The sequence below is a fragment of the Dermacentor silvarum genome, chromosome 1 (assembly GCF_013339745.2).
Source record: "Dermacentor silvarum isolate Dsil-2018 chromosome 1, BIME_Dsil_1.4, whole genome shotgun sequence".
In the NCBI taxonomy this organism is placed as follows: Eukaryota; Metazoa; Arthropoda; class Arachnida; order Ixodida; family Ixodidae; genus Dermacentor; species Dermacentor silvarum.
Genome location: NC_051154.1, coordinates 370,337,098 through 370,409,186, shown reverse-complemented (window position 1 = coordinate 370,409,186; position 72,089 = coordinate 370,337,098). Strand labels below are relative to the sequence as shown.

The 72,089-nt window shown below is 46.0% G+C and overlaps 1 protein-coding gene across 2 annotated transcripts; it reads right to left on the bottom strand.

Moving 5' to 3' along the window:
* Positions 1–40,126: 40,126 nt before the first annotated feature.
* On the bottom strand, positions 40,127–62,758 carry LOC119445509 (pleckstrin homology domain-containing family D member 1). Of its 2 annotated transcripts, XM_049661034.1 has the most exons (6): positions 62,636–62,758; positions 57,224–57,588; positions 54,558–54,733; positions 48,897–49,035; positions 45,269–45,310; positions 40,127–40,326 (listed from the first exon to the last, which is right to left on the bottom strand). In XM_049661034.1, the coding sequence occupies exons 1-6, from the start codon at positions 62,712–62,714 to the stop codon at positions 40,294–40,296; spliced, it is 834 nt and encodes a 277-aa protein (XP_049516991.1). In that variant the 5' UTR covers positions 62,715–62,758; the 3' UTR covers positions 40,127–40,293. The 2 variants fall into 2 exon arrangements, with proteins under 2 accessions (XP_049516991.1, XP_037565709.2); XM_037709781.2 differs by lacking the exon at positions 45,269–45,310.
* Positions 62,759–72,089: the final 9,331 nt, after the last annotated feature.

Here is a 72,089-nt window from a genome sequence, read left to right as displayed (position 1 = left end):
TCCGATCTACAGATCCCAACCTCAGTATCTTACCACTACGCCACGCCGATTCCTGATTACGAGTTCATATTTTGCCATGTCAACGCGCAGACAAAGTTTTGTAGCTTTGCACAGACGTCTCGCACAGACATGGTAGATGCGATATCGCCATTAACTAAAACTTACGCCTCTATCAGAACGAAAAAGTTGTTGTCCGTATTGCATAGCATGCCTGGAAGTGCTGCAGCACTGATTTGCTTTTGTGATTGGTATATTAACAACGAAAAAAGCCTTAAATGAACCGCCGACCCGGAATGTTGTACGGGCCGTTACTGCCGATTTTGACAGCTGTTTCTTATACTTCGCGCAAAGGTGATGCAACATTTCCATAGCTCGACAATGCTATTCAATGGACACGTATGTTTAGGCACATATCTCCGTAAGAGAAGCGGTTGGTTAATGCGGCTGACAGCCTTCGGCGACAGCACATATAGGGATGTTTATAACGTCATATCGGCGCTCATCGCTTGTTATGCTGACACTGTACACACGAAAGAATGGTCTGTTTAAAAACACCGATGGGAAAGGTGAACTACACAGTGATTTATCCTCGATAGACTTGTTGATTCCGCAGCCCAGACGGACCGATAGAGTGTAGACGAACTCGGCAGATAGGTACGGTAGGCTTAACCTTCGGTTGAAGCGAACGATCTCGTTGTGAGTACCGGGCGGATGCGAAAATGTTTGTATTTGAGCTTCAGAACCATTTAACTATTATTTTTAGTACAGCAGGGAATGTGGAAGCGCACGAATCACCCCAGATTTGTTGTCGGTGCGATAATATCAATCAGCGGCAGGCTTTCTGAGGTCCGTTCGAAAGCGTCTGAACCGCTGCTCGGTTTCGTGTTGACTGTACAACACTGCGACAAGTCGCAGTCATCGATTGCGTACAAACTACTAGAAAACGAGGCGTTATCTGCGTTTGCGTAATTTGGTTCACGAATACAGCTATCCGCACAGTCAAAAGGGAAATGTACAAAGCGAAAGTGATCTCAAGTGTCGCATATGCATGGGCTAGCATCACGCACCTTTATTCCAAGCTGCAACACCGCCGACACGAGATAGACATTTATGATCCCAACCATTAGCGCTATATTTAGCTTAGGGGTCTGTTTTTTGGACAGGAGATGCCCATAACATTGTATCAAGCATTTAATATTCAACAGCGCCTATACTCCGGCAGTGCGGCACAAATGAAACCAGCGCAGTCTCCAGTACGAGCCAGCGAACTCCAGCGCGTGTACAGCGCCCACCAGTGTGCCCCAGCGTCATAGCAGTGAAACCATCGTCTCGTCCAGTGTGACCCAGCTATTATCCAGCGATCTCACCAGTGTCGCAGTGACTTCCAGTGACTCCCAGCGTGGATGGATGGATGGATGGATGAGGCTGAACCCTTTAAATCGGGCGGTGGCATACGCCACCTAGCCATGGCTATTAACATAATTTGTACTTTGTGGTGGGTGAAATTTCACCCCTGCCTTAGTTTTATCCACCAATCAGATAACCTCTGTTTGGTTATTTCTACCCGCTTAAAGTCTATTTTGCCTTCACTGTCCCTAAACCCCAATGCTTTGAAAAAATCAGCCCCGTTGCCTTGCACTGTAGGGTTAAGCCCCTTACAGAAAAGTATGGGGTGTTCAGCCGTTTCCTCTTCTTCTCCACACGCACAGCACAACGTGTCTATACCTTGGTACTTGACTCGGTACATCTTAGTCCGCAATACTCCCGTCCTGGCTTCAAACAACAAAGAGCTTCCCCTAGAATTATCGTAGATATTTTCCTTGGCAATTTCTTGCTTGAAAGTTCGGTATGTGCCCAGTGCTGATTTCGTCTGCATCCCTGTTTTCCACAGACCCCTCTCTGTTTCCTTAACCTTTTTCTTAACCGCTGTTTCCTGGTTTGCACCCCTCCTGCAGTCCAAATATTTGATTGACAGTTTTCTGGTCAGCTTCCTCCATTTTGTATCAACATTCCTCATGTACAAATAACTGAAAACTCTCCTTGCCCACCGCTTTTCTGCCATCTCTCTCAATCGCTCCTCAAATTCTATCTTGCGTGCGCCAGCGTCCCCAGTGCCACCCAGTGTCAAAAAACGCGCTGGTTTCACACTGGAAGGCACTGGAAGACGCTGGTTTTTGCAATAGGGTTTGACCAGAATACGAAGAGCTCTGATTTATACCATATTGATCCGCTTATTGAATTCAAATTTCCGTTGTCATTAGACAGAAATATGGAAACCCTTATTCATCGATTACGACTAGGAACTGCCTACACAAAACATTTCTTACATAGAATCGGCCGTGCGGAAACCCCCGAATGTGATTGTGGATTTGTAGATGAAGATGTATATCACCTCCTTTTAGATTGTCCACATCACGACACACCAAGACGGCGACTTAAATCAACTTTATTGGCATTAGACCGCAGACCTTTCAGTTTAAGGAAACTTTTGGGCCCTTGGTCAACAACGGCCTTGCAAAAGAGCGCTCTAAAAGCGTTAACAACATTTCTCGAAGAGAGCGGCATTGTTGGCCGTTATTAACGCTTGTAATGTTTCTTTTATTTCAATGTAGCTGTGTATGTATTTGTGGATTATGATTGTGTTGTATGTATGATTTATTGCATGTGTTGAGATTATGATTTGTGGATTTGTGATTTATGTTTATATTCTGTGCTGACTATATGTGAAAATGTGACTATATGTGACTATATGTAAATATGCATGTACACGATGTGTGCACCACCCGCTGACTAGAGACTGTATTGTAAGGTGCCATTATTGTTATATTCTTGAGACTTTTTTCTCCAGTGCAGTGGAGTGATTGAACTTCTACATTGTATGTACCACTTTTTTTTTTCCTCACCGTGTTGCTGTGCAAACGTCGCTTATATGAGAAGGCTATTTTAAACCCTGTATGTTGTAGGTTAGACGTATTCAAGAGTTGAGGAGTAGCCGGCGCCTTACTTGTGCGTCAACATCTCCTCATATCATATCAATAAAAAAAAAGGCGTGTGTCGCTGCCCCCGACAAAGCAATAAAGAGAATTCTGTACAACGCCGTGTACAACCAGTCTCAAGGAGAGATATTCCAAGACCTCGTAGCTCTTAACACAAGCCGCACCTTCACCCCGCCGACGCACGCCAGCTCGGCCGCACGAAGTCCATCTTGATCACTTTCATCAACACCACTGAAGTCCCACGGCAAATGAACTTCTGTGGCGCCGTCTACTCCTGCCACCCATTCAAGACTAAAGTCGAGGCCTGCTTCAACTGTCTCAAGGCAGGATATCGCAGCGACGTCTACCCGAAAGAGCGCACTGGTCTTCGTTCACGCTGCGGCATAGCCTATCCAGTAAAGCCAACGCAGGACTGCACCCCAAGTGGTGGAACGCATACTTTGCGGTGGAACGCACTTCACGGGGCCCAGGAGCTCCAAGGTCCGCTTCGACCGCTCCGGCAACTCAAGCAACAACACTGCCAAATCCACCCCCGGACAACACTACCAACGAGTCCAGCCCCTGTGTCTCCACCAGAGAGTTCCATAAACTCAAGAAGTCACCACCGATCCCCTTCAAGGTCCAGAAACCATTCGAAAACAAGCTCCCGACAAGGCTGCCATCGAAGCCGTTCGTTGTCGTGCCCGCCACTCCCAGGGCAAAAAGACCAGAACACCGACAAACATGTGAGCTAGCGTCCACAACCTTCTTGGCTCGAAAAACAAAACGCGGAGCTCACAGCACAGTTAGCCCACCAAAGCTGCGAAATTGCCGAACTAAAACAGCAGTTACACGTCCTTTTAAGGCGAGATCAGTCCCCGACAATGTTGCCGTCAGTGGTGCAGCCCCGGAGACGTCCCAACGTGCCTGGGTCCTCATCCGCCTTTCCCCCCTCCGCCTCCTCCTCGCGCGCCACGTCACCCACACGCAGTCCCGCCGCCAAGAGAAAATCCAATACCGATAATAAACTGGCGCCTCAGCCGGTTGCCGAGCAACTCGCACTCGTAACGACTAAGGTCCCGACGTCACTACAGACGCTCGAACGTGCTCTGCACTCTCTCCGCTGAGACACAGCTAGTTGGATGACTAATATATCCACCCGCTTCGAAGGTATTGAAAAGCACCAATGCACGCAAGGAGTCTCATACATACTCTCAATTACGAAGTCAGGTAAGCGAGCTTACTGACCCCCTGGAGTTCTTTGGCAAGCACCTAAATCTATGTACACGAGCCTTCTTGTATTTCGCCCCTGTCCAAATGTGGCTGCCGTGGTAAGGATTGAACCCGCGACCTCGAGCAACGCCATAGCCGCAAAGCTACCACGGCAGGAACAGCAGTGTTGATTTGACGTGCGACCCCTCCCGTAGTGTCGCCTAGACCCTACAGTGCTTTAATGCGGCTGTGAGTCAGCGCGCTGGGCGTCGGTTGTCCGCTTCACAAATTTACATGGTGTTTATTTTTCTGAAATAGCAGAAACGTACAGGACCGTACCTTGAAGTTAAATTCATCCAATTTGTCCGCAAACACTGCCGTGTCTAGTAGCGTTTCCTCGCCTTCCTAGGTCGTCTTTTCTCTCTGCAGCCCTCCCCAAATCTATGGAAACTTCGAGCGAAGAGTGGCATTCACTGGTTTCGCGGCTGCGTCAGTTGTACCGATTTACACATTCCCTGCCTCCTCTCCACCATTCTATATTCCTCCCCTTTGTAGAAGAAGAAAGGAACCCGACGGCCTGATTTTTGTTAGTCAGTTGGTTTCTTAAGGCTGATTCACACTACGCCGACGCGAGAACAATTTTGGTCTGCCGACTGATGGCGCGAGCAGTTTACAGGACGGAAAACGGTGTGACCAGCGGTTTAAAGGAAGGAAAACGCTGTCGCCAACAGTCGGCAGACCAAAATTGGTGCAGTGTGGGCCTAGTGTCAATCAGCCTTTATGATATCCCCTCTGGAGGGTTGGTCGCACGCTAGTATAAAGGCAAGCGCTGCCGTTTCTGCGATGATTTTGCTGGGAATTTCAGAGGGAATTGTGCACATGCGACACGATGCAAAGGTCGAAACGAGTTTCTCGCGTCGCATTTTCTCTATGCCTCGCTTCTGCCATGAACATGCGCGCTCTGAAGCATCTCCCCACGCGTTATGCAAGACAGCAGCCGCAACTGTAGAAAAGTCGAAAGAAGAGGCAAATTGCTTTAAAAGGGTTCCCAAATAGCGACAAGCGAGTGTCGATAACCGAGTATCGTTATGGCTAGACAAGTTCTCAAAGCTGAACGGTTCATAAGTTCACGGGGACCTTTTGTTACCGTGAAGTGCATGGACGCCGTCCACGCTGTCATGCCGCAGTGCACGAGTCGTGCGACTCGCGTCTGTCAACTGCTCGACTGGATTACAACCTGTAACGAAGCCCTGTGGTGCTTGCCCCTTCAGATTCAAGAAGAACCACGTGACGAGCTTGGCGAGGTAATTAAGCGCCCTCATCGTTCCAAATCTTCGCAGCGGAGTCTCGCATAACGAGGAAGATTGCGATCTCACCGCGCTGGCGTTACTTCGGCTTCTTTTCGCCGAGCATCGCTGCATCGTCGTTGTTCAAGTGAGCGACGCGGGGGCGGAAACCAGCGTCGTGCTTCACGAGCTCGCATCGACGCCGTCTGACAGAAGACTGTCCGTCTGCGTGGGGGAGTTTGAGGCGCCAAACTGGTCCGGTCAGCGGGCGTTGCAGTACAAATTGACGACAGATTTACGAAGGGTTTGCCCAATTGGGGTACGCACTCGTACGCGTCGCTACCCATCGTCCTGCTGGAACAGCGCGACACGAGACTCGCCGTCCTCGACGTGACAGATTTGGTAATCGATATGAGAACAGCCGATCGTAGCGCTGGTGAACAACAGCGTCACAGAACTGGCCATGAGATTCCATGAGCTTGCCTTCGGCTGCGAAGCGCAGTCTTCGGTGCTCTTTGCCGCGTATCTGTCTGAAGAGAAAACGACACTTAGAAAGTTGACTCTCGACGGGTCTGACCTATCGCATAAGGAAAGCGACACCTGCCATCTGGTGTACAGTTTAGTTGAAACTATCTGCGAAATGGCATCTTTGGAGGAGGTGTCATATTGGCTCTGCAAATCGCTCGACACCCAGCATTTCAGGCACGTGCTCAGCTCGACTATGTCTGCGCACGTTGAGCGTACGATGCAAGCGTGGTCGCGACAAATGGGAGCTTCGTGAACTGTGCCTATAGACAGACCCCATCGTGCATTGAAATAGAGGGCTGCACCTCCCGAGTGGAAACGAACCACACCTTGCAGAGACTGACGATTGACCTATCGGTCTTCACCGGAGAACAGTGCTGCATGTTCATTCGCGTGCAACGATTCTATACAAAGTGTGATCGCGCTGAACATTCCCGGCGTCAATCTGCCAAACATCTGACACAATACGGGAAAACCGAGTTGCGCATAGAGTGTTCATCGAAGACCATCGCGTTGAGCCGTCGGAGTTAAAAGAACTTCCTCCGTACCCGGAAGTGGAAGCTTTAGTTATTTAACTTAGTTCGCTGCATTCGCTACACGTCTTGACTTTTGGAGAGGACTTCAGTCACCGGGCAGCATGCAATCGGCGTCACTTCGCCTGCGTTTACACTATTGCGACGAATCGCTCTACAAGGACGCTGCTGATTACATAGCAACCACGACGACGCTAAGACACCGAACTGTGTCCGAAATGTGCGTTCGCGAACTTCGATCGTACGCAGCCAGGAATTTTATGAGCAATACTTCAAGAACGATATTGCGTACTCGGCTGATTGAAGCCTTGACGTCGACGCGCAACATCACCAAATTCAAACTGCATGAGGAAAAGTTCAGCGACAACTGGCGTCGGCTCATCGCCGATGCCGCTCTGCACAGCGGAACACTTTACGAACTCTCTCTCCCCGCGCTCACACAGTCATCTGTCGAAAAGCCTTGTTGTACTTGGAGTGTTGGCTGCACATGCACCGGTATCCAAATGTGGTGGTTATTTTGAGCTGCCGAAGTGCGTTAACCAGAAGATATCATGAGGGATTCGCCATCACAGGCACTGAGACAGACGCGTCCACAAAATAGCACATCTTCGTAATTTCCGACTCTTCCGGACGTTAGTGCATAATACTGTGGAAGATTTCCCATTTGGAAGCTCCAATCACTTCAAATGTGTTGATCTGATGATGTTTGAGTAGGGTATTATGTACTTTCCTATTTTATTCCCCCAGCACTCAAACCTCTGATAGAAGATTATAAGGCATGTATACAGTTTTGAGTTGTGATCTGAAAAGGGAAAAGCGCCTTGCCACTAAGAATCCTTAGCGATGTTCAATAATTTTTTTAAATAACGGCAATAAAGTGCATAATATATATATATATATATATATATATATATTACAAGAAAGAAGAGGCCGAACATCGGGCCAGGGAGCGCGTGAGCGCGTTCGAAGGGACGAGCTGCCATCTTGGACGTTCTGGGCTGAGGTGGACGCAAATAAACGCCTCTCTGAGTCTCGAGTTTTTGTCGGCTCTTCCTGTGTGCCACGTACTCTAACATATTTCATTTCATTTATTATACCTCAAAGGCCCCAGTTGGGGTATTACATGAGGGATGGGTTTTAATTGCATTGAAAGAATGATTCCAGTGTTGTCCTGAATTGATGTGGATCGGAGTGGTGCACGGCAGTTGTAGGCAGATGGTTCCAGTCCCGTGCTGTCTTCACAAAAAATGAGTGAAGATGCGTGGTAGAATGCGCCGGGGGAGAATAAACCGCTCTGGGATGGTTTGTGCGGCTGGATGAGCGATGGACTGGTAAGATAGCTGGAACTTCGAAGGGAGCATTATAGAATTTGTGGTAAAGGCATAGCCTAGATATGTGACGTCGCAATTCAAGGTTGGTGAGGTGACCAGGAGCCTTAAGCTCGGTAAGAATACACAGAGTAAATAAAACGAGCTGCACGATTTTGTCCTGATTCTAGAATATTAGATAGGTTAGATTGATGAGGGTCCCAAACAGAGCATGCGTATTTTAACTTAGGGCGAACAAATGTGAGGTAAGCTATTAGTTTCACTGATGGCTGAGCGAGTCTTAAGGTCTTACGAAGAAAACCCAAAGTGCCATTCGCGGAGTTAGCTATGTTAGCTACGTGGGTAGACCAGGAGAGATTGCTTGAAAATGTTACGCCAAGATATTTATAAGATTCAGTGGATGATATTGTGGAGTCGAAAATGATATATTGTGCGGGATGGCAATGTGACCTGTGGTGGAAAGATATTAGTGAAATTTTCTTTATATTTAAGGACATTAACCATGTGTTACACCAGGATTCGATAAGGTTTAGGTCGTTTTGAAGGGTAATATTATCTGCGTTGTTTCTAATGGAACGATATACGACGCAGTCATCTGCAAATAGACGAATCGTAGAAGAAACATTAGCTGGGAGGTCATTAATATAAATAAGAAAAAGTAGGGGTCCAAGTACAATGCCTTGCGGCACACCAGAGATTACGGGGGATCGGTTAGATGAGTGGTTATTAGCATAGACAAACTGTTGTCGATTGGTGAGAAAACTGCAAATCCAATTCAATACAGGTGTATTAATGTTTAGTCGAGAAAGTTTTAGGAGTAGCCGTTGATGCGGAACTTTGTCGAATGCTTTTTAGAAGTTTAAGAACAGAGCATCAACGGGTATGTTGAAGTCAAGGCTGGAACTAATATCGTTATAAAATAATGCTAGTTGGGTTTCACATGAGAGGCCTGCGCGAAAGCCATGTTGACTGGGATGAAAGAAGTTATTGCAGTCTAAGAACCTAACAATGTTTGAGTAGATCACATGTTCCATTAGTTTAGAACAGATAGTAGTAAGTGAAATAGGGCGATAACTGCTACACAAAGATGGAGGGCCTTTTTTGGGTACTGGAACAATCTTACCCACTTTCCAGTCCACCAGCACCACTCCTGTTGATAGTGACTGCTGGAAAATATGGCAGAGTGTAACACTAGTAGTCGATTTCGTGTTTTTCAGCATTTTCGCGTTGATACCGTCCACGCCGCATGAGGATGAGAGTTTTAACGAGTCGATTAGTTTTGCAATGCCGTTCGGACAAAATTTGATGTCGAGCATCACGGTATGCTCGTGATAAGAAAGGGGAGGTAAAATGTCAACAGGTTCGGCAGTAAACATAGCAGAAAAAAAGTTGTTAAGCTGTTCGGCGGCCTCATGATCAGGAATTGGATGGTTTTGTCCGTCGCACAATGCTAAAGGTTGGGAGTGATTACGGTTAATGATGTTCCAGAATTTTTTAGGGTTATTTTGTAACATAGCGGGCAGTTTCTGTGAAAAAGAAAGAAAGTTTTTCTTTGTTTGCGAGCCTTTCGAACTCTTTTTCTATGGCATAGTAGCTATTCCACGCGCATGCGTCATTAGAGCGTTTGCGGAACGAAACAGCATTTTCTTTTTATTGTTCAGTCGCTTCAGTGTGACATTGAACCATGGGGCTGACTTTTTTTCGCTTACGGTAATGTTGGGCACATGCTTAGAGAACAGGTCTAGTATTGTGTTTTTGAATAGTAACCAGTTGGTCTCGACTGAACACTTTGAAAAGTCAGTTAAAAAAGAAGTAGCAAATCCTTCAAGCTCAGAGTTTATAGCAGAATAATTCCCCTTATCGTACAATGCTATTGTTTTAGTTATCTTTGTGGGATGCGCGAGTTTACAGGAGTAAGATGCATGAATTACTGAATGATCACTGAGTCCTGGTAAAAACGTCATTTTTGAAACCCTGTCGGGATCAGACAAGAATAAGATCTAGAATATTAGAAGAATTGTGGCTGTAGCGTGTGGGTTCATTGATGAGTTGCGTTAGTCCAAAGGTTAGGCATGAGTTGATGAAATCGCTCTCGATACCGTTTTTGGAGGCTACGCATGCTAGGTTAGTTCAGGATATTGCCGGAAAATTAAAGTCGCCGAACAGCAGTATTGGAAGATGACGTTAAGATTCGGTTAGAGAGCGAAGGGCCTCGTGGAATGCGGGGACAAAAAGGGGGTCACTACCAGGAGGGCGATTACAAACTCCATATATATACATATATATGGTTCAAAAAATAGAAGCATGTAGGAAAAACATAACAAAGTTGTGTTATGTTTTTCCTACGTGCTTCTATTTTTTGAACTATTCCTATACCGGCTCCTGTGATTCTTTGCGTCACTTTGCGTCATTGAACACACGTAGTTCAATGAAATTTTGCCTTGGTGGCGTAGTGGCTTTGGCGTGGCGCGTCAGGGCGCGGGATGAAATCGTGGCCGCGGCGGCCGCATTTCGATGGGGGCGAAATCCAAGAACACCCGGGTACCGTGCATTGGGTGCACGTTAAAGAACCCCAGGTGGTCGAAATTAATCCGGAGATCCCCACTACGGCGCGCCTCGATCATATCGGGATTTTTCCGCCTAAAACGCAAGAATATATTTTTTTTTCTAAGCGGCGAGACAGCATTCCATGCATTCATCTAACCACGCGGTTAGGCTCTTGTGAACACAGTATTGGCTTTTAGGCTAATAGAAGCGGAAGGCTACCTAAAGAAAGTCGCAGTTTCGCCCGAAAGGCGAAGCATCGATTGCGATAGCAAATTAGTGGACAGCTAACCGAATTTAGGATAGTAGTTTTATCGGCCGTATAAAGTTGTAAAAGTAGTCATACTAACTAAATGAACAAGCATGGTGTCACGCACGCACAAGCAAACATGAACACATCTCCCTAGATGACTGCGGAAACTCGCTGTCAAAACGTTTGAGTGAGTAAGCGCTACAGCAGCAGCGAGAGAATTGACCTTCGTGTAGTGTCTCGCACCAACGCTAACTAAGCCGCGAAAACACAGCGCACGGTGGACTGTGCCCCGAACGCAGATGGCTTTGAAGATACAGCAGCCGGCCGTCCGGAGTAAACCCCCCCGCCCTCCTCCAGGAGAGTTGCGGGCGACGGAAGACGGCGCGCTGCCTCCCCGCTTCCCTCCCTGGTGTGCGCGAGGTTGAGCCGCGATCGCCGGCTCACCCTCGCACGCTTTCACACGCACATGCGCCATACGTCGATGATTGTATCACCCTTAGGCTTTATACGGAACCTCACTGCGACGGCAGTAATGCGCCTGGAGTGTCCATATAATTGCTACCACATTTCGGGACATAAAACAGCTAACGATTTCATGCACGCATGAAGCATTCTAGTAAGAATTCTAGCACGCGTAACCAACTGCGACGTTGGTTACGCGTGGATTCGAGGTGTCGCTATTACGCTCTTCTGCATCATTGCTTTTGAATAAACACTGCCACGAGACTTGACTTCGTCTAAATGGGTTATAAATGAGTACTGCTGCATCTGTATGACGTCACGACAGCATAAGGCTGCGGTTATCGCCGCTGTTTCCCCCTCCCCAACCTCCCTCTCTAACAGTCTGGCACAAAGCCTATATTAAAACGCATCAAATCAATGAACATTGTCTTCAATCATAATGCGTATTCTTCAGTAGGCGACGAGGATGGGATGACAACGGGCCGCACTCTTAGTGCGGCCGGTTGTCATGGTGGCCTTTGCCACCATGGGAGGATATGCATGCCCGCCGCAGTTTGACTAGACGAGCGACAACGACAAGCAGGCAGCTTACAAAGTTCCGCTGGAGGCTTTCTTTGAAGGCAGTGGAGTGACGGACGACGAGTAGAAGCGGGCCCTGTTGGTTGCAGAGCCGACCACCCACACCGGGGACGTACTTAGTGGACGACGCGCGCCAGACAAGGTGAACGAACTTTCATACGCCCAAGTGGTAGCTTTGTTGCAGCCGCGCTTGTCACCGCAACTACACGAGATAGCACAAGTACTATATATTGGTGCAGGGCTGGTAGTAGTCTAATTTTCTCCTTAGTAGCCTTTAAGTTTAATCTTAGCAGAGCAAGCGCGCACCACGTGGTTAGCATGTAACAGTAATCCCAGCACGTTGCCCCCGAGATATCTTCAGTGGGCCGCGGGCTACCTCCGAAGTCATGACAAGGAGTCGCACGTTCTGGGTCATGCAGCATAGAGTTGCACAGAATTACTAGGGGGAACACCGTGGCGCTAGTGTCTGCGGGAGCTTCGAGCGGGACGGTTCAGCCTCATCATGCATGTTCAACCTCATCGTGCATCAACCGTCCCGAACTTGGTCCTTATGTCTATATAAACGGCTTCTTGACTTTGCAAACTGATCATTTTCAAGGAAGTACAACGTTATAAATAATTGCATAAAATTTATAAAAACTGTCCGACGGCTGGATTCGAGCACAGCTAGGACCTCTAGCACAGTCTGCGATATTGACACCACTACGCCACGGACACATGGACAAACGGAACCACTGCAATTAGCAGCCAGAATGCGTGTCCGCAGAATCTTATTGCCCTCTGCATTTAAAAAAAGTGTATAGTGTTGGTAAAGCGTAATAAACGAAGCCACAAGAACATCTGAAGCCATAAGCAGGAAGAAGAGACAAATCCATGTGTAGTAACCATCACATCCCCTCGGTGGCTCAACGATCACAGCGCCACAGTTCTCTCTAGTAATGACTGCAGCAAACTGTGTCGTGCGGCACTTCCAACGGCGAGCAGTAAATTACGAGTTTTCTTTATCTCAGTTTTCGTTCTCAGTTTTTATTTTTCAGATTCGGCATCAAGAACGTCCACTTTTGCGAACTTTTCGTGGCGCGTATATACTCGTTTTTCAAACGTGAATGGTTTTTGCACGCAGGCTCCCTGTTAAATGTACTTTATCTGAAACAAGCTTCTTGTGCTGTCCAAAAGTTTGTTGCAGTTAGCCTTTAAGAGGATACATTAGATAGAGTCCTCTTCGATTTGCCCGCTCAAATACATGTAAAACGCCTTGTGCCATTCTCATTAAAAACCGCTCAACCAATTTGAAATCAAATTGAAACCGCTTAAATAAACGGGGAGAGACGTGACCCCAGCCTGGCGCCCGGCTTTCTCTCTGGGGTGTGCGTCTGGGGGAGGCCTCTCAAACGACACTTTGGGCTATCTCGTAGCTCAATAGTTTCGAACTGCTCCAGCCTGAAAAAGTGGTCCTCGATACGTGTGATACTGTCACGTGGTTCGCAGGTTTTCACAGGTTGTTGTATTAAAGAGAGAAAGGAAAGCTAGAACGACTGTATATATGAAGTAGAACTTGATTTAAGGGTTTGAAGTCTGAAGAGCGACACTTTTTGTTTTGTATAGTTAAATTTTTTTTTCATTTCTAGTTTCGTTTTTCTTCAAACTTTCCGAATTCTCGCAACATGTGCAAAAAATAGTAGATCCTTAATCCAAAGTCTACTTGACATATACAGTCGTTCGAACTTTGGTTTCTTTCTATAATGCTTCGACAGGGGCTAGTTGGTCTGGCAACGTTCTGTTTACTGCGCTATACTGTTATACAAACGACAAAAAGAAGACTGGCACATGTGCCCACAGTTGCGCACGTGCGTCAGTCTTTTCGTTTTTTTTCTCCTTTGTATAACAATATAGTGCAGTAAACAGAACGCTGAAGTGATAGCTTGATAGCTATAACAGTGCTGTGGAATTCGTAGTTATACTTGCTACAACAAGTGCGGCTCGGCTTTGTACACGCTCTAAAGCGGAAGATGGCGTACTTGAATGCGGATTCCATACCGCACTAGCGTACTCAAAAATCTACCTAACATTTGTCAAGCACAAAACTTCCTTAACCCTACTTTAGTTACCTGTTGGAGTTGTTTACATCAAGTGAAATTTAGGGAGAAGTAGACACCAAGGTATTTCGATAACTTCTTTGGAATATCACTTTCAATAATGCAACTGGACATAACAAGGGAATGCTTACGTGTGAACGAAACAAGCTGGCACTTTTGAGGATTTGGGCGCATTTTCTCATTTTTACACCAGCGCTGTATCTGTTCAAGTCATGATGTAGAGAGGGGACACCAGATACAGCTATAACATTTATATCCACAGCGCTTTGCTTGCAATCCCAAAGCGCTTTGAATTTCATCATGAACTATGTCAGTGATATAAACTAATAATAATAGTGGGCCCAAAACTGACCCCTGGGGTACACCAGATGATGCACCAGCGCCATAAGACCGAACCGTTTATTAGCACATGAGTTAGCCCGACCTTGTGTCATGGATGCCACCTACTATTGTGGAGTGTATACCAAGAAAAGCTAACTTCTATAACAGTGTACGTGTGACCAAGTCGGAAAACTTTCCTGAAATCAAGGAATATACAGTCAACCTGCTCACTCACCGAGGTCAAAAGATTGAAAGAGGTGCTGAATTAAATTAGTTTTGTCATGCAGGATAGGCCTGCTCTGAAGCCGCGTTGGACCTTCGTAAAGTACTCATTTTGCTCTAGATGATTCATTATTATGCTTTAAATAATCTGTTCCAGTGGATTCCAACGTACACTTGTGATATTGGGGGATGGTTAGTGAGTGAGCGTTTGAGTCCAACTCTGTGTGCTTGCTTGACTCCGAGAGTGGCTCATACCCACTATGGGGGATTTGCCAAGAGTCGGGTGACTGAAGAAAAAATTATCGGAGTCTAAAAAGGATCACTTTTGAGAAATTTTGAATGGCTAAAGTATGAAGTCATATAAATTTAAGAATTTAGCAAGGAAATCGCCCTTATTCAATTATATACACCACAACAGCTGCACCAACATACATATGACAGTGTCCGAGAGAAGAGGCACCAAGAGATAGTATACCGGGAATCGTAATATTCAATCCAGTACTGTGAATTTTTTCTCCATAGGCGTGTTTTCTTAATGAGAAAAAACGGCGGCAAAACAGGAAGAACTGCTCTATTGTTTCGTCTTCACCACAGTATGGGCACAAAGAGGAGGGCGCCAGACCAGATCGATGCAGATAAAAGTTTAATGTAAGAATTCGACATATGAATTTGGTAAAGAGGACTTAAGTTTTCTATTACGGCATGATTGTCTGTTCCAAGGAAATAGGAGGTGTCGATAATCAGCTAAATTTCTTAATGGCAGGTTCCAGGAGTCTTGCATGACTGCCCGTCTCCTGAACTTAGCCTCGGTTATGAAAGCTGATACGGGAAGAATTGGAAGGATTGGACCACTAAGGGAAGCTCTCGCCAAGCTGTCCGCTAATTCATTGATAACTAATCCTTTGTGACCAGGCACCCATACCAATCTGATTAGTGTTACGTTAGAAGGTAGAAGGTTTCACGTACATTGAGATGTACGCGAAATTTGTGAGCCACTATTTGCAGTGAGAGCTGAACGTAATGATAATGAATCCCTTACTATTACAACTTCCGAGATTACTGAGTGCACTTTTCGTAGAGCCAATGTAACTGCCAGAAACGCAGCTAGAAATACTGGTACTTAGTCCGGAAGTCTTAAAGAGAACGACCAGTCAAAAGCGGAAGAGAAAATTCCAATTCCAGATTTTTCTTCTGATTGCGATGCATCTGTCGCTATGACGGCGTTCATTTTTAACTGCAATAAGTGATTTTCTAATAGTCAATTTAATATATTGTAAGAGAGGTGTTTTGCGTTGTTTGGATATATATGGTCGAAAATAACTTGGAGATTCTGTCTCTCACTACAAATAGGAGTGATCTCACAAAATCGTACATCTAAGGGACCAACTAGTGCCTGCACGAAGACGACCTGAGGAGTTTGAAACCGGGGCCAGGAAGATTGAAAAAATATTGCAGGCTGAGAAATAAAAATAATTTGTAATTTTATAGGGAATTCATACATATTTAAGAATTTTTGGACCGTTAATAACCGAAATCTGCACAAAAGAGGTGGTAAATGTGTTTCTAGGTATAATACGTTGTTGGCAACGAACTTTGGCAAACCAGAGCACAGGCGTAAATCTTCCCGTTCCAGAAGAACAAGGGGATGCAAATTGTATGCCGGCGCACCTGAATATAGGACACATCCGAATTCCAGAATTGGCCGTATATACATTTTATAAATCGTCACAAGAGAGTCTCTCCGCATTCCTGATCGACTTTTGCAAAGCCTTCTTAGCATTCCAATCGCTCGCACTCCTTTTTTATTTATGTATTCAATGTGCGTGCGCCACTTTAGCCGGTTATCATATATTATGCCCAGGTATTTCACCTAGTCCACCTGCGGTATGTTCTGCAGGCGGTAGGTTAGGTTTATATGTATTGGATCTATTAAAAACTATAATTGAGTATTTTCTGACGTTAAGGGAGAGGAGAATATTCTGTAACCAGTTTTCTATGGCGTACAGGTATGTTTGCAATCGATTATATAAAGAGTGGATGTCAATGTCAGATGAAAAAAAAACGCAATGTCATATCCGTATACATGTGTATAAGTCATTATGACAAGGTACAAAACTTAGTAAAATATTGTCGCGATACACAGAGCTCAAGAGTTTTATTATAGAGGCACCGCGCCGTACTCGGGAGAAGATGCGGGTGAAGATACCAGAGAGGCGCCAACAACAAGAATGTCTGCTTCTCTTGATGCCTTCCGGAATATCGAGCAGCCCGGTCGTCGTCTTTTTCAACGCCAGGGCGCACTTGTGCACGAACACCGACGCGGCATTACCCTCCCTCCAGAGCAACCATCGCCCCGATGCTGATCAAATCATGGCGTATAGACTCGTAGTGGATAGCTTGGCGGTGTCCACTTCACTCGGAATGATATGGCTTCATGCGCACTACGTGCACTACCTCAGGCACCTGTTGACGGCGTTTCGAGCAGCATGAACCGTCACCAACAACCTCGTATAGGTCACGTCGCTAATACGGCGTAGAACCTTGTATGGTCCGAAGTACCGGCGTAGAAGTTTCTCCGAGAGCCCTCGGCGTCGGACGGGAGACCAAATCCAAACTCTTTCCCCGGGAGTATAAGCGGCAAATTGGTGGCGGAGATTGTAGCGTCGTGCGTCGCCTTCTTGCTGACTAGTTATCCTGATGCGGGCGAGCGGTCGTGCTTCCGCGGCGCGTTCAATGAAATCTGCGGCATCTGCATCTGGATCACTGCATTCATGCGACAACATAGCGTCAAGCATTGTAGTGACTTCTCGACCGTGGACCAGAGCGAACGACGTCATTTTCGTTGTTTATTGGCGTGCCGTATTGTATGCGAATGTGTCGTATGGTAAGATTGTGTCCCAGTTCTTGTCCTCCACATCGACATACGTGCAAAGCATGTCTGCGATAGTCTTTTTGAGGCGCTCGGTAAGCCCATTTGTTTGTGCATGATAGGCCGTCGTCTTCCTATGGGCTGTGCCACTCAGCGTGATCACAATGCGCTGAAGCTCAACTGTGAATGCGGCTCCTTTGTCGGTTATGATGATCGCTAGAGCACCGTGTCCGAGGACAATGTTCTCGATAAAGAATCGTGCTGCTTCAGCTGCCGTGCCGCTCGGAATTGCCTTGATTTCCACATATCGGGTCAGATAGTCCGCCGCGACTGTGACCCATCTGTTGCCGCTGTCAGTGGAGAGGGGCCCAATTTGCGCAAACGCCGTTTCCGTTACCGGAACGGGGTGCAATAGCCAAGCGGGTTTAGTCGGTGGTGCTTTGCGTCGCTGACACTCAAGGCATGTCCTCACGTAGTGCTTCACCTCTTCTGCGAGCCTAAGCCATTAGTAGCTTTCTTTGATTCGTGCTAGTGTTCGCGTGTAACCAAGGTGCCCCGAGGTGGCTTCGTCGTGGCAGGCTTGCAAGATTTCGCGGTGGAGAACTTCGGGAACTACTAGCAGATGGCTCTTCCCTGTTAGGGAGAAGTTCTTCCTATAGAGAACGCCATCGCGCAAACAGAATGAAGGTAGACTCTGTCAAAGTAATCTCGACACCTTCGTAGCTCGCCCTTCGAAGAACTCGATCAAGGTGTTGAGCTCTCGGTCAGCTTGCTGTTGCCGAGAGATGGCGGCCGCATCAACAATCCCTAAAAAGCCTGCGCATTCATCCGCATCTGCGCTCGGTGATTCAATAGGTGATCTGGAGAGGCAGTCGGCATCGAGGTGCTGTCTTCCCGATTTGTACACCACTGTCATATCGTACTCTTGAAGCCGTAAGCTCCAGCGTGCCAAACGTCCATACGGGTCTTTCATATTGGTCAGCCAGCAAAGCGAATGATGGTCCCGTACTACTTGAAAGGCGCGACCGTATAAATACGGGCGAAACTTCGCGACTGCCCATACGACGGCCAGACATTCCTTCTCCTTGGTTGAGTAGTTGGACTCGGCACGTGACAATGTTCGACTTGCATAAGCAACTACTCTCTCGGCCCCGTCCTGCCACTGAACAAAGACAGCTCCAAGGCCCACGTTGCTGGCATCGGTGTGGATCGCTGTTGACGCATCCTCGTCAAAGTGAGCGAGTACTGGCGGAGTTTGTAGACGCTGCCGTAACTCGTTGAACGCCGCTTCTTGCTCCTCTTCCCACACAAACGCAACGACGTCTCTTGTGAGGCGGGTGAGTAGAGAGGCGAGATGCGCACAATTGGCAATAAATCGTCGATAATAAGCGCAGATACCCATGGAGCGTCTGACCGTCTTCTTATTCGTAGGCCGAGGGAACTTTGCGACTGCTGCAGTTTTATCGGGGTCAGGCTTAACTCCTTCTTGACTAACTATATGACCTATAAACTGAAGCTCTTCAAACCCGAAGTGACATTTTTCAGGTTTCAATGTGAGTCCCGCGGACCGTATGCCTTGAAGAACTGACAGTAGCCGCTTTAGATGTTCTTTGAAAGTGGCGGAAAAAACAATCACATCGTCGAGGTACACCAGGCATGTCTTCCACTTCAGACCGGATAAGACAGTATCCATGAGCCTTTGAAGCGTGGCTGGAGCCGAGCATAAGCCGAAAGGCAGAACCTTGAATTCATAAAGCCCATCAGGGGCCACGAATGCAGTCTTCTCTCGATCACGCTCATCTACCTCTATTTGCCAGTATCCATTCTTAAGGTCCATAGAGGAGAAGTAGCGCGCATGCCGTAGCCTGTCTAAAGAGTCGTCAATCTGCGGCAGCGGATACACATCTTTCTTTATAACATAATTCAGCTTGCCATAATCAATGCAGAACCGCAATCTACCATCTTAGGTGATGCCCATGGGCTGTTCGACGGCTGGATGACATCATCCTGTAGCATATTTTCAACCTGCTGCTGTATTGCCTCACGTTCTTTCTGAGCTACACGATACGGGTTCTGTCGGATGGGTCTTGCTGTCTCCTCCGTTATGATGTGATGCTTTGTCAGCGGCGTTTGACCAACTCGCGAGGTAGAATAGAAGCAGTCCTTAGACTGTTCAAGCAGTTCCATAAGCCAGTGTCGATCTGCAGGTGTTAAGCTCGGTCGAATGTCGACGGCGGGTGTACATGGCGTTGTAGGAGCCTTGGCTGCTCCTTGCATAGCAAAACCGTCTTCAGTGCTGTCGATTTCATCGAGATACGCGACAGCGGTGTCTTTACTGATATACCGACGTTCGTTTGTGAAATTTGTCAATAGAATCTCTGTACGCCCGTCGACTAAGGAGACGATGCCACAGGCGATGGCGACTCCTTGGCGGAAGAGAAGGGCGGTTGCATGTTCCGCGACCGCTTCTTTGGTCAGCTGTGTGCCACAATTGACAGAAACAAGGCTGCAAGACAGTGGCGGTATGCAGACGTCCGCGTCGATAATACGTAAGGTGCGGCGTTGTCGCTCTGTTCCATTGGTCGAGTCGTTAGCAGGGGAAAATGTTACTACGCCGTCGCGTATGTTGACAATGGCACCATACTCCCTTAAGAAGTCCATGCCTAAAATGAGTGATTTGCAACACTCCGGCAGGACAACGAATGTGGCGACAAAAGCTGCGTTCCCGATCGTGAGCCTTGCAGTAAATTTGCCTGTAAGAGTCATTATGCGGCCGCCAGCATTGCAAATATAAGGGCCCGTCCATTTTGTCCTGACTTTCTTGAGTTTGTCTGCCAGCGGCTTGCTCATAATTGAAAAGTCCGCGTCAGTGTGTACTAAGGCCGTCACTTCGTGCCTGTAAATCGTAACAGCGAGGTCGGCAGTCACAGTTTTGTCGGCATTATTTAAGTTTTGGTCGGCTTTTTCCTTTCTCGGCAACAAGGGGGGATTTTTGGCAATTTGAGGACTTGCAACCTTCCCCCTTGAGGTCGCTGCTTTCAGTTTCCCCGCCGTGGGCTGGGAGAACGACCTCTCACGACGTCAGCAAAAGTGCGGCTGTGCGGCGAGGCGAAACGTGCTGGAGACGGTGAGCGCGACCGGAGATTCGAAGAGCTCACTTGCCGGCCAGTGCGGCTGTCGTCGAAAGGGATAGGGTTTTCATCAGCCAGGCGACACGTAGTGGCATATTGGCCGCCCCGGTAGCCAGCTGGGCGATGAGGGCAGAAACGATAGATGTGTCCTGGTTCTCCACAATTGTAGGACAATGGTCGCCGATCTTCAGTGCGCCATATATCGGTCCTACGGAACTGGGGCCGTCTGACAGGTTCTCGTTGGGCCCAGGCTGTGACAGGAAGCCGTTGACGGTATTGTGGCGCCGGCAGGGAAGACATGGGACGGCAAACAGCGTCTGTATGGCTGTATGTGTTCGGCTGGTACGGCGGCTCAGACGGCGACGGACGGCGGACCGCGTCTGCGCAGCTGTATGCATTCGGCGGTATGACAGCTCGGTACGGATCTGGGAAGGGGCAAGCACCTGTCGGAGTACCACTTCAGCGACGGAGGCAACCGGGAACTCGTGCGGTGGTGGTACCTGCGGTAATGGTGCGAGCGTAGCGTTCTCCTTCACAATTTCCTCGCGCACAATCTGGCGTATCAACTGGCGCAAGCAGGTTTCATCGTTCGTAACCAGTGGTGCGACTCCTCTCGCTGCCCCGGAAATCAGACGATCGTACTGTTGGTACCGCTGCTGCAGCGCCCGCTCAATTGCTGTGGCCTCTTTAATGAACTCGTCCACTGTTGTCGGCAGATTGCGCACAAGGCCAGCGAACAGCTGCTCCTTGACACCACGCATGAGATGGCTGAGCTTTTTATCCTCCGGCATGTTGGGATCTGCGCGGCGAAACAAACGTGCCATGTCTTCGACAAACATGGCGACACCTTCATTTGGCTTTTGGATGCGCGTATCGAGTGCGTTTCCACGTCGATTTGTGCCCCCAAATGGGTCGAGAAACCGACGCGAAAAGTCCTCCCGCGTTGTCAGACTTCCCTCTTGGTTTTTAAACCACGTCTCTGCACTTTTTTCGAGGGCGAAATAGACGTTCAAAAGCTTCTGGTCGTGGCGCCAGTAATTCGATCTCGCTACCCTTTGATACTTCTCCAGCCAGTCCATCGCATCTTCATGTGCGTCACTGTGAAATGGTTCGGGAATCCGAAGGTTTTGAACTGTTACCCGAGTTGGGCTGCTTGGAAGTGCCTGTGCTGGAGCTGGGGTGGCGGCCGTTGATGAAGACGATGAAGACGAAGGCACTAAATTCGGGGCTCAACCCTAGCAGGCGGTGGCTCGTGCGGAGAACAGGCGTCTCGACGCGTGGGTGTCTTGTGGGACTAGATACAAGGTTGCTCGTAGGAGTGCCGATCATGAGGCGACGGTACCCAGCACCTCCACCGGTGTCGTGATACACAAAGCTCAGGGGCTTTATTATAGAAGCACCGCGCCGTACTCGGGAGAAGACACTAGAGAGGCGCCAACAAGAATGTCGTCTTCTTCTCTTGATGCCTTCCGGAATCTCGAGCAGCCCGGTCGTCGTCTGGGTCGGCGCCAGGGCGCACTTGTGCACTAATACCGACGTGGCAATATTAAATAATAAAGGTGACGTGACAGCTCCTCTTGGAACCCCAGGCGATTGTACACGCCCATTTGAAGAACATCCTTTCAAAGAACAATAAAATTCTCGGTCAGTTAGGAACTCGCTAAACCATTTCATTATATATTTTGAAAAATCAAGGTTAATTAATCAATTCAATAAAACTATCATAAACTAACATAAAACTTCATAAGCAATAAACTATATCATAAGCTTTTGATATCTAAAATTACTAGAGCTGCAATTTGTCTCTGGCGTCGTGCTAGTTTTATACGGCTTTCCAGGTTCACATGAGCGTGCCAAATGGAACAGCCAGATCTAAAGCCAATTTGGAAAGGGCTGAGTGCGTCTTTGTCTTCTACTAATTTTATAAGACGAAAATTTAGAATTCTTTCTATTAATTTCACCAAATTCGGAGTTAGAACAATTGATCAAATATTGTCATGCGTGAATCCGTCACCATTATTTTGAGGAATCGGAATAATTTTAGCGAGTTTCCTAACTTGAAGGTATCCAAGAAAATTGAATAGAATAATTTACTACGTCTAATAGATCATCTGGGGAATCCTTGAATAAAATTTTTATAATTTTTGAAGTTACCCCGTCAACACCTGGGGCGACATGTGACATACTTTCCAGTGCCTGTAGCCAGTTCTAACATAGTGATCTGAGTAAAATCATCGGACCGTATTCGTAACTTAGAACATGGCGATAAGAAGGACGTGAACCGGATTTCTAAACCCTTTCCGATTTCTGCTAAGATCTGCGTCATTTCTTCACCAGTGAAAATCGTCGAATAAATGTTACTCGGACGCGGAAGAATTTTTTTGCCACGAAGAAAAGTGAAAAGCAGACGCTTGTTTTTAGATTTTGATAGATATTCGAAATGTTTGAAATCATAGTCGTCTTTTGCTTTAGATACTGCATGTTTAAATATAGCTCTGTAGAATTTATATTCACGCCAATTTTTGGGCACTGGTTATAAACAACTTTCTCCAGGCTGCTTTCCTTCTTTTATAATCGCGTGAGCAGTCAGTATTCCACCAAGGGTTGTAAGAGTAACCATTATTAGATCGAATTGCGAATTCTGACTGCTTGCTAAATTTTTCCAGAGCTGAACAAATAATTTTCGTCTTTTGTTCATTGGACACCTCAGAAAGTGACGAAATCACAGATCGCAAGGACTTCTTAAAGGTATTGTAGTTTACGAACGTTCGAGCTTGTTCATCCGTTGTTGTAATAGAGCGGACTATTTCAAAGAATAGCGGAAGCTGATCACTATTAGAGGCGTAATCAACAATCGACCATGAAGAACACCGAGAGACTACGACTAGAGAATGTGAGATCAATTGCAGACTGATTTCGGCCACGCACAAATGTAGTTGCCCCAGAATTTACACAAGAAAGGTTAATTTCTAATGACCAATTCTCCAAGCGCTTACCGCATGAATCTGGCTTTAAACACCATGAAACATGAGGTGAATTGAAATCCCCAGTAAGTAAAACATCTCGCCCACAGCTACCTAGAACACTGTCAAGAGAGCGAGTGTCCTGCACACCGGAAGGAAAATAGGTATTTACAATATAAAGAGGGAAACATCCAGGTAGAGTAAGTTCTATAGCCAGAATTTCGCAATCAGAATTCATAAATTCCAATAAAATTTGCCTTTAGTAGAAATAAATATAATTAGTCCATCCCGTCCTGTAGGGTAGTCTAGTCAAAAGGATCTGTAAAATTTTAAATGGCAATTTTTCTCCATTGTCAACCACGTTTCCTGTAATACTATTATATCTGGACTAAGTTGTTTTGTAAGGGAAAGCAAATCTACAGAAGCTCATAATAGTGAGCGGCAGTTCCTCTGAAGAACCTTCAACAATCCTATAATGAAAAAGCTGCTGCTGTCGAAGGGGACTTCTTGGATGCACTATCCTCCATTGTAAACTTCTACTGACATTTCTTTGACTTCGAATGGGTAAGTGAGGAAGAATCCTCACTGATTGTTGACATAGCTCTTTTTTCAGCACGAGCATTATGCTCTGCGTCTTTCATTTCACAATCTTGTATGATCTGGTTGTCAGAAGCAGAATGAGTGGGAAGGGAACTATTGGACGCTGTGCCATCTCCCGAGACGGCTGTCTTCCTCTTTCCATCGACAGATTGCTGTCCGGAATTTATAAGTTGATTTGCTACAGAGCATAGACCAGTAGCTTGCATTAACTGATTCATTTGCGAGGAAATAGCCTGTGCGATCCTTTCACCAAGGGTCACCTACAACTGATCCATTGCCTTAGCCACTGCCTTTTGAAGAGCATTTTCTATGGCTGCAGTGAGAGATGAGTTAGGTACCGTATTTTGTTTAGCTGTAACTCCAGCATAGCCAAATTTTCTTTCATTTACAATATTTACAGCTTCTGTTCTGGAGCAACGTCTTTTGTCCATGAATTCTAGTATCCGTATTTCTTGGGCCCACACAGAACAGTTAATCAGTCGGATGGATTCCATCACAAAGGCAGCATCACTCGTTTTCGGAAGCGCAATCAGTGGGAGCATGACTTTCCCAACATGTGCAGCACCATTGGCTTGATTTACATGCATCGATACTATGGCTAAATCGCCAGCAATTGCGACACTGAAGCGGACGTGGTGCAAGCTCTACTCTGGATATCAGATGCATATTTTGATCTATGATGGGCAGGTAGCGCCAGCAAAATTGGATATCACTGATTCTGTTGGTACCCTGCTATTGTCCAAGACTCGATTGCAGCGATATACTGCAATCACTCCAGCTGCAGCTAACTTTTCCAATGTTTCTGCTGGAGTTAGACTTGAGTCGACACCCTTGGTGCACGCGAGGTGAGTAGGGATAAATGCACTCACCGGAGTGGCAGTGAAACATGTGCACTTGAGTAAGTCCGCAACACATGTCTCGCCTGGCAACCTACAAACAATGCCTCCACGGCCGATCTGCCTTACGTCCGAGATTTCTGGTACAATGGAGTAGCAGCATGAGCCTCCTGGATAGCCTGAGGGTTTTTCAATTCAATGAAGCATCCACTCACCCGAACTATTGCCACGGGGAGGCTGGTTACACCGCTGCGTGGGAATAAATCCAAAGGTATCTCATGATTAGGAAGCGTAGCTGTCCAAGGGGAAAAACCCCTCCCGGCGGAGTTCTTGCACATCAGCCTGAGCTGAAGCCGCTAATACTACGGAGAGAATGCGTTAATAAGTAACAAAAATGGATAACATCACCCGATACTCAGACAAACCATCAGAGATCGAACGCCACGTCTCCTCGCACCGGCTGAACAACGTTACCTTCTTCCCATTCCATAGGGAGCGAACCGGTACTTAATATTTGGTAAATAAAATAACTAAATAACGGTTATTACATCACAACATGCTTGCGAAACGAACATAAGGATGCCGTCAGGCCCGCATGCAGACTTTGCCTTTAGCCCTCTAAGTAATTTTACATACACCATTATATGTAATATGAACTTCAGACATAGGTTCCAGAATTACTTCCGTGTAATCCAGCAGTTAGCCATTGTAGGGGTGTGTGAAAGCAGACTGAAAATAACGATTAAAACAGCCCGCCATCGTATAGTCGTCTACTACTGTACCAACATCTATCTCAACTCGGAATAGATACATGCTCCCGGCCACGAGTTTTCAAAAATATTCACAACTCCTTCAAGCTGTCTTGAAGTTTTAAGCCAAATGAATCGAAAAAGCCTTGTTTAAGGAACCTCAACTTTGCCTTAAACTCCTCACGAAGAGCCCTGTAATTTCATACAGCCGCGGGTTCTGACTTTTCCTGTAGGAAGCCAGAAGGTAATGTTTGTTAATTAGCTTTCTATCTTCGTTTTTCATCAGGATTTGTCCTGACGCCTTTTTTCGTGTCATGTCTTTGGAAGGCACAAAAGCATTCATAAGCATTATCAATTTAGCTTTGAAGATATCCACATGTCATCGCTATCTTCGGAATAGCCTATATTTAAAAACTGAGGCAAATGTAATGTATGTTCACATGTTAATGGTTCATAGTCTCTTTTATAATAAAAATGAACCTTACCTAGTTATCTATGGGGTGTTCTTGCGGCGGATTTCAAGCCATGCGGAATCACACAATCGTTATCGCTTATGCCGGGAATGATATCGACATTTGAGACAAGCAACACAGCATTTGCGAAGAACAAGTCAAGCATTGAAGACGCGTTCCTTTACCACGTGGTTTCCGTCAATAGTAATTTTAAAAGCGCAAACGAATTCGGGATGACACGAAATACAGACAAGCGCCGAAACCGCTTGTCTTCCTTGTCATCCCGTCATCGTTTGCGCTTTTAAACTTATTAGACTACGGAATACCAACTAGCCCCAAAGTGCCACCCTTCAGTCACAAACTGATTTAGATCATTTGAAGCTATATCATGTCAGCAAATTCTACGGACAAAGCGTTCGCGTTGACAAATGTGAGTTTTTGGTTTTCCTATGGACCTTGCGGCATGTTGAAATCTCCACCAAATATAAAGTCGTGGTTTAATGTCGACAAAAAGCGGAAAGCTCCTTAAAAAGGCCAGGATTATTTAACGAAGGAGAGCGATAGAGAGCCTCAATGGCCAGACAACCGCCAGTGCTTATGTTACGGATTTTAACGGATTTGCAAGATTTATTAGTAATTTATTAGTAATATACCTACATTGCCACTAGGTATTGTTGTAAGGGGGTGAAGGAAAAAAAGTCGCAGTTTCACCTGAAAGGCGAAGCATCAATTGCGATAGCAAACTTGTAGAGAGCTATACGGAGTAATGATATTAGCTTTATCAGCTGTATAAACTTGGACATGCAGCAGCATCGGCAACACGCAGAACTGTTGTCGACGCCATCCGCGTTTTGCCCGCGTTCGCTCAAAATGCGGGCGGCGTTGGTGACTGTTGCCGGAGCCTCTGATATAAATAGGCACTGCGTGCCGCAGCTAAACGTCGCCTCCCTTTCCTCCCCCTCCCCCACGGCCTCTCGCTCGTCGGAAGAAGGCGCGTTTGCTCTACATACATGGTGATTGTGAAGGAGAACAGAGACGCCTACTTCTGCAGCCCTTAAGCGAGCACGGCGCAGAACGCGCGTTTGTTCTCCGCCGTGCGTTCACTCCCCGTGAAAGACGCGCCCCTCGCGCCCTTTCACTCGCACATACAGCGTTCGGCGCGCGGCGACGATTTCTTCTCCAAATGACGTCATACGGAACCTCACGGCGACGGCGACGGCGACGCCGACGGCAGAAATCTGCTTTTGAGTGTCCATATAATTGCTATCGCAATAAAAAAAGAAAAAGAGACACAAACATCGGCAACCAGGGTCAACCGCACTGAAAGCAACCTATATGAATACATCTTTGAAGAAAGAGGACAAGCGCCAAAACAAGAGAAAAAACATCGACATAGTAGAATAGAAGCAGGACAAACTGTAGTCAAAATGGACTACAAACAACACTACGTCTTAACAAACAGACTCAGTTGAACTAATGAGGCAAGCTATTAAAAATATATCCGCAGGAAGCTCATCCCAAGCACTAATAACACGCGGAAAAAAATGATAGCTTGAATACATCAAGGCAATTCAGCAGCATAATTAACACATTTCACCGGATAATACAATACACAGTCTTCGGCATCGAGTCTTACTGTAGATTTCAGATCATTTGGAAAATCATTGATGAAAATCAAAAACAGAAGAAGACCCTGAACTGAGCCCTGGGGTACACAAGATAGTGCACCTGCGGATGATGAGGCTGTACCATTCGAAAGACGTAGAGAGCGCACAGGACTTTTCAGATGCTCTTTTCACATGGGCTCCGCCGACTATCAACGTTTTAGCCGAAAATTCGTCAAGTGCACCTGCCGCGAGTATGGGATCGGGTTCCACTCGACAAACGCTTCGTTTCAAGACCAACTTGAAGTCCGTGAATGAATTTTTTCGTCATCCCACGCGACTTTGAAAATTCGAAGCGGCGGAAGCCCCTTTAGTCCTCGACAAGCTTTGCGCGTGAGCGACTACCTCATCACTTGTTAATAACCGGATTGCTCCTGCCGAGCGTAATAGATGGCTACATCAGAAGATATGGACCTCCAAATAACTACCCCGACTCCGAATAACAACGCGGACGAAAACGGGGACACAAGACTAATTTCCAAAACGGGGACTAGCAAAAGTCAAGGGACCGCCGCCCACAACTAGGTGACGGACGGCTGGCAGTTAGTTCTATCGCGGCGACAGCGAGAGGCTGCCAAGCAGAACGACAGGGAATGGCTTCCAACAACAAGAATAAGATTAACGGACAGCCATCAGCAGGCAGCGCGAAAGGCGACGGTCATAACGGCTAGACAGGCACCGCTCGTCGCAACGCGCTCCCGACGAAGGGGAAGCCTCTACCACCCTTACCAAAGAATCACATCAAGATAATACTGAAGCCCCACAAGGGACTAATGCTCAAGAAATATCTTAGAACAAAAATACCACAAGCGATTATTCAGGCTACCGGGACGATAATCACAGGAAACGGACCGAACCAACGAAAAATCACAGGAGAGGATTTCATACTGCGAATCCGAGAGGGAACGAATATCACCGTCTCCACACCTTCACTGGAGGTGGCAGACGTCATTCGGCGAATCACATGCATGGAGCTGCGAGGTAAACAACACCCCTTCAACGTGTATGTAGCGGATCTAGAAGATAGATACAAAGGGGTAGAGCACGGATTCCCAGCACACACCGAATAAGCAGATCTCGAGCAACACCTGCGAGTCAGGACCCAAGGAGTCACCATCGAAAGGACCTGAATGCTAAGAAGCTCAAACATCGCTCTCCTCACCTTCTCGGGAGGCACGCGCCCCAATGCGTGTACTACATGGGAGTAGAGATGCGGTGTACGGAGTACAGGCCGACAATACAAATGTGCCTGGAGTGCATGCAAGAGGGGCACCACTCGGACGTGTGTCCGAACCCTAAGGACATATGCCGTGGCTGCGGACTCGAAAATCCACCCCCACAAGGACACGAATGTGAAGTGAAGTGCGCCGTGTGCAGGGCAGCGGGGCACGAGACGCGTCGGTGCCCAAACAAAGTGATTGCCGCCAAGCGCGGGAAGACGACTCGCCAGTCTCGATCACGGGAGCGGTCGGGACAGAACACCAAGAAGGCACCGAGGTGCTGATTCGAGTCTACGGAGGAGGAGGACCTCTACCGACGCCGATCGAGATCCAGATCGCCACACGGAAGCAGAGCGAAGAGCAATATCCCCTCGACGGACCCCTCTAGCTCCAGGGCTTCGCAGCGGTCGAATTCGCCACTGCCTAAAAAACAGGAGGTGAGCTGGGCGACGGTTGATTCTCCCACTGCTTCAAAAGAGAATACTGGTGAAAATGATACGCGTATTCTGAAATTTGAAAAGGAAAACGCGCGACTAAGAGAAAAGCTCTCAGAAGAAGAACGCAAACGAAAATCACTTGAGAAACAAATGTCAGAGTTAGAGGCACGCCCCAATAGAACAATACAACAGCTGAAAACGCCGCGTCAGTCTAAAGAAATAGCCGAAACGAAGGCGGCGGCAGATTTAACCTCGGTCTCCGCGCAGTCTCAGACAACCCAAACCTCAAATAACGCACAGATAACGGCAAAGCAGATCCAAACAATGATCGCGGAAACCTGAAAATATTAATGCATGAAATGATGACGTTAGTTAACCAAAAGCTAACGGAATTTCAGCAACTATGCACGAATCACTTCGAGAAACACAAGGTATTCGTGACGGAACAGCTTAAGGCAGTCTCGAAGGCTGTTCCCACCAAAAAACGCGCAATTGCGATAGGAGCGGGTTGGGCAAAAACTAAAATAAGCCACTGCGTAAGAGAATCCGACGGCTCGGACACGGAAACGTCACGGGCTTAAAATAAGAGTGGGCAACATGTCTAACCACGTTAATAAATCCTAACGAATACATAATTCAGAACAATTGGAGATATGGCAATGGAACTGCCGCTCCTTCTCCAGGAAAGCGGCAGTGCTCCACCAGTTTATCAAAAACGCCGAAATCGCTCCGGACGTGATATGTCTGCAGGAGGTCGAGGCCAAGCCGGCAAAACTACAGGGATACTAGACTCTGAGCGATCCTCAAAATTCGAAGGTCGCCACGCTGGTGAGCAAGTCGATAAACGCTCAATTATTAACACTTCCGCAAACTGAGGGAGATACTAATTTCATAGTTATCAGTGGGATGCCGAAGAAACGAAGTAAGGCACACACATTAATCACAAATCTGTACAGTCCTCCCAAAAGCAAAGGGGAGAAACTGCCCCACATTCTCTCAGCAACGAAAGATTTAGCGGGCACCAGGGATAAGGCTGTGATAGTGGGTGACTTTAATGCGCCGCAAATACTGTGGGGATACGTGAAAACGTCGCCCAAAGGGTTCCTACTCGAGCGCACCGCAACGGCCTTGGGCTTACGGGCAATCAATCAAATTGGCAAACCAACGCGCACGGGTAACAGCGTCAGCAGAGACACGGCACCTGACCGTACTTTTACAATTAAGGTCAGAGACGGACAATGGGTTTCCTACGACAAAAACTTGGGAAGCGATCACGGCATAATCCAAATAGCACTCTCCACGCCCAACATACGGATAACAATAGGAATCACTAGGTTAACCGACTGGCCTCGTTATAGAGCACTCCCGAGGGCGCTGGAGGAGTCGGATACCGCCCCGACCAACATGCGGGAATTGACTCAATTCCTTCAACGAGCACACGGGGACACCACCAAAGCCATTGAGCGCACAGCGGAGGTGCCTGTGATAGACTCTCACCTGGTCAGCGTATGCGAAGAGAGGCGGAACATCGGCCTAGAGGTGGAAAAGACAACGTCTAAACAAACACCTGAGACAACGCATCGCTCTCTTGGTAGAGCAAGCACAAGGCCACGTCAACGAGCTAGCTAAAAACGAGTGAGCGACGTTCTGTGGAACCCTATCAGGAACTCTGGGAACGACCAGTACGTGGCGAATACTACGGAGCATGCTGGACCCGATGAGCACACGTACTGAGAATAACAAGAAACTCCAAATTATAGCAGACAACTTCGAGGGTACAGACCAAGATCTAGTCGATGCTCTTCAGAACAAGTACATAGAACCCTCACCCGCGATGGGATCGTCCTACGCGACGAGACAATACTCGGGGAGGCCAACCCTAAATTAGACGAAGAAATAACGCACGCGGAAGTTTATGAGGCGGGACAATCCGCAGTTAAAAACTTGGCACCGGGCCCAGACTCGATCACAAATTCAATGATCCGAAACATGGATGCGGTAGCTCTAGCGAAAATAAAAATGTTTTAATAGTGAGCGCTGGGCAAAGGTAGGCTTGGCCTAAGAGAGGAAATTGACTAAAATAATCATGATCCCCAAACCAAAAAAGAATCCCTCGATCGATACACTCCAGCCGGTATCGCTCGCGTCCTGCCAGGGTAACCTCTATGAAAGGGTGATCCACAGCAGATTGCAGCGATACCTGGAAGAGCGGAGCTGGTTCCCGGACTCCATGATAGGATTTCGCAGGGCTTTATCTTGCCAGGACGCGTTCCTCCTACTTAGAGACGAAATTATAACTAATATGTCGTACGGCGACGAGAGATTATTCCTAGCACTAGACCTCAAAGGAGCCTTCGACAACTTCTCTCACGCCGCAATATTGGAGGTACTGGAACTCGTGGGTTATGGTGAGCGCACATACAATTACTTAAGAGCGTTTCTTTCCAACCGCGAGGCGAGCATCAGTATTGGCCAAATCACATCGGATTTATTTAAAATGCGTAAGAAAGGAACACCCCAAGGAACGATAATATCTCCTCTGCTCTTCAACATGGCGATGTGTCGTCTCGTGCGCGATCTGTATCGGATACCCGACCTAGGTTACACGCTCTACGCGGACGACATCACGCTGTGGACGAGCAGAGGTTCACTAGGGGATAAGGAATATACGCTCCAAAGCGCAGTATTAGCGGTGGAGAAATTTTCCAGATGGAGCAGCTTGAAGTGCGCGCGCAAAAAATCTGAGGTCATCCGGATACACGCGAAAGGCTACAAATCCAGAGGATCGATTAACATCGTAGTTGAGGGCCAATCAGTCCGAGAGGTACCCACGATGCGAGTCCTGGGTTTGTGGCTTCAGAGCGATGGGAGAGCCGTGTAGACACTCATAACCCTCAAATCGACAACCCACAACGTAGCTCAAATTACACGTCGCGTGACGTATCGAAAAGTGGGAATGCGAGAAGACGATACCCTAAGGCTCGTACAGGCCTTAGTGGTTAGTCGAATCACGTATGGCTTACCGTACCAAATCCTGAACAGGGAGGAGGAAAGGCAGGCCAACACAATAATCCGAAGCGCTTTCAAAGCTGCTCTGGGCCTGCCTAAATGTCCCTCCACAGAGTGCATGTTAGCTTTGGGAGTGCACAATACTTTCGAAGAACTGAGGCAGGCCACTTTGATGCGACAGAGGGAACGCCTCAGCTTCACAAAAACTGGTAGGGCAATATTGACTAGATTCAATATCCCAGCGTACCCCATTTATCTCACCGAACAGGCCGTACCTCTCCCTCCTTCGGTGAGATCCAAAATTACAGTAGCCCCATTTCCCAAGAACATGCATCCCGAGTACAACAAAGAAAGGCGCAAAGCACGCGCACAACACATTCAATCAACGTACTCTAATAACGATAGGTATATACAACACGTATTAGACGGGCGCAGCTGTGTATGCAGAGGCGACCTGGCAGCGCTACAAAAGGTACGCCTGGCAGTCGTGAACGTGATCTGCCAGCAGCAAATAACCGCATCGGCCACGGCGGGATCCCCCACCTCGGCCGTAATATTAGCAGTGACGATCGCACACGCTCATAGCAAAGGGACTCGGTCGTGGTCACGGACTCCCAGGAGACATGTCGCATGTTTCTTAAGGGGCACGTGGCTGCGGCTAGCCTCGCGATAATCCCTAAATCCTTGAACCACCGTCATCGCCTACTCTGGTGCCCGGGCCACGCGGGGGTACAGGGGAACGAAAAGGCTAACGCGTTAGCTCGAGGGTTTACTAACCGAGCGACGGCGTCCTCTTCTAACCCCAACCACTCGCACTATCCCTCACAACATTCCACCAATTAAAATGCCAAAGACATCCTTGCTCATCAGCGCGGAGTCCGCAGAAAGTACCCGCCGCCTCAACCACAACTTAGCGGGGAAGAGGCCGCCGATTGGCGTAAAATACAGACTCGGGTATTCTCCCGTTTGAAATTGCTAAACGCCATGTATCCCACTCGTTATAGGGACAACTGTCCTTGGTGCGGTGGCATACCTACCCTAATACATATAACCTGGGGTGCACTAAGCACCCTGATAGGCCAAATACCAGTAACACAATGCAGCAGTGAGAGGCAGAGCTCTCCCGCTCCGACCTGGCAAGATAAAAGTCCTTAATTAGCCAAGTCACGCAGGCGGCAGAGGCCAGTGGGGCCCTGGACTGAGAGGCTCCGACCACCCCTCCTTAAAATCTTTTCCATTCCACTAAAGTTTCTATTATGATTGCTCGTAGGCGCCGACTACGGGGGAGGGGGGGGGGGGCTTCGGGGCTCGAGCCCCCTCCGGAGTTTTCCTGGGGGGGGGGGGCGCTGAGAGCCCCCCCCCCCCCCCCGCCGATCCGTAGCCTACCCCCCCCCCCCCCGCGCCCCTAAAGTGCCATTACCGGAGTTCTGTTAACCACATAATATGAGGATTATTTTGCGTTGCCTCTACCTTTTCACTTTCGTTGTGGCTAAAACCTTACGGCATCATTGTTGGCGCGGACGTGCACGGCTTTTTATACTTTCGCTTTAATTCGGCAAATTCTGACATTGGGAGGACAACCACATTAGAAGCACCTGGAGCGGCTACCTCATCCGCGTTTCCTCAAATCAACAATTTTGCTTAGATTTCCGCTGAGAACACCATGCCCAGACACAATATATTTAAATATATACACAGGAGAAAGTTTATCATATTTTTAAAGAGAAGGAGGTAGCGAACTAAATGAACAGCCTATGCCTAGAGAATGAATGTTTTGCTGTATGTTCACCTCACTTCAGATTACTTTGCGTGCTTTTTTGACCCTGAAAAAAAAAAACCTGCAGACTTCAGAGACCCCTTCGGCACAGTCTTCTATCAACGGCGTGTGAAAAGCACGTGAGTGATATGTATCTCCAGATTGATTCTCTTTCCAGTGGGCAATGCTAACGACTGGCGACAAAAAAAAGCTCTTCTAATTATTTACAACATTTACGCATTAGGGATGGAAACATCGCCTCTTGCATGCATAGACCATAAATACGGGATGTTTCAGCCAAGAGTTTCAAAATTTTTTTTAAAGTTGCCTGTGGCAGATAGTACAATTCTAGTTCATGAGCTGGCCTACTCGAAGTGGCGGACATTACTTGCCCAAAAAATTAAAATGCATAATCGACCAATTAACAAAAATTCATCAATGAGGTGTTTAACATTAACTTATAGCCCATGTTGCAATTTACAAATTCTAGCCGTGGAGTTCGCAAAGCGGATTCACTAGGAACTAATTCTCCGGTGGCACCAGTTTCGAGATATTAATTCCCGAACATTGCGGAGAAATGCATTGGTGTTCCAGATACTTTTGTTCTTACCCGCCGTGGTTGCTTAGTGTCTATGGTGTTGGACTGCTAAGCATGAGGTCGCGGAATCAAATAACGGCCACGGCGGCTGCATTTGAATGGTGGCGAAATGTTAGAACACCCGTATACTTAGATTTAGGTGCACCCCTTTGATGCCCAAAACTTTATTTTCATAAGGAGCATCACAGGAACTCTAGCATGCATAAAGGACGGACCAAATATGCGAATTATGCTGTCAGAAAAAAATTATATTTATTCATGGCTGCATAATGAGGTGTTGCTCCAGAGCAACGTTGGGCATCTGTGGTCCTACTTCACATGGAATGCCTTGAAGCAGTTGCGGCTTGGAAGGAGACATAGGTCACTATTTATTATTCCACTATTATTTCACTATTATTTTATAATTATTATTTATTTTTGTTATTGTTTTTATTATTATTATCTTTATTATTTTTTGAATTAATATTTCCTATTGCATTATTATTTATTCCAGTCAGTGTCATCAACCGAAAGGTCTTCTTTCCTCCATGTTCTGCGAACATTTTCTTTCTTTTTCTTGCGCTGAGCCACCGAGTGGGCACGAGAAGTAACCGGTAAAGCTTCAACATTATCGCTTGACTTTCCATCGTCATCCTCTACGCATGGCTCTTAATCGCGAAGATTGGTGGACAGGTATCAATCAATTTTTGAGCATCTCTCGGATCATAGCCGGGGTCATCCGGGTCGCTGTCGAAGTCAGTGTCGGACAAATCACCATCCGGAAGAAAGATAAGCTCCTGAATTTTTTCATGAGTCGGCCACTTTTTTTCTTTTGACATCGCCATGTATATATGAAAGACAAAAAATCTGCCTGATGACGAACCCTTATTCTACTCGGTAGAATGAACATTCTAGCTATTGCTTTGCTTTACCTTCAGCACAGCAAAAAACTGCCACAAACGATATCTCCCTACATGTGATCACGCCTCCGCATATGCCTGTTGTTGCTCCTGGGCAACACCACTTTTGGCGAGTAAAAGTTTGTTGTACAAATTGCGGCCACACCGTTTAGCCTCCTCATAAATGTCGTACAAGGCCTTATGAGCTATTCTAGGTATGACAGTTGTCATAGTGTCCTATACCGCCATAGCTGAACAAATTTACTCGCGTGTGCGGTCCTTGCGCTGGCACCTCTCAAAACAGTAAAGAAAAACAACAACAAAGGAGCGGTGCTGCAATCTCTACGTATTTACTTCAAGCATGCGAGGCTCGCTAGTCTTGGTATATTCCATACATGGCGCCAGCGGTATCCTTCAGCAGGGTGTGTTCAAGAAAAAAAAATTGTTTTTAGGCTGTTGCTCCTGGGCAACAGTAGGCACCAAAGGGTTTTAAAGAACCCCAGGTGAGCTAAATTATTCCAGAGTCCTCCACAACGGCGCGCCTTAATCATATCGTGGTTTATATATCTACTCATATACTTTATATATCTATTCATACTTTTGTGTTTCGATGCAAAAAACGATGTTTTATTAAGAAAGTGACTGGCACGCCAATACATTTCTCCGCAAAGTTAGAGAATTAATATCTCGACACTGGTGTTAGCCTCAGAATTAGTTCCAAGTGCATCCGAACTCCACGACTAGAATTTGTAAATTGCAACCTGGGCTAAGGTAATTAGCTAAAAACCTAATTGGTTAAATTAGTTAATTCGTTGATTATGCATTTCAATTTTTTGTGCAAGTATTGTCTGCCTCTTCGAGTAGACAAGCTCATGAACTAGAATTGTGCTATCTGCCACAGGCAACCTCTAAAATTTTTCAAAGTATTCGTTGACACACCTTGTATGTAGAATTCACTCAATAACCGAAATGTTGCCAAGCCGGATTCACTGAAAATCAGAATAAATCAGTAGCGCACCCAGGATCTCTGCCAGGGGGGGGGGGGGGGTGACAGGCTGCCTTAGTTGCCAGTACCATCTAAACAGCACTAATGTCAATTTCTTCGCGGAAAATTGTCAAAACATGAGCTTTTGCGCAAGTTTGCCAGTGTGCAGACGATTGCGCGTCTTACATCGTATTTGCAGTACTCAAAGGCGCATGGAAAGAAAAGGGGTAAAAGAAAAGGGGGGGGGGTTACCTCGGCCTTAGGGGGGAGTTACAACCCCGAACTCCCCCCCCCTCCCCTCCGTCGGTGCGCCACTGGAATAAATATAAGCCTAGAAGTCGTGCGCAGCAGCGCTTATAATCGGACTCAAAGTACTAAAAAAAGAGGAGTTTGGCCGGGCAGGTGAAGCAGTATTGGTGATAGCGAAGTAGAAGACAATTACACGAAGGAATATTCTTACCGTGTAAATCCTTGTAAGAATCGCACATGAGTAAGGGCCGCTCGCCTAACTTGACAGCCAATATTTCAAAAAAGGCATCCAACCGAGAAGCAATCGTGTTCCGTAAGCTGATTCTGATTGGGCTCAACAGCGAATTGTCGCTCGCAGCGTACTTTCGCGCGTCGCTACTGGATGTCGAGAGGAGACGATCGCAGAGGTTTGCGGTGGATTTCATTCTCGTAGTTAGAAAAATGAGGTCAAATGGCCCGGTCCCATGAAAGGCCCGTCAAAATCGAGACAGAAAAGTGCGGATCTTACACGAGTCTATACGTTAGTTATATAGTGACCATATAAATTGTAGTAAACATTCACCTAAAATTGAAATAGCAACCATAGTGTGATGCACGGACCATGTAAACCTGTAAATACATCACTGGATGACCTCGAGTACACGCTTTCACAAAGCAAGCATTATGAAGAACGCCGGCGGTGGAGGCAAACGGTTCGTACAGCCGCGCAATTCACCGCAACTCCAAAAATTAGATTCACACTCATTACCTGCCTATTTTTAAGTTCACTACAGAAGGGATCTGTCAGTGATCTGCAACGACCTCTGTATCTTAACTCTTCAACACTAGGGGCGCGGAAGGATAGCCCGGCAAAGAAGACAGCGCGCATAAAATCAGCAGCCATCCCTGCTCGCCCCTTATCATTCCACCCACCAATGATTACCTACAGTTAGATATCGCACGCGGGCTACATAAGCGTCAGCCGCACACAGTCATTCACAGCTACAGCAGGGGTAGAGAAGAAGACGCGTGCTCTCCTTCCCATTCGCGTTTGATTACGTGACCTACAACTAACCCGAATATTGCACGGGCGAGAAGATAATGCCTATCAAGCCGCCATACTTTTCGGCTCATTGTTACGTGCTTTTTCCCGCACCCACAGTGTATGAGTCGCTCATTTTGGATTTGGATTTAATACGGAACATCATGGCGACGACAACAGCGAAAATTTTGCCTGCAGTGTCGATATAAGTGCTTTTGCCATAAACCGAGAAATAGAAAATTGTTAGCGAATGGTATATATATATATGCATTCATACATATATACATACATGGGTCGGTTTCGGAAAGCTGGTCGGGCCCCAGCCCCCCCTCCCTGGTAAAATGAAAGCTTTCCGCCTATGATTATTACAGGCACTTACTAGTCTCCTTACGTGTATTGCATGCGACAGCATTGAGTGTTCCGTGCGATACTTTTAACTTGGACATGTGCTCGAAATGCGCAAATTCAATTTCGAGGGTGGGCCTCCCAAACCTTTCGGTTGGGTCAAGTCATGGGAGTGGGCCAAGTCAGTTTTGAATGTAGGTCGACTCAATTTTCGAATTCGGCAACGTAAATTTTGGGGGTGTGCTAACAAAGTCTTGGTGTTGGGTCAAGTCAATTTGGGAGTGGGCTAGGTCGTATTTGAACGTGGGTCAACTCAATCTTCAAATTGGGCAAATTCAAATTTTTAGGTCTGAGCTATGGCGTCCGTCCGACGCCGTCGAAGTTCATCGCGAGATTTCGCTGTGCCAGCCGCAGCAGATCCATCGCCCGGAACGCGACGTCATCAGCTGGTCACGTGGATTTTCTTGCCATCGGATGTTAACGCCGGAAGCTCGGCGGGTTTTCCGCTTTGTGGGGCATATAAATGTTCGCCTTAAAAAAATACCAGGTACGTGCCTTGCTATCATTATTACCGGTGGGAGTGCCTGTACCCTCCCTTGACCAGACTGATGCATCGCTGTCCTCTCAGATGGTGTTTTCCAGAGACGTCAACGTTTCATCACATATATAAAATAGGTGGCGTACCCCACAACGCGCTTGCTTTTATTGCGCATCCGAGCTGACGCATAATATAGCATTCACACAATGGCATTTACGGAACACACCAGCGCAAATGAAAAGTAGGCTTCGCGATAGGTCAGCCTAGAGCACTGCACGGGCCGATTTTTTCAGCCCGAGCCCGGCCCGGGCCGGGCCCGTTTTTACGTTGGGCGGCCCGCCCGAGCCCGATCGAAACATTTATGGCGAGACCCGGGCCCGGCCCGGGCCCGGAACTAATCTACATTACCCGCCCGGCCCGGCCCGCCACCCCTTTACCTTAGGCCCGAGCCCGGCTCGAAACTGGCCCGAACCCGGCCCGAGACCGAAAAATACATGTTTTTCAGAGTTGAGACGCCCGAGAATAACTCGCTGCACGTTACATGCACACCAGCAGAAAGCCCGAGCCCGGCCCGGGCCCGCGTATAAAAACCCGAGCCCGGCCCGGGCCCGGGTCAAAAAGCACACGCCGTGCCCGAGCCCGGCCCGAGCCCGTGAAAAAACTGCTCTACCCGGCCCGGCCCGTGGGCCGGGCCGGGCCGGGCCCGGGCTTTCGGGTAAGCCCGAGCCCGTGCAGTGCTCTAGGTCAGCCTATTTCCTGCATGCATGTCAAAAGTGCGGAACCTAAATGAAGGACTCGCTCAAGTCAAAAGTGCAGTGGATTGAGATCGTTATGGTATGTTCATTTTTAGACCGTACAGGATTTAAAAAAAAAAGCTGCCTGTGGCATTTAATGCAATTCCGATTCTTGAACAGGACTGCTCGAAGAGGTTGATATTTGCACAAGAAATCAAATTCTAAAACTGCCTCATTACGAAAAAATGACTAATGAAGTTTTGAATGAGCTTTTTTATATGGTGCACATTTTAGGTTAATAATTGTGGCGAATGCTTTTGCAAGGCATAGTCATTTTGATGGAATTCTAAGGATGGCATCGGTTTCCAGAAATGCACCGCCAATGTTGCGGTAAAACTGCTGTGTTCCTGGTCCACTTACTTTCCTAACGAAACCCCGTCTGATGCATTTAATCACAAAAGCAACTGGAATACATTGTGCATGTAAGCATCTGCTAAACACACTGTAATCGTTTCAATAGTTATACTCGCTTTTTGCGATTGTTGATAATGAGGATAATGTAGGAGACTCATTGGCACAGTTAGAAATCATCTATTCTCGCACAACGAGAGCGTTTTAGCATAGACGTCATGCGAATAGACAATCAAAATCGTATTTATTAAAACTTTAAAGACGTACAATTCTTTGGTACGTCACGATTTTAAACAAGTGCGTTTAAATACGAAATCAAAGTAGTTAACATAAACGTGCTGCACATGGGCGCGGACTTTTCCTTGGTAGAGTAGTCGTTGTGACCACGTTCAGCAACAACTGGGTCGCTCGAGGTTCCGCAGCTACAGTCAGCGATGCACTTGGCGAAGCACGCGGTGTTTATGGCGGTGCTGCTGCGTGCAATTCTTGATCATCGAGCAGCCACCACAGTGTCACCGGAGGGCAGCACGGCGGCAGTCAGGACACTGGAAGGGTCAAATATTAACTAACTGTTCCCGTGGGGCTTCCACCTATAATATGTAAAAACTGTTCGTTGAATCAAAATCTTGCATAAGGACAATGACGAGTCTACAGATGCACAGGCCGACGGCAACCAAATTGGTCCTACCCAATTCACTTTCCGCTTACAGGTAACCAGCAGGCGTGCGCGCATGTTCGTTAACGAGCAACATGTCGTTCTAGTAGTTCGTCACGATTTTCCCTTGTCTTGTGACCCTTGCTACTGCGTGTCTTCCTGTCTTGTATAATCTACGGCTCGCAAGCAGTTGTTTCAAACAAAGCCCCAGTGCGAGCTATGCCTACAGCAAACCTTGCAGAAGGAATTGGAGCAACTCGCAACATTTTCCATCATGTTTTGCAAAGGTTCCCTACAAAATGCTGCTGAAACACTCGCAAGCTAAACACTGGATAAGTGGGCTCTATTGGTCGATTCACAATAGAACGTCGCTAATGACCCATGTGCACATACTAACATTACTGGCTCAAGGACGTCCGTTGTGATGCTGCGTGCGGTTCTTACGCGTCGAGCAGCCTCGGCAGCCTCGCCGAAAGGCAGCGTGGCCACAGGTCCTGCCACAGTGACCGTACAAAACGAACCCTTTGTAACCCTGCATGACACTTGTATTGTGTGGTAAATCCAGTAAGAACGCCCGCACTCAGTCGAAGCGCTGTACAGAAGCGTTTACGAATTTATGAGTGCCGGGGCAATCAGGCCAATAATTACTAGCGAGAAAATTCATTCTGGACGGGAAAACCTGGCACAAATACCGCTCATTGAGAGTAAATGTTTCGTCAGACTTATACCTAAGAATTCGTTATCAACTCTCAGTTACTCTTAAACTGTTTTGCTGAAACAGTTCAGCCTTCATGAGCAGCTATTCCGAAATCAATTGCTAATGTGCAAGGTTGTGATTACTTTTCTATACAATATTTTCATTGGCACAACGAATAAGCAACTCAAACTAGAGCAACATAAAGACTGCCTGAAAGGTTTTTTGCGTTGCTTACGTTGCGCCAAGGCAACTAATGCTTGGAAAATGCGTCAGCTGATTTCACATATGGTCGGCCAGACACAACAGCTCGACCAAATAAGTGCATGCTGTTGAAAGAACGTCCATACCTGAACACAATGAGGTGGCGCCATTAGCAACTTCCCTTACATTGTACAGTTTCCACGATACGAAAAACAGTGACTTGGGCATATTTGCTATGTTTCTACAATGTACTATTGCCTGAATTATACTATCCTCTTGGCGAAGGGATGAGAAATAATTTATTTATAGAAACTGAAAAGAACACGCCCTAGAACACAGCCCTCTAGTGTAGCGTAAAATTCCCAGCAGGCACCCCCTCTCCCTACGATGAGAGATAATCTAAGAAAGGTTAGGGGGGAGGGGGGGGGGGCTTGCTCGGTCGTGGAATGGAATTCAAGGGCTGTTGGCCCCAGCCTATACCGTCCCTCAGCAAAAGCTCGCTAGACTTGCTCTTTCGCGTCCGTCGGCGTCGATAAAATCAAATGTATTGCAATTTAGGCGCGAGATAATTGTGTACACGTTGTGCTGACAACATAGGCGCTTTATTACGAGCTGCATGCGGTCGCATCGCAAGCGCCACCGGTCTGATTCGACGGCCCAGCGAGCAAGGCCCGCCGGCTCCTAGCCATCGGCGGCTGTCGACGGAGACGACACTGCGGACGTGGCCTTGCGGAGACACGTCTACGCTGTTCACATAGTCGTGTTTATATTGGCATCGTCTGTTTAAAACGAGAGAACTGGGCAAATACGTTTGTTTTCAATTTATTTTCAAAGTTACGCAGTATTAATAGCGTCCACGCAGGGGCACCGGTTCTCGGCGGAGCTACGCGCCGCTCGCACATTCGTACATTGTGTCCTGAATATTATAGTACGCGGCAAGTCGGACTCCGACGCGTCGTACAACGGATCACACGCAAAATATCACCACGTGTCTTGCGCTTTATTCACATGGAACGCTTCGCACGTTTGACGAAACCGGCGACTGACGAAAGCTATGCCTATGGCAACGGCTATGCAGAATCGGCCCTGGACAAAAGTACGGCTAAACAATAAATTTATTTCTGAGTAAATAGGATCATTTTGTGTATTCAATATACAATTTTGTGAACACAGTGAAGAAAGGGGGGCGGGAGGCGCTTGCTTGGTAGTTGGCACCAATTTCAAATTACTCGAAAGTGGAGTTGGGCCGCTTGCACGGGTAGGGCCGTTTGCTCGGAATTTTACGGTACTCCTTTCTGTATAATTAGTTTTGAGGAAGTGAAGTCTTTCATAACAACACATTTTATTCATTTATTTATTTCATTAGCTTCAATGCCCAAAGACGTTACAGAAGGGAGTGGGGAAAAAAATTACGATTGTTCTGATCATTAGCGGCTAGTACGCATTTTCCGGTCTATAAGTCGCACTTTAGTATAAAACGCTTCCCCATCAAAACGGCAGTTTTTCCAAAAATGAAACGTATATAAGTTGCACCGATGTATAAGACGCGCCTCTTTGTTCTGTAAGCAATTAAAAAAAACTAGTTAGGTTTCCCTCCGTGAACGCAGGTCACGGGCAAGAGTATGGGTGCCATATATTTTCTATACTCGTGTAATTGCTATACGGATCCTCCAGGCGCATTTCTGCCGTCGAGGTTGCCGCGAATTTCCGTATAAAGTCCAAGGGCGATGACATCGTCCCCGTCCACCGTATATGCTGTGTGTGCGAGTGAAAGCGTGCGACTGTGAGCCGAATCGCGCAAAAGGGAGGAAAGCTGGAAGGCAGCGCGAAAGGGAGGGGGGGGGCGGCTTGTACTCTGGTGGCAACTGCGTAGTTTGCGCAGCAGCGCGCGCCGTATCTTGACAGCGATCTGCCGATGCAACGACTTCGGGGTCGGTCGACTCGCGGTCGGCCTGCCGCCGCTTGCGTTGCTGCTCCGTCCTTCTCGCACGGCGATCGGGAACTCGATCAGGAGAAGAACCCGGTACCTCGATAGCACGCACAGAACCCATATCAACTAAGTCAACCAGCCGCACTTCGCGTGGCCATTACATCGGATTCGATTTTGTCAGTAGCTTTTCCGAAAAAAAAAGTACATAAGTCGCAACGTTTTATAAGAAGCACCGAAAAAAAATTCAGAAAATAAACAGGTCTTATACACCGGAAAATACGTTATACACAAAAACAATCATCAACAGCGGATTTGAATGCAGAAGAACTCGAAATGGTGACGACGGAGGTGGGCAGGTGGTTCCATTCCTTCGATGTTTTTGGCAAGAATGAATCAGAAAATAAGTATGGCAAAACGGCACTTCAACTTATGACAGTGATTAGCATGACAAGACAAATAAGGTGGCTCATTAAGTTCATCTGTGGTTGGCTCATTAAGTACTCGCTGTTTGCCACGATCCTACTAACCCCCTTTTCATGTCTTGTTAGGAGGTCCCCCCCGACAGTTGTTACTTCGGGACCTCCGAATGTGTACTTACACCCACCCTGTATTTGATTTTGTCGTCAAATAAATATTGATTGATTATTGATTGATCTCAGAAATTCAGAATTAAAGTCTTGTAGAAAGGTAAAGCGCTATTATCTCGAAAGATTCGCCTATAAACCTACACTCGGGCAAGAATGCGTACAAGAATGTCATGCCAAACCATGTCAACTGCTTTTTTAATATCGAGGAATATTACGACTGCGAGTGTAGTGTTGTGAAGTTGTGGATTCTCTGGGTAAGAACAAAGTCCGCATTAGAAGTTGGCCTGCCATGTCTGAAGTCATGCTGGTGGGTAGTGCTAATATTAAGCTTAATTGCAAAGTCTTATTTATTTACCGAATTTTTTCTCCGAAATCTGATTGCGTTTATCACCTTTGATGGAAGCGCGTACCGCAATGGCTTAGAGAGCCGTAACAAGAATGGGTGCTGTCGTCAGCGCCATCGCGGGGGATCGCGTAGCACCAGGTGCCCAACAAAGCAGAGCCGCCGTTGCCACCGCTGACGACCACGCGTAGGTGGACCGGGCTGCAAAATTAGGTCTTATCACCGCGTCTGCCGTGTCTTCCTACTGATAACATGCGGAACATGTTCAGCGCATGCCTATCAGTCACTGGTCAGCATCTTCCGAGACCCTAAGCCTGGTCACAGCCTGCCAGCATGCACCTCGTAGCCGAGTGTCGCTCATGCGCCCCGATATTCTTTCATGTACACGCCACCTGACCTCGGCTTGCCCTCCTCGTGAATTCTCCTGTCTTATTTCAGTCACCGCAAGACCGTGAAGTTTGCGCTTCAATGTCCACCGCTAATGTCGCATTACACTCACCAAACATTCCCTACAGCAGCATTGGAATTATCGCATGCACTCGTGCCACATTTTTGGAAATAAGCAAATTGAACGGCGAAATAAGATATAGATCAGTTCCCCGATGTAATTCAAGATGGAGGCAACAAATCCGGTTGTATAGCACCTCCAAGGGATTTGCAGCACTTTGAAAACATGACCGGGACCAAGAAAGCATGCCAGTTTTAGTCATTTTCTTTCTATGCTTCAGAAGGAAAAGAAACGGATTGTCACGGACTATTGCTTTATCAGTAAAGTTAAAGAGTAGAGGTGCTCCGCATTGTACGGAATTCTAGAGGAGCAAAGCGCTGAAGTCTGCCAATTTTGAGAGCTCTGCTGCGTTAGAGTGAACCACATACAAGACAACACTAAGATTCATAGAAAAAAATTTAAAGAAATTCTGAAGCTCATTTTTGTATTCTCTTTCTATATTTGATATTGTACCGAAAATGAAGTTTCGAGACAAGGCTTATCAGTCTAGACGGGTTTAGCTCTTCCACTTTATTATCCCTTTAAACAGGAATACCATTGTCGAGTGAGTTTTGCCAAAACCTTACCTCACTCGCCAGCCTGTCTCGTTCTTGCATCATGGCGGTAAGCTGCGTGGAATGGAGGTTCCGAAACCCGTTTAAGATATTTTATATTTTATTTATTTATTATTGTGATAGCAATTATAAAGACACTAAAATACGGTTGCCGCTGCCACTGCCGTGCAATTATGGTATGCACGTGCATATGTCACATATGCACTGAGGGTTAAGTCTCCAGAGACCCACAGTGCATTTGGCTGTGGAAGTAACAAAGCCAAGTGGATGCACCATCACGCTCCATTTAATCGGCTCTGCAGCGAAGTGTTCTGGCTTCCAGAACACTTCGTTGGACGTGCACACACGTCATAGTTCCTGCTGAACAGCTGTGTGCATACCATACAACGGTGCATACAATGGTCTAAGTGGAACGGAGAGTACATGTCAAGGTAAAAACTAACCCTTCACTGGGCCCTGACAAACGCCAACGGTTTTCCGTACGTCTTGTATTGTGCACCGTCGAGGTGCGACAGTGGTAACACCGCTGCCAGCATTCCTCATCAAGGCAGCGGTGAAACACGCCTGGTAACTGCCAGGACTGTGTTCCTAGCCTCGTGTGCTGTCACACCATGCCGCCTCTGCTATTGTTAGAACACTGTGCAAGGCGCTCGAGTGCGACGTTGAAACTTGCTATTGCTTTCAGTGCTTTGCCCTCGGGTGGAAGTGCCAATTTTTTTGTGTTACCCTCATGGCCAAAGGTGCTATTGAAGGGAGTGGGTACAATGTGGGGAAAAAATACTACAGACATTTTTAGGCTCCTGCAAATACAGTGTTAGCTAAAGCGTTACTAAAATTGATGTGTTTAACAGTCGAGGCGAGTGGTCTCGGAAGGTGTTAGTATATTTAGTACCGAGAGGTACGGTTATAACAAATTTTATGTGTCTCGCACCACATTACTCAGGCTTTTTGTGCATGATCAATGCAAGGAGAAATGTGACAGAGTGGTAAAATAACGTTGTGCAGGTTAGGAATAAGTTATATTGTGAAATAAACAAGGACTAGAAAACTTACGATGACAGACAAGGGAAGTGCTAGGGGCAGCATATTGAAGCTTATTGCAGATTAAGGATTTGTGCAGCAGGAGTTGTGAAAGAAGCTGACGCAAAAGAACAATTGCAGCAAAGGTATGCTATATTCCCTTCAGCGTTTCTAATTATTTTGTTGACTTGCAATGACCAAGAAAGGGAAGCAGTTATGTGGACCACATGACGATAGGACATGACTGACTTGACAGGGAAATGTTTTTAGGGCTGTTGACACCACTAATGTTTAACTCAAAAGAAAGGACCTGGCATCATTGACACTATCATGAGCTGATGGCACAAAGCAACATTTTTTGATGTGTACTAATAAGGTTAGCGTACCTGCCAACCTCGGGATCTCGAAATTCGGGAGAATTGCCAAGCTGTAGGGGGGCACAACAAACGAAACAAAAATTTTGCAGTTTTGTTTTCTGGGTCACAGCAATGTCAGGAACCGATCTGAATGGCTTACAGCACAGTTATTAGATGCCTCCGTGCTCGTACTGTGATCGGAGACGTGTGTGCGCATGTATAACACATACTATATGTCTAGTGACAGCGGCCCCTTTCCACTCTTAATATGCTTCATCGCATAAGACTACTGTATGGCGGCGAAGCTGACTTAAAGCCGTTCTGCAATGCATGTGAGAGCTTTGCCTCACGTTCACTTCTCAACACATGTGTCTATGTGAACTGAAATGAGTTAGGCCTACACTGCCACAAATGGCACACAAATGGCATGGATTTAAATGTGACTTCGGCTACCTCCATAGCACTATATTGGCAATTACAATGCTGACTGCGCTGTATAATGCATTTTTTTTCGCGGTGCAGTTGGGGCAGTTTTTCAGAATGGCCTTGTCGGTGCAATCGAAACGATTGCTCGAGATTCGGAAGAGTTGGCATGTATGGGTTAGGTACAATCACGTTGCTTAGAAAATAATTATGAGTATTGTGAGCATTTCCTTTAGCGGCGCTTTAGTGTGGCAAGCTTCAGGTTTTATAGAATTTAGAGAAAAATAAATTGAGGGAATTGTAGGAGTCATGAGGGAGGTTCTCCACAAGAAAAGTAGGAAGTTACCTATCAAGAAGGGTTCACGCAAAGACCCAATCTCTCCAATGATATTCACTAGAAGTATTCAAGCTCTTAGACTGGGAAGGCTTAGGAGTGAGGATCAACGGCGAATATCTGAGTAACCTTCGGTTTGCAGATGACATTGTCCTATTCAGCAACAATGGGGACGAATTACAACAAATTATTGAATACCTTAATCGAGAAAGTGTAAGTGTGAGGTTGAAGATTAATATGCAGAAGACAAAGATAATGTTCAATAGCCTGGCAAGAACAGAAGAATTCAGAATCGCCAGTCAGCCTCTAGAGTCTGTAAAGTAGTACGTTTATCTAGGCCACTTACTCACAAGGGACCCCGATCATGAGAAGGAAATTTACAGAAGAATAAAATTGGATTGTAGTACATACGGCAGAAATTGCCAATTCCTGACTTGGAGCTTACCACTGTCGTTGAAAAGAAAGTGTATAATCATTGCATTCTACCGGTGCTAAGATATGGGGAACAAACTTGCAGGTTAACAAAGAAGCTCGAGAACAAGTTAAGGACCACACAAAGAACGACGGAACGAAACATTTTAGGCCTAACGTTAAGAGACAGGAAGAGAGCGCTGTGGATCAGAGCAAACGGGGATATCCGATATCCTAGTTGACATTAAGAGTAAAAATGGAGCTGGGGCAGGCCATGCAATACTTAGGACGAATAACCGGTGGACCATTAGAGTTACGGAATGGATACCAAGAGAAGGGAAGCACAGTAGAGGACGGCCGAAAACTAGGTGGGGTGATGAAATTAGGAAATATGCAGGCGCAAGTTGAATTCAGCTAGCGCAAGACCTAGAGAAAGAAGGGAGTTTTCGTTCCACTAACAATTGGAGATCGCAGGGAGAGGCCGTCCTCCTGCAGTGGACATAAATATCGGCTGATGATGATGATGATGAAATTGAGTTGTATTACTAAGTTAGGTTTCTATAATACTAAAACATGCCACCCTTACCATGACAGGACGCTTCATATGCCATAAAAGACAACAAAAGATGGGTTATTAAACTACCTTGAAGTTCCCAGACCAGTTTGCCGCGACGCAACGAATTTTGATAGAATCTGCTCAGACCTAGTTGATTATTTACAATGAAGATAAGTCTTCCTTCTCTCTTCACATAATTGACATACCGTGACAGGAACCACAATAGTCTTGAAAGAATACTTTGTCAGCCATCAAATTATAGTGGTTCTCTTAAGTGTGTCTGGCTGAAATGGCAAAGGTAGCCCGAGAAGGAAAGACAGAGGGACAGAGAAAAGGACAAGTCGAGCACTGCGCTTATCTTGTTCAATGCACTTGTCTTTACTTGTATTTTTTTTATGTCAACTCTGTCTGTCCTTTTTCTCTCTGCCTTTAACGTTCCAGTCGTGAATACTTACGAATTTGCCTAACTCACGCAGCTTTAGTGTCTCTCTAGAGAGGAAAACTAATATAACTGAAAAACAGGTTTTGCCATAACCTTACCTCACTCGCCAGCTTATCTCGTTCTTCCTTCATGGCAGAAAGATGCACGGTATGCTCTTCTGTCTGAGCCTTGAGTGCCTCAGTATCCTTGCTGGACTGTTTGATGTTCTCCGTCTTCTGTGCGATGTGTTTCTTCCGACTACAAAGAGGAGACACAGAGGTGATTTTTTCACGGCGATTCGTCATGCATTACGACGTGCAAGAAGTATGACCTCATGCATTATGCAGTTGTGCAAATTATATGAAAAGAGCAAGTGAGATGAGCACTTACAAAGACTACAGGTGCTTTGAAAGGACAGTTGCTATCCAAAAGCACTAATCTGTACTCCGGTAGCAGGTATTGTAAATCATTACTGAACAAGCGTGACTAATTGGAGAAGACTGAGATGTCTACAGCCGCATTGCCACCATGGAAGACAAGTAGAAAAGAGGTTCTACAGATCCATTTAGATGACACTTATATGCCAGCCAGAATAGTGACAGCTGATCCAACAGTGTCAGACATAACAACAGTAATAACTATTGGAGTGCAACAGCTCGCACATTGTGAATGCTAGGATCAAATTCTGGATGGATACAGGTGGTTCGGGCACTTATTATTATTGATGATATGCATGATGCCTGCAACAGATGCCACAAAGTTGTGGGGAGATCTATCCATGTAAAATACATTTGCATTAAAGGGGCATGTGGGCCTAATTTCACTATGCTAGGCACTAGGACATTTTGTCTCGGTGACCCTGGTACTCGCATGTTTAACTAGTTTTTCTCTTCAATCGTTCCACTAAATAAATGCTAAGACGTACGTGATGATGTCGTTCACATAGAATGAGGAGAGATGAAAACCGTTGTCAGGACATCTATTGCTGCACTCAAATGAACGTCTTGCATCTGAGAGACACGGTATTTCATTTAGGGAACGCCACCAATACCACTGAAATACCAATGAGCAACTACTATAGCTGTTAAAAGGGAGTTATTGATATTTCGAGCATGGGTGATGCCTTGCAACGAGATGGTATACCCTTCACTTGAGAACAACGCAAGAATGTAAATAATTCTGGAAGCAGGAAAGTTGGGGACTGATTTGTGGGTGATGCAGCTGATGATTCATAGTTGAACCTCGATTTAATGAACTTAAATATAACGATGCAACTGATGATTCATAGTTAAGCCTCGATACAATGAAATTAAATATAACGAAATCATCAATGTTACGAAGTATTTATCTTTTTATATGCAACTGATTATTTATAGTTAAACCTCGATACAATGAAATTAAATATAACAAATCATCAATGTTACGAAGTAGTTATCTTTTTATAAGTTCATGTCCATACAACACCATGTATCTTTGCCCTAATACAGTTAAACCTCCATAGAACAAATTCGGTAAAATCGGCAATTTGCTTCGTTATACCGAAATTCGACCTTTCATGCAAATAAGTACAGTCCCTGATAGATTTTTCTTTCACAGAAAGGGGCCGGAGAACTTTCTTCATTTAGGGCAATCGAAAAAATCCATTTAGAATGAGAAGACAATTATTTCAGATGAATTTGAGAGTCGGCGACGAATGGTACGCTATTATGTCACATCGACGATATCTTCACATCGGCGGTACGAATTAAGCGAAGCCAGCCACGGGCTTTCGCGCGCACTAGCTCCACCCCACGGCTGATAGCGTTGCCCGTATTGGGACGACGCTATCATGAGAAGCACTGGCAGCGGGGAACAAATGCTTCGTCTGCATCTCCCTCCAACGAATCACCGAACCTCGAGATTACGCAACCTGCAATACTAAACGCGCGGGAAGACAGCTTACATGATGCCAAGTCGTCTCGGCATGCCCACTCTTCGCACTCGCGGCAGATTACCACTAAAACATGGGGTGCGCGGCTGCGTGCGCACTCAAGCCGCGCTTACAGCCATGCGCAGCCATGGCCGAGACGCGCGCCAGAAACCGAGGCGCGCGCGCTTGATCGCGTTACCGTGCGATCGCTTGCCTCCCCCGGTTTCGCATTGCTCGCGCGGGAAGGCGGCACTCGTGAAGCCACCATCTTTCTTCTCTCACCCTTGCACGCTTTCACTCGCACTTAAAGCACACAATGCGCGGGGTGCAATAGGACCTTATTGCACTACGACTTCATCTGGAACATGATGCAGCTCCACTTCGTCGGTCGCTCTTGTTGCATGACGCGCAATCTGAGAGGCGGGTTTTCAAGCAGCCGCTTGTGATTCACTCATTTGACCATATGCGTCCGCAAATGTTTCCATGTATTGTCTCTGCATTCCTTTGCGGCGGCAGCGAAATTTCGTTATATTGAAATCGAGTACAAACAGTTCGTTTTATTGAGGTTCTAAATACATGGTGTTTTATTAACAAGAGGTTATAAAACGGTAAATACTTTGTTATATCGATAATTTCGGTTTACTGAAGTTCGTTATATCGAGGTTTAACTGTACAAAGAAACGGTGTTTACGATTTCACTGTATAATGAAAATTTACTGCTGTCACAAGTGAAGACAGGCAATAATTGGAAGCTACTGCAGAATCCAGTGACGAAATGCTTGAATTGCAGGCGGTTGTTTGCGAATGCACCTTTCAAGTTGAGCGCTGTGCAACAGAGAGTGGTTGCCAAAAAGCAGCAGAGTCTTCGCCGATCATGGCCTCCGAGATGTTCTGCCACCTCACGGAGGCCAAAAGCTCGTGAGTGCAATGTCGCGCAGGGGCGCACATTGGTGCATCGTATCGCGTCATGTATTGCACATTCTACACAGCATAGCTTTGTATCCTGCCCGTTACTTTGCGTTAGCACCCGATTTGGTGCTACCCTCATATGGCAAGTGAGAAGCACAAGTAACGGTAGAGTCGGAGTACTAAAAAGAACACCCTCTCGCTAGAGGACAACCTAAGTATCTTGCAATGGATTTTGATAGCCGAGAAAAATGGTGTCGCCACTCATTTTAGTATACTACAGAGCTATCTTAAAATCAAACGAGGCTATTCTTGACTCGCTCAAGAAAAAAGCACAAATTTCTAGTGAGAGCAATTGAAAAATCGAAACTAGCTGATTACTTTTGGAGCTAATAAAGGCGTTTTCGGTGAGTACACCACTTCTGCAACACGTTTTTGATATAGATAGCCGAATGATTGAAATCTTGGGGACATAATGCACGCGTGATGTCCCAAAACAGGAAATGTGGCAAGCCATGAACAAAGTTGTAATTCATGTGGGTTTGCTTACATGAGATTTTAATGTGAAGCTGTTTTGTGGCATCCAACGGGTTTTGATGCTACGTTGATCGGGCTGTGTGGATAGCAAATCGGTCCAGTGCAACATATTATAATGTACCATACTCCTCTGGGCGACACTCGAGGTTATGCTGGCAAGCCAAGGCGGTTGAATGAATACGAAAGCTTTGCTTACACCAACCACCACAGTACGTTGGACTATACATAAAAAATATACATTTTTTGAGCTTTCCATGTGCCGTGCAGCAGCGGCTGTGAAGACTCAGTACAACTTAATGTGATCACAAACTTTCACGTTCAACAACTTTTTTTTGTTAGTGACTGCCATGTCGAAAAAAAAATCAGTCAGCGACTGCACTTTGCATAAAAGGTTGAATTTCCATGCATCTAAATTTCGATATAATGAAGTGAAGTATATGTTATATGTTCAAAGTATAGGCTCACTTTTTCGTTCAAGATGCAAGTAAACGTTTTGCAGAAAAACCTGCCTGTCTATGGCATCAATTTAGTGTCTCCTTAGTGTCCTTTAAGAAGGTCTGCTAGCTTAGGCCACATCATGCTTGCCAGGTACACTTAACCAAATGCTATTGGCCGCGACATAGAGCAGAGTCGCCGCCTGGCGGGCACTGGGTGAACTCCAGATAGTGTGATTGCACCGCACGTCGTCTGCTAGGCACTACGTGTTCACATGTACGTGTCGGCGTGAATATATAGCTTAAAAGACTGCTTCTTTCATGGCTGTAGCACAGTCGTAAATGCTGGTCTGGATTTTTTGACGGTGAACAAAAGCATTTAGCATTGTGCTGTCGTCTTTGCACTGTAGTAAGAACAGTGAATGCCCGTGTTGAGCACAAGATGTGTGATTGTCACACCCTCCGCGTGCCACAACAATATCAATTTAACTATCGCTTTGCATTTCGAGAACATCACAGAAAGTATTTTATCTTGTTTTAATTAAATAATGTGGTAGCAGCGAGAGGTGAATGCCACGTTTTAGTGACTTGTCATGGTGTGTATCACTCAGAAAAATGGTATACCACGAAACATGAACAGGGTGGTGTGGACATCTCTCAGTAGTTGTAAGAAGAGTCGTAAGCGTTCACTCGTATCGTATCACGTCATACACGCTATATTACGATAACTGCATTAGGATAATTGCGATAATCGCATGACTCTCGCTTTGTGGTTACGCGACGAGAGATGTTCTTTTAATTAATATATGGTTCTGATGCCACTACAACCAATAATTCTAGCCTTGCAATCAAGTCATGCGCTTTTGTACTATGATTAGCTGCTACAAAAGGAAAGCTAAAATATGGAACTATACAAAGATGACACGACAGTATCCAGACAGAGGACGTCATAACACTGAGTAGAAAGGTGGCTATTACATTTTCCATTCGCTCTTCATTTTGGTGTGGTTAGCTTGATGCAAGACATTGGCCACTATTAACTGAAATAAAATTACCTAATGATTTTAGCTCCTCAAATAATTACAACTTTTTCACATCGCGGTCGTGCGTGGAAACGTGCGACGGCGATTAGTATCGTCTGAAGCAACTGGATAATCTTACTAACGTACCGTCACAGTGGCCTAGCTTGCCTAATTAAACTCATTAACCTTTGCATTTCACAGCAAATAAAGTAAAAACAATAAGGAGCTGTAGAGTGCACATCAATTGGTGGTGTAGAGTGCACATTAATTTGCTACTTTACCTTCGTAATACAGAAAGACAGACTCTTTTAAACCAGTGCAAGATTCGCAGACAATGCGGTAATAACAATTGACGCAACGATATTAATAGAGTAGGCGGAACGCAAGCGTAACAAACACAGAAAGCCCGGAGAAAGTACCGAAACAGATACTGTGTGGGTGAGTGCCAGCCAGTCCCCAATGAATGACAGTTTGTGCTTCTTATAAGTAAATAGAAACGTTGTTCGCATTTAGTGCAGACATCTAGCATTGGAAGGCAACGCAATTTTAGCTCAGTGCAGTCAGCGCGTTTTATTACAAGAAAACCAGGCCAAATTGTTCACAGCGGAACGCCGACGCGTCCATTTCAATGCGCGTCATCGACCACCTATCCACACTAATGTGGCGACGGAGCTGCCACTTATAGTTCGATCTCGCGGCGAATAGACTATATTACAGAATCATTGTAAAGCCACCTATATGCGCTGTCAACGCCAGAGTTTTTTTTTTCACTACCAAAGCCTAGTGCTGCGGTTGGCATGAAAACGATTGTATAGATGTGTTCGGTGTCTCACGACTATGTTAATTTGAAGTCACTGCACAAAACTTAGAAACCAAAAGCCCAAGATGCTGCTGGCCGCACACAAAGTTGAAACTGTCTATAAACGACAGCTACAGTGAACTACACACACTACTTGGTGGAGCCATACTTACAGTGCCTCTATTCGCACACGAAGAGATATCTGGTTGAGGCATTTCTCTTTCCACATGGCAGCCTCTTCTCTCGAAGCGAGCTTTGATTTATTCATTTCTACAGACTTCTTATTTATGTCAGAATTATTGGAGGCGAAAGCGGCTCGAAGCTTCTTTGCGCAGTCCTCGTTGGCAGACTACATAAAAAAGAAAAAAGGAGATACTACAACTTCCGGTTGGTACTATAACTTCCACCATTCAGAGCCATGACTCTGAGTGGCACTGGTTAACATTCTCAAGGCTGCATCTGGTACACATAAATATCCAAGTTAGTGGACGGATTGATGGCCGTCACTGCAGCCTATTTAGTAGTACATCACACGGGTAATGCGAAGGTTGTGGATTCGGTCCGCACCAATGACAAGTTATCGTTTCGCTCACTTTCATTTCCCCTTGATTATCGTCTGCATTTCTATTTCAACAACAGACAATCACTCCTATGCTTACCTTGGCTTAATTTGCCGGCTGGCTTTCTATCGTCGTGATAAAAAAATAGAGCCCCCGTTTCCCTTCCTCTCGTTCATGCATCTAGAAAAGCATTCATTGGGGGTGTGTGGCTTGAATTGTCAAATACAAGTCGAATACAAATAGTATTACTTCAAATATCAAATATAGTATCATGCAACTGCATGTTGACCCGGAAAATTGAGTGATTCACACCATGTCTTGTCTCGCCAACTTATGCACTATTATACACCATCAAATTGTTAACTCAAAGTTTTGCGTTGGTTGTCACTCAGTGCATTTGTAATCAGGTGAAAAGCCCAGGAGCGCTAGTAGTTCTTCAAAAGTATTGACAGATGAGTGAGGTGAAAGCTACACAGCATGCAGCCAAACAAAGTGATTGTGTACTGTAAGATATGACCATCGCTTAGAAAAGAACCATGGGAACACAGTGTCTTCTTTTCCCCACGTATTGCACAATGTGCATGCAGCACTACTGAAGCACAGCACTCATGATAAGCATTCAATTGCTCACAAAAAAAAGATTATAACAGTAATTATACTCAATTTAGTACATAACAGGCAACAGTGCAGAAGCACCGCAAATAGTACAGTCATAAAAGTCTAATTTACCAAGTGTCGTGATGCAGTTGCCTCTTGAAAATAACTGAATTATAGCTACAGTCAAACTACACTGCAAAGAGGTGTTTTTGATTCCCTCTTAAGATTGTATACACTTCAATGTATCGTAATTTCCACAGCAGCGAAATACTTTTTCGTGAATTTTATTGCAGCAGGATTCGACTCTACAACTTAAGGACGTAAGACTGTACAACTGTACAACTTGTGGATATAAGTACGTACGTAGCGTACGTACTGTACCATGTTTTGGTTGCGAGTGCGAGCAGTACGCTGTGCGCAGTGGTTGCATAAGTGTGTCACTTCGCTTGTTTGGTGGTTAATAGCATCAGGTCTGCGACACCTACCATACAATAAGTATGCCTTAATTGGCTGCATAAAAGCAAAAACTAATGTAGCATCAAATTACGCAACACATACCCATATTTTTCATTGACGGTACTGTTGACGGCACGATTGACGGTACTGTGGCCTACAGTGTGACCTGCTATGCATGAAACGAAATATCAGGATGTGTAATGCACCTGTACTCTACACGTTTAGAATAGCACCTTTCAGCATAGCACGATGTGTGCAAGCATCTAGGTAACATCCATCACGGGTCACCCATCTCTCGCACCCCAGGTTCCAGTCTGCTGCTACTGCGTTGACTGATTGCCCATTACTACACCAAGAGTCCACGTGGGCATGCAGCGGCTAGCTGATATATTTGCTTTGTGAGGTCGTGTGGATGGGCATTGCTTATTAACTTGTCCCTGTGATTATGTAATACTTCAATCCGCCCTCGACACTGTGTCCCGTTGGTGTAAAATGTAGTGCATGGAACTAAACACTAATAAAGGTAGTTATGCATGTAACCCAATCACTTAAAGCTTCAACTGTATAACTACCTTGACAACTCTTCCTCATAAGTAGTACCGTAATTCAACGATCTTGGCGGCACCATAACGTCAAACTTCATGTGGAATAATCAAAGCAAATTCATAATTAGCAGCACCAACAAAATGCTTGCACATCTTTGTTGCAATTTTTGGCAAGCTCCTCAGACTCTTAAACAGGCTTGTACACCTTACAGAGAAGTACTCGATTACAATTTAATAAAATGTAATTATTCACAGTGACCAATTACTGCCCCACTAAAGGAATTGCTAAAAAGTAATTGGTTACTTATACCTTTGTCCACTTCAAATGCTCCTACAGAAATGCTCTATTTCTGATATATATATATATATATATATATATATATATTCTTTGAATATCTTTATTCTCTGTCTTTCTTGAACATTTCAATGTAAAATAAACATTTCCTTCTGGTATTTTCCCATATCCTGAAAGGTTTCATCAACCAAGCTTCATATGGCACAAACTTGAAATTGCTGCAAATTCTAGTGCTACCTATTCAATTCTCTTCTAGTGCCATTCCATTTGCCTGCGATTTACTCTCAGAAATTGCTATCCACACACCATTACCATTTAGTGATCTTAGTACGAGACCTTATGGCCACAACGAATCGTACAGCATGTAGAGAAGCCCAGCCACTCACCTTGAGCTTGCACTTGAGGCCCTCGTTCTCTTTCTCCAGCACTTCGACCTTATGGCAGAGCTCCTCACGTTCGGCAATCAGTGTGTGAATCTCGCTGTGCTCGCTGGCGAGCTTGAGCTCGAGGCGCTCTTTATCCGCGGTGAGCTGGCCCATATCGGAAGCCGAGGTCTTGCAGCCCTCACACTGGTCCTGCAGCTCTTCTAACTCTGCCTGCAACCTCTCCTCCGCAGCCTCCGCGGTGAGCTCGTCTATCTGCTGCCTCAGTGCCTCCTTGTGGGCATCCCGTTCCTTGACGCACTCATAGTAGTCTTCCTCGGATTTCCTCAGAAGTTCCAGCTGGTTGTTCAGCTTCACCTCCAGGTCACCTGTGCATTTCATCAGAGTTTTTTCACTTGAACGTTGGTTGATTGATTGAGTATAATGCCGCAAAGCAACGTAGAGGCAATCAGACATTGTATCGAATCAATTTTGGCCTCCTGGGGTGTTTTCACTCCATAAGCCATTTTTACCGTTATTTGAGAAAAATGAATAAATTTTTCATGATCTGAAATACTTCAAATACATGCTTAAAACGAACACAACTCTGGAAACACTATATAGCAAATAAAAAAATTATGAACCACCCACTTCATTCTTCGGAACTTGGTGAGAAAAGATTGGATTGTAGTGCTCCTGTTCTATTGATGATGTGCAAAACTACTGCACATTACCGGCTGTGTGATAGCGCTCAAATCACTGTACTCTGAACTGCACTTCATCGCACCACCTACACCTGTCAACCTGTGAACATCTAAAATTCTTAAAATCATGGAGACGTGACGAGGCTAGCACCGATTCTTCTGAAGCGTTAAAATAATGCACAGGGATTGCACAAATTGTTTAAAGCTTCCTTCGATCACACATTGCTTTCTAGGGATGCATATGTTCTCTATTCATTGGCAAAAGCAGCAGCAAGCTTGGAACGGCAGAGACGGACTAGCAACACATTTCTTTTAGACCGCTTTTCCAGGGACTTAGCTTTTCCAGGTTTTGCCTCCTTCAGGAACTTGTCTCTAGCTCGATTCAAGCAGGTACCCCTCTTGCGGCCTTTCTCTAATTGAATTCTGGGGGTTTACATGCCAGAACTACAATTTGATTACGAGGCACGCCGTAGTGAGGGCCTCCGGAATAATTTTGACCACCATTTAACGTGCCCCCAATGCACGGGACACAGGTGTTTTTGTATTTAGCACCCCCCCTCCCCATCTACATGGGGCCGCCGTGGCGGCGACGTGATCTCGCAATCTCGTGCTTAGCAGCTCAACACCACAGCCGCTAAGCCACCGTGACAGGTAGTCCTTTCGCTATCGGAAGACGTCCATCAAAAGGTTCGAATACCGACGAGCGTGATGTTCTTGAGAGCAGAATTGATTTTTTGTAAAACCTGAAGCAGCATTTGTAAAACACGCATAACTTCATATATTTTACTGAAAATTCAGGAAAGTTGGCAGATATGGGCCTACACCGGATACTTGTTCCTTTGGGAATGTTCTTCCTGTTGCTGTCCCACTTCAGGTACCAAACGACACAATAGCGTGCCTGTGTCGGAAATGCCAGCTGCCACTTAGTTGAACAAAATGAACAGCTACTGTCATCTATGCTATGAAAGGAAAACCACCCTTCAATGGCCTCATTTAGTCGCGAGTCATTCAGAAAGTCACTTGTGTCAGAGTTGCCTCCTCTGGTTCGCCGGGGTGGGACTGCCCAAAGTAATTTTGGAGGAATTTTTGGAGCAAGTAAAATTACATTTTGGAGTCGTTTGGAGCCGACAAAATTGCATTTTGGAGCAGCTTTGAGTAGACTAAATTTAATTTTGAAGCAGTTTTGAGAAAGCCGATATGAATTTTGGTGTAATAATGGAATATGGCAGCACACTTCGAAACCACGACGAAACACACAAAACAACATGAAGCACGTAGTAGAGGCGTGCTTTGTAGCTATAGCGTACTAAGGATATGGAAGAGTGGGTCGAGCGGCAGCACGGCACATGCTTTGCTGTAAAGTCGAAAACTTTAGTGGAACTACAATCGAGCAACATATTCCCGCGCCGATGCTTATGCTGATAGTAGAAAATGTTCTCACATTATGCGGTCCAATTGACGCGGTAACATAATTTCTTGCACACCATATGTTACCGCAGACCCAGAGAGCCACAATGAACCCGGGTCTGGTATAACGCAAAACAATTCCAAATAGTTTTTATTGCAGTACCAATGATACGGACACTCCAGGCGCATTTCTGCCGTCGCCGTGACGTTCCGTATAAAATCCAGTGGGGATAACACTGTCGCCGCGGGCCGTGTGCTGTATGTGTGAGTGAAAGCGTGCGAGGGTAAGCCGACGATGACGACTCAAGCAGGGAGAAAGCGCACCTCTTTCATTGCGCACAAGGATCCGGGGGAGGGGGGGGGGACAGGAGGGAGCATGCTGAACCAAGCTGAACCTGCTGCGTCGCGCGCCTCCTGAATATAACAAGTTCGCTTGCAGCGCCCTCGGCCTACTTTTCGTTCTTTTGCGTCACAGCTAGGGAGCGCCGCGCCACTTGGCCCACTCAACCGTATTCTAGTACACTCTAAGTACAGCCGCCCTGGCCGTTCCGAGAGCAGCGACAACAGCCGGTGTGGCTGCGCGCCATTTGCCAAAAGCACTGAAAAGTCGTGTTATAAGCGCGAAAATGACGAGAAACTGTGTGGGAGGTGCTGTCACGCAATGTGCGGAATATCAACGACTGCACTCTTTTTCGGACAACGAATCAGCTAGCTGTTCGCAGCCACTGCTGGAGCAATCATGCCATAGCCGTTCTGGTGCAGCCTGGAGCACTTTCGGTCAATTTTCTGTGTTTGGCGCAGTTTGCCGCAGGAATTCGCGTTTGTATCGAAATGGCGCAATTGGCGCAGGACTCGCACCCCTGGGTTTGTGACAGTTTCCTGCAAAAATTACAATTTAAGTTTTACTAAGAGCAAATGTTGGGCAAAAGTAGCGGCAGTATGAGACTAATGCCAGTTGGCTACGCAAGGAACTACTGTAGTATATTGAAAAATTATATGCAAAGCAACACCTATAAACCTTCATCATACCCTATTGGTGAAGCAGCGCACTGACAAGGACAAAGTGGAGAGACACAAGAATACACGACACTCGCTGCACTCGCTACTATTTTATTTTAGAACGAACACTTCATCTTTATGTACCCGTGCACCCTCCAGCGGCGTGCAAGGTCAGATTAAAAGCACGTAAAACCCCAGAAAGAAGAAGAACAGCACTTTTACAAAACACATCCGCGCACATTCGGGCGTCAAAGATAGGCCACATATCTTGCACGCTGTGCAGTCCCATCCTAATCGTTGTACACCTAACACATTCATTTTTACAAATTTAATCAAGTGACCTTCCAATATAGTGTTAGTGGTACAACGATTAGGATAGGATTGCACAGCATGCAAGATATGTGGCCTATCTTTGACGCCCGAGTGTGCGCGGATATGTTTTGTAAAAGTGCTGTTAATCTGACCTTGCACATCGTTGACGTTGGAGGGTGCACGGGTATATAAAGATGAAGTTGTCGTTCTAAAATAAAATAGTTGCGAGTGCAGCGAGTGTCGTGTATTCTTGTGTCTGTCCACTTTGTCTTTGTCAGTGCGCTGCTTCACCAATAGGGTATGATGATTAATCACCAACTCGCCCAACTTTCCACCTTACTGACCTATAAACATATTTTTTGATTATTTTGGAATGTGAACATTGAATTATTTTTATCACCTGGGGTTCTTTTATGTGCCCCTAATGCATGCTACATGGGCATTTTTGCATTTCGTCCCCTTCGAAATGCTGCAATGCCACTGCCGGGATTTGATTCCGCGGCCTCTGGCTTAGCCGAGCAACTCCACTACTGCACCACAGGGGTTAATCAGGGTCACAACCTGCATGCCAGATGTACCAAGACCATTACAAAAATAAATGTAATCTTGCTTGAACGGTGATCTAGATAAAAACCGATAAGTCTCACAAGTATGAATTCATGTTTCTGGGCAACAAAACAAACATCGACAGTTTTTAAACATGGGAAATCAACTTGCCTAGCTGGTAGACAATGTCTCACCTAAATCAAATATTCTGCATACCGCAGGGAGTCTATGAATTCGCTCAGAAGACTTCGTATTTATTAAGAAGCATCTATGAGCATGACTATCGATCGTTTGCAACTGACCAGTGTATGTGACTAAGAGCCACATTTTACAGCAGTGCTCTCACTCAATGTCACTATACAAAAGTATTTTCTGCAATCAAGGATTTTAGTTCGGGATTACTGGTATTGGGTGATCGTCGTCTACTGCCTCCTCCAGAGTAGACAATGCTGTCTATGTTTAAAATTTGCCCTTTTTTTAGACCTTCAATCTTTGTATGCTCATTGCCTTTTTCATCTGAAGTTCATGCAAACATTATAGTATCGCCTTTGCACAGCCCATAGAGTCGTCGTTCACAATGCTGGGTGTCCCTCGTTATAGTAATGATGTTTACAGGTACTTCACTAGCCTGTGTCTTTTGCATTCCTTTTTGCCTGTGAAGTGCACGCAAACACTGGGACTATAGTGTGTTGACCACCACCTTTAGTATTAATTGTGCGCTTTATTCAGAATGGCATGAAACAAGCAAGATGGAAAGTGGGTTGCTGATATTGCTCTGCAGTGGCACAGCTCAGAGGTAACAAGGACAGAAAGGCGATAACAGTGTCGGTGGGTGCCACAGGCACTGGGCTTTGCCATTTGGTTGCCACGTTTTATTTGAAAACCTTTTGCTTGAAAGGCTTTGTAGAACAATTGTCTCTAAAGGCACACTAAAAATAAAGTAAGTTGAGCTGTGTTGCTAAATTACCCTTTTACAACGCCGAGAAAGCCACTCATGCTACGAGAGGAGACTTCATAAGTCGGAAAAGAGTAGATGCAAGACCGAAAGACGGGTGGTGTTGCCCCCTTAAGTTCACGCACCAGTTCACCAAGACATGTATTTTGATGGTGTCTACTGGGGCCTAGTTCTATCGGTAAAGATGGACTACATTTCAATATGCAAGAACCAATAGCTGAATTTAGAAATTCTCGTGAACATTTACTGCTTCAGAATGGGCCAGATATGGCAAATACTAACTTTGAAATCCGCGACATCACACTGACGATGCAGCATTGTGGTTCCAAAATGGAAGTTTGACCGTAGGTTTCTTAAGTAACAAGTCTCGTACCGCAAAGTTACCAAGAATAGAGTTTTGAAAAAAGCTACGAGTATCAACTGATTTAGTGTCCCCTCAATATTTCACAGGTTCCATGCCTTTCTCAAAAGTGTCGCGCATTTAAAATACGAACTGAAAACTTTCAACCTTACCTATGCGATCTTCCAGAGCTTGGTTGTCATGCTTGAGACGGGCATGCCCATCTTCCAGCTTCTTCACCTGTGATGCCATCTTGTCCCGATCACTGGCTGACCTGGCTCTGGTCTCTTCCAATTCACTCTGTAAACAAAACTTTTGTGTATAAATGAAATGGAGATCTCGTGGAACTGAGGATTATGAAAAGCAGCAGCCCCACTTCAAAAGGATGGAGAGCTGAGCTAGTTATATCTTATTTATCATTAGCAAGCCCCACAGCACAGAGAATAGCAATAGTCATGTATTTGTCTTTGCATACTAAGCAGCATTTTTGGCGCTATTGCACTGATAGTATGAGGCACGCATCACTTCGGCAAACACTGCAGATCAGCCATTGTTGCTATCCCTGATTGAACAAATGTTGCCTGCATAACACGCATTGAAATAATCATAGTTGTTTGTTGCGTAACGAAATAGTGCAAACTTTCAGGGCAGTTTTCGAATGTTGCGGATGCAGCATACATCAGGTACACATAATGGGTCTCAGGAAGGCAGGAAACATTGCACATGATCAGGCTACACTGGGCAATAAAACTAGGCAGTTTTTATCAAACTAGACTGCCACAGGAACTGTCCTCTTCCTGTTAGCTCTATCGTATATATATATATATATATCGTATCTATATATATATCGTATCTACCGGTGCTAACACACGGGGCAGAAACTTGGAGGTTGACAAAGAAGCTCGAGAACAAGTTAAGGACCGCACAAAGAGCAATGGAACGAAAAATCTTAGGAGTAACGTTAAGAGACAGGAAGAGAGCGGTGTGGATCAGAGAACAAACGGGGGTAGACGATATTCTAGTTGACATTAAGCGGAAGAAATGGAGCTGGGCAGGCCATGTAATACGTAGGATGGATAACCGGTGGACCATTAGGGTTACAGAATGGATACCAAGAGAAGGGAAGCGCAGTCGAGGACGGCAGAAAGTCAGGTGGGATGATGAGGTTAGGAAATTCGCAGGCGCAAGTTGGAATACGCTAGCGCAAGACAGGGGTAATTGGAGATCGCAGGGAGAGGCCTTCGTCCTGCAGTGGACATAAATATAGGCTGATGATGATGATGATGATGATGATGATGATCTATATATGGAGTTGCTTCGACCTCACACTGAGTTACCAACTATTGTCATTAAAAGCTAGCACTTCTTACATTATGTGCCTTTGCCACTGAAGTTCTGGAGTTCACCAGTGAAATTTATGCAGCGATGTCCACTTTATCTATGCACTTCAATGGCCCACTGTTCCCTATTGGCCATTGCATATGTCAGATGTGTTTGTCACCCACTGTTTTCATCAGCAATGATCACCATTCTTCTTCTTTCTGGGGTTTTACATGCCAAAACCAGTTTTGATTATGAGGCACGCCGTAGTGGAAGGCTCCGGATTAATTTTAACCACCTGGGGTTCTTTAACGTGAACTACAGCGCAAGCACACATGAAAGGGCGAGAGTGGCGGCTCTTCTTTCTGGGGTTTTACATGCCAAAACCAGTTCTGATTATGAGGCACGCCGTAGTGGAGGGCTCCGGATTAATTTTTACCACCTGGGGTTCTTTAACGTGCACTACAACCATGCTGCAGCAGCTTTGTGAGCCCTCGACTCCACTTGCAGTTGAGAGTGGCGGCTCAACTGCAAGTGGAGTCGAGGGCTCGCAAAGCTGCTGCAGCATGGTGACGCAGACAACAAGTGGACCCGGAGTCTAGGGCGCGGAAAGCTGCAGCAAAACGGCAACGCCGGCAAGCGGACCCGGAGCTGAGGGCTCGCGAAGCTGCAGCAGCACAGCAACGCCGGCATGCGGACCCGGACCTGAGGGCTCGCAAAGCTGCAGCAGTACGGCAACGCCCGCAAGCGCGAAGCTCGCGCTTGAACCAAGCATCGGCGCATACAACCTCAGGGAGATAACGCGTTCGGCGTTTTCCACCCGCTTCCCGCGCTCTCGCTGCCTCTGTGTCCGCTTACCAGCGTCGCGCTTGAACCGAGCATCGGCGCCACCAACCAGAGGTAGAGAACGCCTCCGGCGTTTTGCCGCCACATCCCGCGCTCTCGCCGCCTCTGGGACCGCTTGCCGGCGTCGGGGGATTCACGGTTAACCGAAAGATCCCCCGATGCTTCGCCCACTCATCATCATTCACTTCGTGGATATGGGGTATTTTTTTTCACTGGAACATTTGGTTAGACAAATAAACCAGTATCCAACAATAAGTAACAGTTAAATACCCGCCACAGAGTTTATTTCAAAACACTGCACCACAAAAACTTCATGCAAAAACCAGAAGTTGGCTTTACTGTAATGTACTAAGTTAAGTGGCAAAAATAACCCCTATATAAATAAAGCAAAGAGTGCTGTTCTACAATTGTGTGTGCTTAGAAACGACAACAGAGCACCAGTCCAGGAGAAGCTGTGGATAAGCTCAGTTCATTCTCAGCAAGGAGCAGCACATTAGGCTGAACAAGCCGGGTAGGAGAAGGTTAAGACAGAAGTGAAGGGAACTCGCCTGCAGCCGACAAGATTCCTGCTGCAACTTCGCGTTGGCCTCCTGCAGCTCAACCATGTGCAGCTCCGTGTAGCAGCTAACATGGGGGGATTGCGGTAGGGCCTGCGGGCTCCTCGGGACTGGCTTCTCTTTGTTCGAGTAGAAGCTAACCAAAGCGCCCAGCTCATGCGTCTTCGTGCCAAACTTGCAGCAGAGCTCGCCACCCTCGCATTCCACAGGATCAAGCCTGGCGCGGCTGTCAGATTTCTCGGTCAGGGATTTGGACAGGTCTTCCTTGAGGTTGTTGCACTCCTCTTGGAGCTTGGACATCTCACACTGCAGCACCAGTCACCGTAGTGAGAACTTATCAGTAAGTAAAACCTTGCTTTCACAGTCTGAGCATACAGAACAGGAAACTATATTGCATTACGTACATAGCAGGCAGCGCTACGAAAACCATCTCTTACAGATCCCATTTCAGACCAAGAAATAGTGTGTAACAGGTGAAAGAAATGTTCGTCACGTAATTGCATCGTTAGGTCCTATACCTTTAGGTAGCAAAATATGACAATTGTTTCATTTGAAGGCATAGCAGATTTGAACCTACTCAGGACCAAATGAGCAGCGCAACACGTATCTGTGACCAGTGGCCACAGCGCATCACTTGCGATCATAACCAAAACAGTGTGTCACATACTGGAAGCACAAAAGCACACAAATAATGCACGATTTGATGTAACTTCTCGTTTACAGGCTGTAGTTATACAGTCGAATCTTGATAACTTTTCCATAGAGCGGCTCAGAAAACTTTTTTATAGTAAATGGAGTTTGAATTAAAGGAAGCGCTTTGAATGGACCACTTTTGTGCAGCACTGCGTTAAGCGGCGCAGTTTGAAAGTAAGGCTTCATTGCAGTGTGAAACATGCTGCTATGAAGCCATACTTCAAGGTTAAAATTTTTGCTGCTGTGAAGCTGCACTTCAAGGCGAAATTTGCCTATAGCCCCGACCTCTTTGCAAAAACAAACCTCATGTGGAACAGGGTAATACAGAAATATGCTTAGAAACACTACCTGACTTGCCTCAGTCTGCAGCGAGATATTCTTCCTGATGGCCGTGTCGTAGTCTTCTCCGAACCATTTTAAAAGGAATGGATCTGTTCCTGCAGGAGCTGGTTTTGTGCTGAAGTCCTAGAAGAAAAGAGAAATAACGCAACTATCAACGGCAGCAGTCGCTTGTATGTTAGGTGAACAATATTCCAGGAACACACAATATAAAGTTACAGGTGCTGTTATTCATTGTATGTTAGGTGAACAATATTCCAGGAACACACAATATAAAGTTACACGTGCTGTTATTCACTTCCCAAAAAACAAAGCGCACACGCTCTCGATGTTTGTGAAGGCCACTGCCAGCTGAGTCTCTGTAGAACCTTCAGCAATTGAAAATGACAGTTTGAGCTAGATTTAGAGATGTTCTGGCTTTGAAGGAGCCTATGTGGTCTTTTGGGTGTGCCTGACTATGTACAATAGAACCTCATTCATACGTATTGCAAACAAAAAGAAATCTTACTAACAAGGAAAAGTGTACGACCCAAGGTAACTAAAGAATTTGGAAGACTAAAATGTAGTTAACACCTACGTAATGCAAAGTGTTGCACAAATTGTTGCAGCATGAGATGCCAATGCATGCCCAGATGGTGGGGCCTAAGCTGCCCGAGACACGCATTGTCAATCTTGCGGCTTCAGCAAGCTTACGCTCCTCGAATTCAGCCTGGGCCCAAAGCTTCTTCACACGGAGCCATTTTGGCAGAAATATTTAACGTGCCTACTCCGCAAAAATCATTGTGGCTCGATACACCGACATACGTCTAGGTGGTAGGGATAGATTGGCTCGAGGCGCGCTTTGTTGTTTTCCTACTGCGTAGTGTTTTAAGACCGCGGCAGGAAACAGAGCTCGCGGACGACGCTGAAATATGATGCCGCCAGAGCGAAACATGGCACCCACTTCGCGCCACCTGCCGCAGTGAACGGCGTGTTTGGGTTATCGCCTATTAAAAGCGTGCATGCAGTGCGGTGTGCTTCCAGCGGCACTACACCACAATTGCTGTAAAACAGATAAGTGAAGATGCTTATCGCATTGGGTTTGACGACGATAGCTGTGAATTGAACGTATGAAAACCTGTGAGAGGATTTGCTGGTGCCGGATGAGGGAACTGAGCGCATGCTGGCATGTTCATGGGACACGGGCGGGTAATGCGGGAAATCCATAGTGGCAGGCACCTACTGCTCTCCATCCGGTAAAAAAGAATCGTAACGGAAATGGGTATTTTGTGTTCTTGATCGGGAACGTTGGCGCCGGGAGATGATATGAAACAGGATCAGATCAATGAGGGCCTACAGTAAAGCATAGTTAAATTAATTAAATAATGGGGCTTTACGCGCAAAAACCACGATCTGCTCTGTCGAAACCATGATCTGTCGCGAGTGGGAGAATAACTCACAGCCTCAGCATGACACGTGCGTAGCACTCCCACCGGCAACAACTTATCTCGTCATCCACTTTCAATTTCTTTTTTCTCATTATTTTCTATTTCAACAAAGCTAATGGAATTGAATTCTGGAGCTTTACGGGCAAAAACCACAATTTGATAATGAGGCACGCCATAGTGGGGGACTCCGGAATAATTTTGACCATCTAGGTTTTTTTAACGTGCCCCCAAGGCGCGTAGCACAGGCTTTTTTTGCATTTCGCCACCATCTAAATGCGGCCGCCACGGCGAAGAGTTGATCCTGCGACATCGTGCTTAGCAGCGCAACATACAGTATGGTTCACTGTTACGCCTAGTTTCTGTTCTCCATCGGCTAAGCAAAATAGTCGACTTCCATGTATTTGACCTCAACGGAGCCGAAAAATTTACTGAATTCTCCGGTTGGTCAAATTATGTAAGACTCAAAAAATAAACTTCAATACACACCACTGATTCATTTGCCAGGATTCGCCCGATTCTAACGCGCCCCTGAATCAAACGGGCGCACACTTTTCATGTGTCCAAAGTATAGAACTAACACAAATACCATTAAAGGTCCGAAACACAGTAGAAATGTAATGCGCACCGTAGTTTTTAGCAATAAAATTATGTGTTGCACAATGACAACCGGTTCCGTATAATAGATTTGCCGCAATACTTACATGCTATGCGGTAAGGCATGCAAACGCCACGAAGGCGGTTTTGGTTTCCTATCCGATTGAACCGCACAGGCAGTTTTCAGCCCAATTTTTCGGGTATTTTCGAGTAATTTTTTGGGTCTGATTTCAGGTAATTACCGAAATCAGACATTGTGACCTACGGTTATTGTTTGAAAGTCTTCCGTCGAAAATAGGCGTTTTCGACGGGAGATGACGTGTGTTCAATGCATTAACTGTCCGCTAAACTAAACCAAGACAAACTCTGCCACTAAAGAGGCCAATATTTGGGTCAATATAGGGGTCAGGCACATGCGTGCTGATGGGTTAAGTTCGAATTATCCAGCGAAGGCCAATTTTAGGAACAAAATAACGAAACTCTGTTCCATAGCATGGGCGCCGGCTGAAACATTCGGTCAGAATCGAATTTAAAAAATATAATTAACCAAAGTTAACGTAATTCAAAAGTTTTCGAAGCGATGCAGAAACAAAATGGGTAATGCAGTTTCGTTTTCGGTTTGGCGGGGTAATTCTACATCACAACTTGTGAATTTTGCTTGCAGTCTACCATATAGTGTTTTTGGCACTCTAGCTATGTAGCACTTTCAGCTTTTATGCTACAACCAGTGATGTCTTCAGTGCAACGGATTCCTTTATATGTGTCTACGGCGCACAAGTGCTTCAACAACTTTTTTCTTATTTGCACAACTTTTTTAATGGTAACCATTTTTTTCTTTCAGCGCTTTTGAAAAGCTAGTCATACAGCAGCTGTTCTTTTTTGGAGAGATTGTTTCCAACCAATATGTAATGTTGTTGAGAGGCTATTCATGCATTTGACCTTGTGTGAATTAGTGACCTTTTGCTTAAAACTGGTCATTTGTCATTGATAGCTGTTTTCTTGCACTAGTCAGTACAGGCACTGTACCCAATAGTACTTAAAATAAATAATTTGAACCCACAGGACACAGTGCACGAGGCGCGATCTTATCAGACTTGGACTTTGTGTAGAACCTAGGCTTCTTTTGGCACAAATTGCACACTGATTGATGAAAGATAAAACTTTTTCGATGCCAGTCAAGTGACGGTTCTCGTTTTGCACGCAGAACTGCAGAATTGGTTGGGCACTATATTTAAAGGGGCTCTCCTTAGTTTGAACTCCGTTTATTCTAATAGATTCCCGGCCCCCTAGAATTTGAATTCATGAGATCTTACTGTAAAACCCAACTTATTTTGATGTTTAAACAGCAAATTGAGCATTACACATGCAGCTTCCACTGCTGCCCAAAATAGATTGCATGTCGGCTGGTGAAATGCCAAAATAATGCGATCCATCGACAACGCCCTACCATCTCAGGGTCCTTCAGCTGCTTCTCGACCGCGTGGTTTCCGATGACAATGGCCTTGCGCTGCTCGATGAGTGAGGTCAGGTGTTGCTCTAGCTTTTTGCTCTTGGGCACAACAAGAAGCTTGCTCCACAGCCAGCTCTGTAGCGAAAGAGAAGAGTGCTTAGGAGCTGAACAGAAACAGTCAGAACCAAAGCTAAACAGAGCGTAAAAGTGTCTGTTGTTGGTGAAAACTTAGGAATTACAGCGCAAATCTACCGCTGTCCAACTTGTACAGATGCGGCAGCCAATTATTTTTGCTCATTTTCATGACGTCACAGTGCAGGATAACTACTTGCAATATGGCGTCGTTAGCGACGATGAGGCACCGAGAGTGTTGCTATTTTTGTGTCCACTAAACTACGTTACTTCATGCAGTTGTTGAAATGTATCTCAGTTTTCAGTCTCGGGAGTTGTCTTGATGCGGTCAAAATTTGCAATTGTGTTGCCCTGCAAGTATACGCATGTGCTTGCTCAGAGTGTTTTCACCCACAGTTGTTTTGCCAGTGCCAAATTATTTATCTCGTCATCACTCGGTACTGCATACAGATTCCCCTAAAAAATGCGGCAGTCACCAAATCTCTTTCTGCTCATTAGCGTGCAGTGACGCAAAGATCCTGTCTTCATCAAAGCGTTAAATATAGTTTGCACGACGTCACATGCCAAAGCAGTACGAGAATGCAAGACTCGGCCAGGAGCAGTTTCAACGCTATCTCCTTTCTCATCTCCTTGCAATTACTGTGTGCTCTGTGCCAATATAAAAAAACACTGTATCCCACTCTGAACACCAATTCTTGCAAAAATGTACATCAGAATCTCACTCTCTGCTATTTTCTATACAATAGCTCTCATGCTAAAGAATCACCCAGTAAACTTCTATATCGGCACACACAAAAGGAAAATTGCCAGTTTTAAGCGCAAGTATGGTGTACCTTTTGACGAGTCATTCAGCACTGTAATAAGCATTGCTATTGCTTTGACGCTCTGATGCTAAGCTGTGGCATTTGATTTCCCCTGGAAATGTTGCATACCCACTATGGAGGCTAACAATAGTATAACAATACGAAAATACATTGCTGGTTGTCTACAAAGTAAAGTTGCAGCTGTATCAAGGCAAAATTGCATCGTGGTGCACTTTTCGTCCGATATGTTGACCAGGAAAGTAAAGTTCACTAACAAGGCAACCCCTAACATCTGGGGTTGGCTTTTTTCCATAGCTAAGGTGCTCTGTTGTCAAGTCCAATGTAATGAGCTCATCAGCAAGCTCGTCAGCAATCTCCTCTGCTCGCACGAAAATTCTCTAGAATGTGCATGCGAAGGTTGAAGAAGACAGAAAACGAGAGAGGGAAAGTCATTGCCTTGACACGTGATGCCATGCTGTCAAAGCCGCTGTCATTGGCGCGGTTCTTCAGGCGGCGACGCTGAGCAGCCTCTAGGTGGTTCTTGGCCACCAGGGCATCCTCCACACGCCGTTGCAACACATTGAAGCGCCGCGCCTTTTGGCGTTCCATGCGTGTCATCTGTGCCGACTGCTGCTGCTCGCGAATTCGCAGGGATTGAACCTCGCGTATGCCCTCCGTAGTCCGTTGCCTCCGGTGGCATTCCGACTCCTCCTTCATACACTTCATGAGCTGCACCCGCGCCTGCTTCAAGTTCTGAGGAGGAGTAACATAAGAGATCACTGCTGTGCACTTTGCAAGTGAGCACTGGGTATTCATGAAAAAAGCCACATTGAAATTCCCGCCCCGGTTCACTGTGACCTTCTGACGCCGCTGTGACGTCTGATTGAGTCTAGTAAATTTTGCATCGGTAGAGATGGACTACGTCGTATTCTAAGGAAACCAAAGACCAAACTTGGCAAATTTTGAGAATTTCTGCACTGCAACAGCCGGAATACGAGAAAATACTTTCAAATTCCTGACATCGCACTAATGCACTGGTGTGGAACTTCGGCGCACAATTGAAATGACGTAAGTTTAGCAGAGTGACTGAAAGGTGGGCAAATTGGTGCGAATTTATAGATTTGCTTGAGCAGTGCGACACAACACTGAAAAAAGAATGATAAGGACGAGGCGTGTCCTGTTCATTTATTTTGTATTTATTTTGTATTTTTTGCCTGTTGTCACGTTGTCCAGGCGAACCTACAAGTGAACTTAGGTTTGCCTTTCATTTTTTCTTGTAATAATCAACCCCCCACCACAAAATTTAAGAGCTTTGAAAGAATGTTTGATCAAAATAAACTGAGATGGTGTTTTTCTTTAGTATCCATTTAGAAGTAGCCTCAGTAGTAACTCCAAAAAATGCAGTAAAGTGATCGCCGCGATAACCCAGTCCAGCCACCGTACCCAGCATCAAAATTCTCCCAGAT

Bases quoted from the DNA above. Each gene is read 5' to 3' on its own strand.
- LOC119445509 (XM_049661034.1), bottom strand. From the start codon at position 62,714: ATGGCATCACAGGTGAAGAAGCTGGAAGATGGGCATGCCCGTCTCAAG. The intron at 54,734-57,223 runs GTGAGTGGCTGG...TTTTTTATGTAG, and splicing joins GCCTCAAGTGCAAGCTCAAG to TCTGCCAACGAGGACTGCGC. The intron at 40,327-45,268 runs GTAAGGTTTTGG...TGACCCTTCCAG, and splicing joins GAGACAGGCTGGCGAGTGAG to TGTCCTGACTGCCGCCGTGC.